Raw genomic sequence first — 64,043 nt, forward strand, 5'->3', positions numbered from 1 at the left:
CGCGTATATCTACGATATTATTATTATCTTTAATTTCTAATCCTAATTAGATCTTAGGTTCCTCTTAGGTAGAGGCAGCTCTCTTAGATAAGCTTGCTTTAGGTGCCATTATTAGCTTCCTAAGGTTTATTAGTATTATATGCTTTAGTTTCGATTCTGGGGGTATAGGTCCAGTTCTATCTAGCTTATAAGGTGGGATATTATCTAGGCCTTCCCAGGTAATGTAGAGTTATTTTAGTGTCTAAGTATAGCGCGTTAATACGTCGTTGCAGATAAAGTTTCTTTAGGGTGGGATATTTTTAAGGCCTTCCTAGGCAAGGTAGGGTAAGCTTAGTATAATGTTATGGCTCGTATAAATGCCTCTAAACCAAAGCTTATAGAATGCTGTATTATAAAGATACTAAGCTAAAGAGAAGGAAAAGGGGTTGCTAGGACCGATGTAAATAAATATATAGGGTGAGCCGCTAAGGCGCTAGCTTTAGGCGGGCCAATCGCAGGTCGGCAGAATATGGCAGAATTTAGCAGGTAACGTGCGATAGCGCCGTTACAATTTATTAGCGACTTTTAACAATAATTAAGTAAACGCCTTAAGATAATCTTGCAACTAAGCTTAGCATAATATCTAGAAACGGACGGCTAAACTAAAATTATTAACGCTACCGTAAATAAATACCTTTATACTTTTGTTAGCTTTATATAAAACAACTAGGTTAACTACCTACCGCTTATTAAGTTTACTATAAATAACTAAGTTAATAAGAGTATAGGTATCTCCCCGTTTTTTATAAACTATAGCTTTAACCCTCACCTCAGAATTAAGCCTACTAGCCCCCGCCTATTAACACTATTAGTATAAGTAAAGAAGAAGTTTTGTTACGTAGACTCTATAGCTAACTACTTTAAGCGAATATTAATATAGCTTAAGGCCCTAGCCTAGATTTTATAGTAACGCTATAAAGATAATGCTAATACCTATAGGGATAAGAGCGCGTTATTCTATAAAGGCGATATAGTTATAGTTAGCTTAAAAAATATAAAGATAAATAAACCTAAGAAGAAATGGGACGATAAATAGGACGGCCTATACCCCGTACTCGTAGTATACTAAAGGATAGTTATAGTAGACCTTCCGGACTATATCTAAGTAAATAAATTCTTTTATATATCTAAGGTCCGCCTTTAGGCTGCTAAAGAGATCTCTAGCTAAGCAAATATTAATATTATAGAGCGCCGTAATATATAAGGACGAGTGGTAGAGAGAGATAATAACGGCAATATAAAAGATAAATAGGAGTTTAAGAAAATCCTTAATATATATAACGAAGACCCCTAGGGCCTAACTTATAAGATTAAATGGAAATATTATAAGGATATAACCTAGCAGCTAAAGGAAGACCTAAAGGGTTACGAATAAGCTATATAGCGCTTTTATAAGCAATACCCTAAGAAGCTAGGACCCCCAAACTGGGCATAAAATAAGGAAAAGTTACGCTAAGGTCGCGGCCAACCACCGTATTAAAATTTATAGTGGTTAAGATGTTATAGAACTTTAACTAGTAGTTAAAGTTATTTAATTAGCTAAATTCTTGCTAAGAAACGCCACGCGGATTAATTTAGGTGGCGGTATAGAGTTCTACTAACTTTACTCACTAAACTAACTAATTAGGATTTTCTATACCCGGTATAGAAAATCGCTATTAGCTTAGTTAAGGGCGGTAAGCGGAACTAATATCTTTATAGTAAAAAATAGACAACTCTATACACTGCCTATTTTTAAGTTATTTATTTAGTTTAGGGACTAAACTATCTAGGGAAGAGGAGTACTGTTATAGCACTAGCCTAACGCATACTGTTTTATACTATCTTATACTATTTCCTACTATTAGCTAGCCCACCACTAGTGACTTAGCGGCCGGCCCTACTATTTATATACAATACCCCCTTTCCACCTTCTTCCCCTCTTTATACTATAACGTAGTTATTTAGTCTACTTTATTATAGTACTATAATAATACCGGAAGAATATAGAGACAAAAACGCCCTAAAGCTGTCTGCTAAATTCTACTAAATTATGCCATTTTCTACTAGTACTGTAAAACTTTAGATATTTAGGAACTTTAGCTGCCAGTTAAAGTTATCTAATTAGTTAGATCCTTACTAAGACCCTTTAGCGGCTCTTAGCCTATTGCTTTCCATATAACCTATAGTCGCCTTTTATACTTAGTCTAAACGCACTTATATCTTCTTTTTCTTATCTTATATTTTATAACCTTATGTTTATAAGCCTAGTGCTATCTTATTTCTAACTAAGCCTAAGGGCAGGCTTTCTTTTAAAAGGGGGGGTAATATTGTGGTTGGGTAAAATGGGCCGCTACTTAGTGCCTTGGCATTTTCCTGTATATATTAAGCCTTCGGCTTCTCTCCTTCTCGACATCACGACCCTACCAGTTACCGGAAATACACTCTTTTCTTTCTTTCTTACTGACTGATTATGACTAACTAACTGACTGACTGACTGACCGACCGACCGACCGACAGACAGACAGACAGCACTGTGACTTTTCCATCTTAGAGAGGTCGTACCCTCCCACATATTTTATGGCATTCCACGTGGGGACGACGGCAAGCTCTTTAGATTAGAAGTCTAGTGCTACATACACGCAGGAACATACTACAACTACCAAAGAGCCGCCAGCTGCAGAAGAACAACCAGCTGCAGAAGAACCGCCAGCCAGCCAGACAGACGAGACAGAAGCAGAGAACCAGGCAGTATCGGACAGCGAGGGGAACCAGGTAGTCCCTGAACAGAAAGACAGCGGAAAAGACGGACATTAGACTCGACGCACAGGCCAAAGAGTGGCAACAGGAGGCAAAAGAGTGTCTCGGAAAATTACGAGCAAGGACGTCCAGCGAACAGGCGAGCTAATCAGACGACTTCGACCGGTCGGAATTACCCGATATCTCACCACCCGCGCGCGCACGAGCATGGCCAGAGCTTTATTGAAGATGCAGAGACGACAAGTAGCTAAGGGCTAACGAGATCTAAGGTATCTGGCGGCGAAGGAAGTTAGCGCTGCCCTTTAGGAACAGAAGAGAGAACACCAAGAAAGGTCGCAAGCATATAAGATCAGATCTACCCTTAAAAGCTTCCTATTCTGGCTTAGCTTTATCTTCTTTTAAGTTATCCGGATTGTGTTGGAGGCAGCTTTAGAGGCATTCTGTGAAGAAGCAGATATAGGTAAGAGCGTAAGGCTTAGCAGTACCCTACCGCATAAAATAACGGCAGGTCAAAACAGATGGACGTATTAAGACCCAGTGGCCGTAGATGAAGACGCCGTGCTCTCTTAGGAAGACCGACCTCTAGGCGTTAAGAAGCAGTTAGAAGGAACCGAAGCCTATACTTCTTTTGCTGAGTATAAGCTAACACTAGGACAGCCATCTAGGATACTATTACCTCAGGCGGCAATGCAAGCAGACCTACCGTAGCGTTTACCCGCGATACCTAGGACTGACTCTTGGCGGACGAAGGACAAGAACCGCGAGGACCGCCTGCAAGCTCCTAAGGAAGCTCTAGATGCACCTTATAACCAGCAGTCAACAGCTTAAGATAGGATTTACGTTATGGTCTAGCCGATGCTAGCCCTAGGAGCTACTGGAACTCTATACTTTATAGGACAGGACGTGTTACAGTTTATTGAGTAGTACGAGCGACTATGCGTCTGACACTATATAACGAGTAAGGAGAAGCACCAGGGCCTTCCGGAGTACTGCGATTACTGGATAGGGATGTAGATCCGAAGCTTACCTAAATTTATAGCTGGTGACTGGACGGAGCTTGTGAGAAAGCTTAGGGTAGAATACCGAGGAAGTGACCAATTTCGATAAATAGAAACGGTAGAATTCTTAAAAGCCTATGTACGGTAGTGTAGGGACAGTCCGCTAAGTAGCGTACGCGAGTACTGCAGGTAGTTCATACTGATCTCCTAAAGGGTTACGCAGGCAGGCAATCTAGGGAACGCTTAGCGAGGGTACTGGTTTATAAAAGGACTTCCGCTTAAATATTAAAGGCATGCTATGGCTAAAACGGGAGCTAATCTAGATAGATAAGAGTCCTTTGACTTCTATCAGTTATAGAGAGCTATAGAGGACAGGCTTAGTTCATATAAGGGCGCGGATCGTCTATCGAAAATGGACCTTAAGGAGCAGAGCCTTCGTTAGCTGGTTAAGCAGTTCTGTAATCAGCAGCCAGTTATAGGCAAAGATGCTACCCTTCGACCACCTGCGATCTTTTAGCCAAATAAGACAGCTGACGCCCGTTAAGCCAGCTAGAAAACGGACCCAGTTGGACCAGGTGTACACGGAGGAGCCCTAATATAGTAGCAGTTACCCGCCACAGATCAAGCTGCAGTTTAAAGCCTAGCATAAGGATATAGCCTGGCACCAGGATACGAAGACTGGCAGAACAGCACCCGGCCTCCGCAAGACTTTTAATATCCGCAGGACTTCCGATATCCGCAAGATTCTACTGCCTTTGGACGACCGCAGCGGGACGCACGGGGTCAGCAGGATGGCACGCGATCTGGCCCGGGCCGATAGACCTATTTTGGATGCGGAGGAAGTCACCGTTTCACTAAGTACGAATATTAGGGGTTAAAGGATCTTATTCAGCAAGGACTTGTACATCTGTCTGATCGAAGAAGACTAGTAGCTGGGATATGCGATCGGCCTGGACCTGTACTTCCATGGCTCGGTAATAAAGGACGACTGAAGGGTATCAAGGACTGGCTCCGTACGTACTAAGGAACTAACCTAGATAAACCAAGGAAAGAACAGACGCAGCAACCAGCTTTCCATAACGGAGCAGCGCTAAAGATCAGTAACGAGAAAAGTACGAACTGGGGGGACTACTATTAGAATCGCCTAACCCTTAAAGACAGCCGCGCAACCAGGACAGCTATTAAGCTATAGGAGAGCAATGTACAACCAGAAGACTATATGCAGATTAGGTCACGGCCTACGAAAAAGGCAGCTGAAGCTAGGGAGGACTACTATTAGAATCGCCCGACCCTTGGAGACGGTCATTAGAGACGGTCATTAGAGGCGGACGCTTAAAGCAGACTCTACAGCAGGTGTAGAATGTTCGACTAGGGGACAGTCAAGTTCTAAGGTGGGGGAGGGGACGTAGGTGGCGGCCGTATAAAAGATTTCTATTTGTCTGCTTAATTACAGTATTTCCTAAAGCTCCTTTTCTTGTTTATTTTCTTAATTACAACGCGTTAAGACGCGTCAATCGCGACGACCTGCTGCAGAGATGTTAGCTCAGCTTACCGCCTGTCACCGAGCCAATAGCGATTTTCTATCCCGGGGATGGAAAATCCTAATTAGTCCATTCAGCAATAGAGCCGGCAGAACTCTACACCGCCCCTGGAATTCGATAATACAGCTGCACGACGAGAACGGCACCAAGAGCCTCAATTGATTGCACGGATACAGAGCCGATTGTACGATGCAGAGCTAGACGCAGAGCTGCATGCAGAGCCTTAATCGAACGACTGCACGGAAGCCTTGATCAATCGAATGACTGCACAGAAGCCACGGTCAGTCAAGGAATCAAACCAAGCCAGAGCCTCAATACCAGCACGTCACGTCACTAAATCAAATCAGTCGAATGTCGTTAAATTAGAGCCTTCGACCGGGCCGACCTTATTCCTTATTCAAACAACAGCTAATCGCAGCACGACTATCACTGCCATCCGAATTCAGCGCTGCACCAGCTGTATGACGAGAACAGACACCGCGGCAAGGAAGGGACCTATACAAGGGCAGCAGCATAATATTAGAAAACGGGCGCCGCAGAACGGTAAAGCGGTATACAAAAGAGGCGCTAACAAAGATGCTCCGCAAGAGATTGTACATAGGGCGCAGATAACCACGTTAAGCCTAAGCCATTACTACACGACTGAAGACAGGACCGAGCCGTATCTGGCTAAGCTAGTAAAGGACCTTGTCGAGAATTATAAGGGAAACAGGAATTGGACGTACAGGAGCCAGCGCTTTTCCTCAGAGGTCGTCTTGACGAAGGACCGTGTTGTAGACATAAGGGCAAGGGATATGCGACGGAGGTAGTCACAACAGCCGAGAAGCTGCCACCGGATGACAAAGAGACTGGAAGCAGAAGACAGCCCCTAGAAGGCTCTTAAGCTAAAAGAAGATCAAGGACACGTAAGCGTACTACCAGCAGCGAGGGCAAAGGAGCAGCCGTAAAGACCTAAGATACACCAAAGAAGCCAAGAGCAAGGACAGTTCAGAAAAGGAAAAAAAGCAGCTGTCAAGGACGTCTTATGAAAGCGCTAGGCCTGTTATAGTAGTTCAGAGGAAGCTACCGTTAGTGCTCGCAAAGGAGGAAGTCTTAGGACAGGTCTCTGGATTGGACGTCTGGAGGATGCCGAGAGCCTTAATTATACGATGCGGAGCCTCGATCGATTGCATGGATGCAGAGCTTTAACAGAACAACTATACAGCCAGAGTCTTGATCGATTGTCCGCAGATGCAGAGCCTACGGATGCAGAACCCAGGTCGTACGCACAGCAGAAGACACCTTAAGTCAAGCCAGGGCCTCAGTCAAATCCTAATCAGTCGAACGCCGCCTGTACAAGTCAAGTCGTCAAATTAGAGCCTTCGGTCGGGCCGACCTAATACCCTATTTAAACGTCAGTTAATCGTACGGTCACAGTCAAATCAAATCAGTCACCCGTCGCCGTCAAACGTCTTTAATCAGCAGTCAAAGATCCTACAATGGCAGACACGCAGGCATGCGGACACTAGGCCTAATCAGGAAACCAGTACACGGCCGGAAGAACATCAGAAGCACAGCCAATCAACGTCTTAGAGCCTTTGCGAGAGCTTCTTCCCTTGGCTGTCCCCCCCTTATCAATCGATTGCTGCCCGTCTTAACGCCCACGGATTAGTTAACCAGAACGATCTTTCCTGCAGATATAGATACGGAGCTTTACACGGAGTCTCACACGGAGTCGTATATGGACCCTACGGATATAGAGCAGGTGCAGAGCCTTGATTGGACAACCGTACGGCAGCTTAACTAGACGCCTATAGATGCGAAGCCTTAATCGAACGGCAGATGCGGAACCTTGGTCGATCGGACGTCTACACGGAAGCTTTAATCAACTGTCTACGGATGCAAAGCCCCAGTCGTACATACAGCAGAAGACACCTTGAGTCAAGCCAGGGCCTCGTTAAGTCTAGATCAGCTGAACGCTGTCTCCGCATTCAAATCAGGACAATCAGGGCCTTCGACCGGGCCGACTTTCTACCTTAATCAAACGACCGAACGATCAGTTGCAGCACGTCGTCGCCAACCAATCAGTCTTCGGCCAGCAGTCAAGGCAGCCATACACGCATACACGCAGACACAGACGCAGACACGGACGCAGAATATGCAATACAGAGCCACTAATGCACAGCCAGACGCGCAGCCAGACGCACAGCTAGATGCAGGGCCTAATGCAACGCCACGGACAGAGCCTTAATTAAGAGCCGTGTACGATGCAGACCGATGCAGAGCCAGATGCAGAGTCTTAATATTAAACAACCAGCCGAACCACCGAGTCGGGTCATAGCCTCTGCCGTCTTAATCGACTGCCCTACTACCGCCGCCGCTACTGCTGCTACTCCGTCTGACTGTTCTGTCCCTACTGTCTTAACCAATTGCTCTGTCTCTACTGTTCTAGATCTATACCGTTACTAAATCTATTTTACTGCTAGATCTGCTGGATCTGCTATAACGCCCAACTGTTCCGACCGACCTATTCCGTTCTAGTTTCCACCGACTACTATTCCAACCAATCTATTCTACTGCTGCCGACCAGCTGTTCTACCGCTGCCACTACTGCCATTACTGTTCCGACTGTTCCGTTCTATTATTCCAATTGTTCTACTGCTACCGTTCTTACTAACTGCTACCGACTGACTACTACCGACTAACTACTACCGACTGTCTACTACCGACTGTCTACTACCGACTGTCTGCCGCTACCAAGATTTCTACTACTAAAAGTTCTGCTGCTAGATGTCCTACTGTTTACTAACTGTTACCGAATTCTTCTACCGAGTATTCTACCGCGCTAACTGTCTGCCGTATTACTATTGCTACTACTATTACTATTGCTGCTGTTACTGCTATTACTACTGTTGCTACTATTGCTGCTACCGTTATTGTTTCTAGTTTACTGCTGTCCTAGTTACTAGGTTAGATCTTAGCTATGGGTAACGAAGGGGCACTATAGAACAGTTCTATAGGAGAGCTGAGGATAGGGTTATCTAAGTTCTTTTAGGGGTGTGCTTTCCTTTTTCTATTTTTCTTTTGCTTTACTTTCGTTTAGCTATTCTTCTATAGTATAGAACGTTAGGGGACAACGTTCTTAGTGGGGGAGGTATATAGTGGGGTAAAATGGGCCGCTACTTAGTGCCTTGGCATTTTCCTGTATATATTAAGCCTTCGGCTTCTCTCCTTCTCGACATTACGACCCTACCAGTTACCGGAAATACACTCTTTTCTTTCTTTCTTACTAACTGATTATGACTGACTAACTGACTAACTGACTGACCGACCGACCGACCGACAGACAGACAGACAGCACTATGACTTTTCCATCTTAGAGAGGTCGTACCCTCCCACAATATAATGGCGCTGTGGTACGCTACCTGCCAAATTTTGCCATATTCTGCCAACCTATAATTGGCTCGCCTATTACTAGCGCCTTAGCGGCTGCCCCTATATATTTATTTACTTCGGTCCTAGTGACCCCCTTTTTCTTCTCTTTAGCTTAGTATCTTTGTAATACAGCATTCTATAAGCTTTAGTTTAGAGGCATTTGTACGAGCTATAATAACTTTAGCTTATCTACCTAAAAATACCCTTAGTAAGTTCCTTAGGCCTAATAGAATATTTAATAGATTGGGGTCGTGTTTATCCTCTATATTATCGTTAGGGAGGTTTTAAAGCTCCCTTAGAATACTTATAGGTAGCGTCGCGCGCTATAATAGTTGTTTATATATAATTGTCACTATATATTAAACCGTTTTATACAGTAGTTAGTAAAGGGTAAGAAAGTCTTTAATATATCGTTTAAGGTACTGTAGTATTCTCTCTATGTACTACTTAAGCTAGAGTAACCTATAATAATAGAAGTATTTATAAGATCTTTAAGATTGCTACCTTTTTATAATATCTCCGCGACCTATTTAGTAGTTCCTTATAGGGTTTCTATTATAGAGGGGTTATTACCTATACTAGGTTCAATACCTATTTTACTATTAAATAAGGGTTAGATCTAATACTCCTTTAGGTATAAAGCGTATACTATTTTACCTAGGGCTATATCCTCTAGAATATCCTTTAGGCTTATTAGTAATATACACCTTTCTAATTCTTTATCGTTCTACTATTTAAAGGCTCCTGTTTTAAAGCGTATTTTAATTTTTACTTCTATAAGCTAAGTGTTGGAAACACAGGGCAAATCACCAATACTACTCGAGTAGATACAGTGATGGAAAAAGTTGTTGTTCTAGATAGGGGAGGGTGAGGAATTTAAGGTTCCTCACCACGCTAGTGCCGCGACGGCACGTGACGGTAAGTTGCCTTACGTGACGGCAATATGCCGCACGTAAGGGCAAATTGCCTCATTCCCGACACTGGCAACTCTTCTTTTTGTGGTTGCTATCTATATGCAAATAGATAGTATACGACAATACGACCGTGGGCAGACTATGGCAGAATTTGGTAGGTAATACGCCTTATTCTGCCGACCCAGACTTCTACTAACCAATTACGATTTTCCATCCCCGGGATGGAAAATCGCTATTGGCTCGCTTACTACTAGCGCCTTAGCGGCCCTCGCCGCATCTTCTACTCCCTCTTAACCTAACCTTTAACTCGTATATATAGAGTATTTATATTAACAAACGTCTCTAGTACCTTGTTTGGGTTTACCTTCGTTATCGCATCTGCCGGGTTATCTTAGCCATTAATCCATCGAATCTTAAAGAGTTCTTAACGCTCGTAAGATTGCCGTAGTGCCATAATATTAATTATAAGGCGCTTCTCCTTTATAGTACTAAGCTTAACTAAACACTCGTAAAGGGAATATAAGTCGGTGTATATAATTGTAGGGATAATAGGGAGTTTAAGTCGATCTATAATCATCTTTAAGGTAGTTCCAATTGCAATTGCTATATTAACTCCGCCGACTATTCTATATATCTTTAACGCTAGAACGCTTTAAGTAACGCGTTTACTCTTAGTTAAGCTCTAATAGATAAGATTACCGTAGATCGTAAAGTCACTCTCTCCAGTAGATTCGTTCGCGATAATAATCTTATATCCTAGCTAGGAGCTAAAATCTTTATTATTTGCAAACGATCCATTAATAAATACAAAAAGCTTGGCGGTAGGAAGGTTAATAGGCACATAGAGCAGTCCTCGATTGAGATGGCTCCTTTACTAAAAAAGACGCTTATTTAGGGTAAGGATGTCCTCCTTAGTTAGTTCTTGGTGTTAAGCGGCAACAGAGAGATTAAAGGAAGCTTTAGGTTAACAAATAGAAGCCACATAAGCTCCGCAAGCGCGTTACTCCACGTATCCTTACTTTAGAGAATTAATATTAATAATGTTAATCTTCTTACCTTAACCTTTCTGGCGTAGGGTAATGGAATCCTTATTTAGGGAAATAATGCATCCATTAAAGAGTAATAGTATTATTAAATTAAGTCTTTCCTTTAGCTTTGCTATAAGATTTACCTTTACTAGCTTATCTTCTTTAAGAGCTAAGAATTGGTCGTCTTCTAAGATAATTATATCGTCCGTTTATATACCGATAATTCTAAATGGAGTTCCCGTGGCTGTAATAAGGAAGTAGGGATTAAATGTAGAAGTAGTTATTAAAAGCTTCTCTTTATAGTGCTTGCTATAAGTAGCCCACTAATAAGTTCCTGCCTCTGCGATTCCATATAGTGGCTTAAGCATAACTATAATTGTATCTTCGGGATATTGGTGGCGAATTTACTCTAGAAGGTATGCTAGTATTAAGCGCTAAAGGCGTGTCTCTAATTAGGTATAGGCCTAGGTAATATCTCGCAAATAAACTGCCATTCTATTCTTTATTAAGGAGGGAGCTAGCGTAATAATAACTCGCTAACTAGCTCGTTAAATTGTCGGGGATTGCGTAAGAATTACTTCCTTACCGTTATCGTTATAACCTTAAATAACTAGCCTTAACTTTTTAAATGGGGTATTGGTAGCTTTACCTTTAATCTTATTAACTATTCTTAACCTAAATATGCGAACCCTATTAAACTTAGTAGGGTTATACTTCTTAAACTTAAAGACTCCTCTTACAATAAGACCGTTAATCTCCTGCTTATTAGATGCTTAAAAAGGAGCTCCTAGAGTTATAATACGGCCTTCCTTTTAGAGCTGTTTTACGAGCTCGAAGTTAGCCTTCTCTTTAGCTGTTATAAAGGCTATTAACAGCTCAACTCTATTCTTAATGGCGGCAATAAGTTGCCTTTTAAAATTAATAAGGTATTGGCGGTTTTGTAATCCTTTCGGGCGACCTCTACCGCGTTATAGTTGCGGCGTATCTACTACAGTTATATTAGGGTCGTAGTCGCCTTCTAGGGCACGTTAATTGTGGTTCTCCTCTAGGGTATCTTCTAGGGTATCTTCTGAGGTATCCTATAAAGGCTTAAAACTGTTATCTTTGTAGTAAGGCTTAATAATAGTTAAATGGAATTAAGTAGGTCTATAGGGCATCTAAAGAGTATAAGTCTAACTATTAATTATAATAAGTTTATATGGGCCTAACTATCCTCCCTTTTCACGCCATACGCGTACCTTAGATTGGAGTGGCAGATTAAGCGTAGTTGAGGTATTTAGGCTATTTCTTATTCCTAGTGCGTTGTTGACCTAGCGCGTAGCGTAGAGACGTCGCACCTCCTTTATTGCCTTACGAATCGCCTTAGCTCGTTATATAATAGAGGGAGATAGTGGAGAATTATTAGTTATTTAAGGGTAGGCGCTAAAGACTAGCAATATAGGTATGAGCCTATCTAGGCTAGCGGTATTATTAACAGCCTTAATAGCTATCTATAGAATAAGCTCTTTGCTAGCACCCTTTAGTTCCAAAGAAATAATCTTATATACGCGGCGTAATAGCGTATAGTATCGTTCTACCTTTTTAATACTATTATGTGCCTTAACGGGGACTTCCTTAACCTTAATTGTTATTGCCTTTGCCTATTATTAAAACTCTATAGATAAGAAGTTCTTTTCTACGTTGTAAATAATTTAATTAGGGGGTCCTAGGTAGATATTAATCTAGCATAATTAAAGAGTATCCTATATATTCCTAGCTGATATATCTTTTAAAAAGCGTGCGGCTTAAAAGGAGGTTAAGAAGTTAATAACTTGGAGTACTAGCTTATTGCTAAGATATATAACATCTATAATAATATAGAAGTTAAAGTTGTAGTTGTCTTTAAGGGTAAACTTAAATCGGCCGGGGGACTTTTGGTTTATTTGGTAGTGATAGCAGTACTTTATAAGATGTTTAATCGCCTTAACCTTAACTTTATAACCTACTTGTTAAAGAACCCTAAGTAGTTAGTGAACGGATGGGTGGCTAAAATGATAATGTAGTTAACGTAGCTCTGACTTAGTTAAGTGACTTTAAGCAACGCTCCTTTCTAGCTGTTAAAGGAGCAACTAAGGGTGACCCTACTTGCGTACGATGGGTACCTAATTATCTCCCTAAACAAGTATATTCTTAAGGTTATTAAGCTTAACGCCTAATTTATTTATATTTTGGATATAGAATAGGAACGGGGTATTCGTGGGAATAATGTGGAAAGTAATATATCCTAACGGGGTTTGGACCTTAATTGTGCCGAGAGAGATTATAGTACCCTTACTAAAGCGAATTGTATATTAGCCTGCTATTGATTAGTTAATCTAAATAGAACTATTAAGCTGCTAAAGAGCTCGGACTTAAGGTTCTCCTACTATAGATACTCCTGCGGCTCTAGTATCTAGCATAATACTATAAAAAACGTTCGCCGAGTATCTGTTATTAAAGGAGAACGCGGAACTTTCCTTTAGCTTATTAAAGATATCTAACCTTATAATAGAATGGAGCGTAGATTGGTTATTAAGGATAGTAACGGTTTGTGTGCCATTTACCTTACTATACTTAGTGAAGTATTAGTTAGGAGAGTAGTTCTTAATTTCTATATTTATAAGGAGCTGTTTAGCCTCGTTAATCTTACCCTTAAGATATTTTTCGCCTTTATATTGAACCAGGAAGCTTTAAAAGTAGGCTATAATAACTTCTTAGTTTCTAACGTTTTGTGCGCTCTAGCGAAACTTATTATATGCCTCCTTTCGTCTATTAAGGGGGTGTCTAGTTAACTAGCAATTTGGCTTCTTATAAACGTAGTATTTCTTTTGCTAATTATTGCGAAATAAACCTCTATAAGGACCTCCACGATTACTTTATAGTTAACGTTAATTATACCCTCTACTATATCCCCTGCTATAACCACTATATATTTAATTAGTCTAGTTATAATTATATTGGTCGGCCGGGTTAATTAAAGTAGGTTAGAGTTAGGCGTTAAATTACTGTACTTCTTAAGAGCGTAGGGCGGTGCTAATAGAGGATCTTAATTGGGTATATATTCCTTCGTAAGTACTTATAGGGTTAAAGAGAGCAAGGTTATATTCTTTAACACCTCGGTATGCGCTAATGACTTAATCGTATAGGCTAAAGTTCTTTTAATATAATTTGGATAAACCATACTAAATTATTTAGAGTTAATTAAAGAGCTTTTAAAGATAATCGAGTCGAGAGGTACCTGGGTTTATAGCAATGATTCTTAGGAAGGTAGTCTCTCTCTACTCCGATATATACTGCTGCTTATTCTCCTCTATTTTAAAGTGGTATCTTGTTTTATATATTATTTGGTTAAAATTATATCCTTTTTCTGCTAAACGATTATAATAGAAGGTACTAGCTCGGCCCTTAAGCATAACTGAATAAGTAATGTGGTATTAATTAGGTTCTAGTTTAACCTTCTAGCAATAGTCATAGAAGATACGTAACTTTAAATTGAGGATATTATATAGTTCTCTGCTAAACTTCTTCTCCTATTCCGAATAGAGCTTTATAAGCTCTGTAAGTATTTTTAAGGTGCCTCTAATTAGTGTTTAGCTGCATTATATTACAGGCTGCAATGGTAATGTAGATCTAGTTAGCAGAGTTTAAAGGTTGTTGGACCGCGAAGCAAGGGGATCTTGCGCTTATTAGGGGTTGTTAATTAAGGCTGTAGGTTAAGCTGGTTAATATAGGGGAGTTAAAGACAGAGGTGGAGGCGATAGATGTAGAATATTAGAATTTATGCCTAGAGCGATAGAGTTAGAACGTGTCTCTAGTGGTGTATTACTTGGGTTCCATCGTAATTTAAGCTTCTTTATAGTGCGTAGTTGGTGCTTAATCTTTTATAGAGTCTATTTATGCTCTTCCTTTACATTAATAACGTGTTCCTAAATGTTGTCCCTAATACTACCCCCATCTATAGGGATAAATACTCTATACTCCTAAAGGAAGTTACGGAAGTCCCGCACGATATCTTTATTTATAGAAACCTATGTTTCCTTTGTCTATCCAATAAAGTCCTCCTTTATATAATACTATAGCGCGGTATTATTGTATTTGCTATCTTTATAGTGTTTTATACGGTGTACTAAGAATCTATTTAGGTCCTGTTACTTGGCGGTTACAAAGTTGGTTATAGCTCTATCCTATATCTTTGGGTTAATATCTTTCTCGTACTTCTTTAGATAGGTTAACGCCATAGTAGGTAGAATTAACGAGGTGTTGTACGTTAAAGGTAGGTAGGATTTTCAGTTTTGTAGGATCTCGTAGGTTTACTGTCTAAAGGTGGGCAATTTGAGATGTTGTTCGACGCGTTTCGGACGTCGACTTAGGACCTTAGGTTTAGTGATACTTCTGACCTAAAGTATTTAACCAAATCTTTGTAAACGTGATTGTTCTGCGTAATAGACGCAACTTGGTATCTCCTAGTACTTAGTAATACTTCTATTACTAGTTTTCCGTAAGTTTAAGGTAGTACAGTGTCGCCGGGATCCATTCTATATAAGCGCATATAGCACCCCTATACGAGACTATCTCTTCTGTCAATAACCTAGCTGCTCTATAGTTAACTGTATATTTAACCACTAATTAGTGTTAAAAACATAGGGCAAATTACTAATACTACTCAAGTAGATACAGTGATGGAAAAAGTTGTTGTTCTAGATAGGGGAGGGTAAGGAATTTAAGGTTCCTCACCACGCTAGTGCCGCGACGGCACGTGACGGCAAGTTGCCTTACGTGACGGCAATATGCCGCACGTAAGGGCAAATTGCCTCATTCCCGACACTAAGAATATCTAAAAATAAGGTTATAGCCTATAAAGTTAGCCGCCTAGAAGGGTTGCGGGCTAACTACCTTAGTATAGTTATATATATCGGCTACTAATACTATAAGCTTATAGGTACTATATAGTTTAATCTGGTACTTATTTAGGAAGCCTATAATAGGTTTTCACCACCTTAATAATAGGATAAGTTTATATTCTTTTACTAATTATATTATATAAGATTAATTTCGGCGCCGCTATTATATAGTACTTAGAATTATTATACCTTACCTATAGGGAATACCGTTTTTAGCTTAATAGCAATATAGAAAGTCTTTTCTTCTGTATCTTGCCCTAGCTATAGCTATAAAAAAAAGGTTCATAACTAAGGCTTTTCTTTTTTTAGATTATTAGTGCGGTTATTACCCTACTTATTTTCCTAATAAGATCTACCTCTAAAGTTTTCTATAAATGTTACGGACCTTATATTGGCAGTAGTACGACTATTAAGAAGAGATATAAACGGGTTAGTTAAGATAATATAGGAGGCGCTAAAATCAATTAAGCTATAGGATAAAAGGTAGCTAAGTTACGTAGCTAGTTACGTTATAAGTTTAGAACGTAGGATTTATAAGATCTATTGGAACATTATATACTTAGGTATTTCTTAGGCACAGTATTATATATTTAAAGGACTACAGTCCCTACTTAGATAGTTCTCTTCTTTATAGTAAATTTTAGAATATAATTAGAGTTAATCTATTAGGCAACTACTCTACTAGTTATTATTACGTTATTAACTTTCTTATTATCTATACACCTAGCCCATTAATAAGTCTACCATAGTTATTACTATAAGGCTTTATTATACATTTACTACCTAATTATAGTATTAATAAAGTTAAATAACATGCTATTAGAAGCACTAGTTATAACGCTATTAACGGCAATAACTACTTTAGAAATAAGTAGGGATACTAGCATATAGGATATAGACTCGCAGCTAGTTATAGTAGGTTAACTATAGAAAATAGTTAATTAATTAATAAATAATAACCAGATACTTAAGGAATAAATTAATAGTATCTAAGTAGCAAAGGTTAACTTACTATTAGTTAAGCGATTTCTAGGAAAGAAGTTAAAGCTTAAAGGGTTTTTAGTATAAATGCGTTTTAAGGTAATATAGGAGGATATAAAGCTTGCTATACTAATAGACTAAATAGTTTATATAGGATTATTTCTAACGGAAAGAGTACTTGAGTGGTTTAAACTTTACCTTATAAAGATATAGGAGAACGAAAATATAACTATAAACCCGGAGGTTAAGTTTATATTCTTAAGTTAGGGAGAATTTGCGGAATAACTTATCCCTTAACCCGCCGACGTCCACTAAGTATATGGTCCGTGCGGGAACACCAGAATGAGAAGTACGCGTATAGCCTAAGTAGATTTAATCAATACAATACTATTAAATATGCCCTCTAATCATACTTCCAATGATATAGACTTTGTTCAGCCGACTTAATATAACGTTTAACAAAATTGGGTCGCTAAAAGCCCACCACTAGAACCGTAGCCGCTGCCCGATTTTACAACGGCTTTATATTTCTAGTCACGACGATTTAATTGCATTGGTCTTATTAGTTAATTCTTATCGATACCAAGTGGACGAATTTCGGCGGGTTAAGGGATATAGATATTTAGGAACCTAAAAGTAACTACTATAGTAGAAAGAAAGCTTTAAAACTTAGTATAGTAAACTTTAGCTATTAAGTATATAACGTAGTTTTAAATACTAGCTATATAGGTTAAATGGAATAATAGGGCGCTTATAGCACAGTATAAATAGGGACTTAAAGTAAAAGTTTAGGACGTAATTATCCTAATAGAAGATGCGGATACCCTAAAGAAATTAATTAATTAAGTAATTAAGATTAATAATAGGATCTACTAAAGGGAGTAGGCTCAAAAATGTTAAAATAGAGTTTTATAGTTATATAAGGCGCAGAGTATATATTAACTAAGTTAGAAACTATAAAATAGCGGACTAGAGCTAATAGACCTAAGTAATACTAAAAAGTATAAAAGTAAACGACTATAGAAACCTAGAGGATAAGGTTTAAGTAATTAAAGGTTTAAGAAGTAGAGGCTAAACTAGGGATTTTAGTAGTAGAAGATATTTAGGTGGACTTTATAATAAGAAAAAATGTTTAAAGAAGGAGCTTATATAAATTGCAGAAAATATAGTTATTTTACTAGAAACTATAAAGATAGTTAAAGTAATTATATAGTAAAGGAAACTAGACTAACAGATAATATATATATATAGAGGGACAATAGTGTACTATAAGGAACCAAAGAGTGTTTAATTAAGAGTTTTACGTTTTATTATAATAACGTATACCGAATTTACAAGGACGCTAAGTATGGCGTAAGCTATTAGCTATAAAAGCCAAAATTATTAGAGTTTAGAGGAACTAATAAACTATTTTATAGATTGGATATTAAGGATAATAAGTTTAATATAGGTAAAATATTTAGTAATAATAAGGTAATAAAGACAGCTTACTAGAAGCATGTAGACCTTAAGGATATTATAATAGAGGTAAAAGTTAAATCCACTATAGAGGAAGGGTTAGTAATAGGGATTAAGACTCTATTAGATATAATGTTTATTACTTTATAAGACGCAAGAGAAGTAGGATAGTAAACTACTTTAGTACTTAATAAAGGCAAAAGGCTAAAGGCTTAAGATTCTTAAGATAAGATAAAAGATGCTTAAGGACCCGCAATAGACAAAAATCGATAGAGTAGAGTAATAGCTTAGTTTAAAAACATACAAATAAGCATAGAGAAAGAGTTTTTAGGGACTTAAGATTTTAACGAACGAATAAGGGTGCCTATAGTAGGTAAATAAAGTATTTAGCCTTAGAGTCGGACAGTTAACACTAGAATTATAAAATTTATAAATTTAGAGGATTTTATAGCTAAACGCAGACTAGAAGAAGACTAGAAAGGATTTAAGAATTAAATTAAAGCGTAGTAAGAATAAAGAGGCTACTAAGGGTTAGGAATACTAGGTAGACTTAGGGTTAGAGTACCTATATAAAAGATTACTAATAGGCTAAAAGTAGGTACGCTAAAAGTAAAGTAGCTTAAAAAACTAGAATAAGAAGAGGACCTAAGGGTTCTAACTAGATTTAAAGAACGGCATACTAAAGGTTATAATAATGCAGTAATAATAAGATATTTTTTTACGGATAGATTATATACGCTTATAAAGCTATACTAAAAGTGGTATAAGCAGCGACATAATAATAAGTAGGAAGATTTTTACATATAGTTAGATAAAAGAGTTATTTAAGATTAAGTAATTATAGAGAAACGTATAAGTTATATTAAAGGAGCATTAATTATAATGTTAAGAAATCTAGAAGAAATATTAGAGGACTAGAGAGGTAAAAGGTAAATTATAGTATTAGCAAATAATAAACTAGCGTTTAGATTAACTAGATAGAGGTTTAAACTTAAGGATAAAAATAAGCCGAGAGTTAACCTAAGACACCTAGCATATTATATATTAGTATAGATTATATATATATAATATATACAATATATATAAGAATCCAAAAGAAAAGAATTAAAAGTACCTTATAAGGATATATTAGGCGCTAGATAAGCAATAGTATAGAAATACTAAGTATATATATAGATAGCATCTAGTAAAAGTTTAGGGATTAAGAGATCTAATACTTTAACTAAAGAGATTCCTTACGGAAAAATACTTAGATAGATAATGGTGGTAGGAATACCTAGAGAATATATATTTATAGTATATTAAGGATAAGAAGCGAACTAAGTATTAGCTAAAAAGTAAGCTAAGTATATAAGGATTAAGCAGCTAATATTTAGGAAAAGTAAAGGCCTATAGGACTAGAGGGAGCTAGTAGTAAAGTCTTAGACCCTTAAAGGAATTTAAGGACAATACCTAAATTTATAAGTTAATTAGTAAGATTAATAGTTTAAAGCACTAATAGATAGTGGAGTAATAAGAAACTATATCTTACTAGTAGCAGTTAAGCGGATAGGACTACTTTATAGATAAAAGGAGCGCCTTTATCTATTAATTACAATTTTAGGAGATCTAATAGTCTATAAAGGAGGCATTATTAACCTTAAAATAGGACCTATTTAGATAACTATTAAAGGGAGACAAATTAAAATATCTTTTAATATCCTACTATTGGGATAGGATAAGGCAGTATTAGAAATACCTTAGTTACAAAAATATAATCTAAAGATTAATTAGGTTATAGGTTAAGTTAATATTAAAGATACTTAATAACGTAAGAGGCGTATAGCAACTAAGTTAGTATAGCCTTAAGTTGGAGCGATATATAAGGAAACCGAGAAGGGGTTATCCTATATACTAAAGAAATATTATAAGTATAGTAAAAAGCTATAGAGCCTAGAAAGTAAAAAGCTATTAGAGTATATAGTATAAGACTATAAGATAGAGTTAGAACTAGAAATAAGTCTAAAGTTCTTTCTAATCTATAAGCTTACTAAAGAAGAGTTAAAAGCACTTAAGAAGTTTGTCTAGGAAACCCTATAAAAGGGATATATTAGACTATTACAGTTATTAACAGGATATTTAGTACTATTTATGCTAAAGAAGAATAGAAAGCTTAGACTATGCATTAACTATAAATAGTTAAATAGTATTACTAGAAAGGATAAATATCCTTTACTCTTAATTAGTAAGATCTAAGATTATATAGGTAATATATAAATCTTTATAAAGATAGATCTAAGATAGGAGTACTATTAGATTAAAATTAAGGAAGGCGATAAATAAAAGGCAGCCTTTAGGTTAAAGGAAGGACTATATAAACTATTAGTTATATAATTTAGACTTATAAATGTATTAGTAATATTCTAAAAGTACATTAATAGTATATTAGAAGAATACCTTAATAGGTTTATTATAGCATATTTTAATAATATTATTATCTACTTAATAACTAAGAAAGAGTACGGAGAATATATTAAGTGGGTTTTAAAAAGACTATAAGAAGAATAGATGCTAGTAGTAATTAAGAAATACGAGTTTTTTATAAGGAAAATAGATTTTATTAAATTATTATTAAGCTAATTTATATTAGTATAGACCTAAAGAAAATAGAAGCTATAGTAAGTTAGTAAAAGCTAGAAAATATAACGCAGTTAAGGTTATTTTTAGGGTTTTATAACTACTATAGAAGGTTTATAATATAATAGTTAAAGAATATTAAACCCTTTACTAGGCTTATAAAGAAAGAGGAACTGTAAGTATAGGGAAATAAGTAAAAGAAGTTGTTTAAGGAACTTAAGGAGTTATTTACCTAGAAACTAATCCTTAAAATCTATTAACTAGGGTTAAAGATGGTTATAGAAACGGATGTATTAGACTTTATACTAGGAGTATACTTACTATAGAAGTATAGAAATACATAGCATTTAGTAGCATACTATAGTTGGAAAATAACACTACTAGAGTTAAACTATAGCATCTATAATATGGAGTTATTAAATATAGTTATAGTACTTAAAAAATAGAAAGCATTCTTATAAGGTATAGAGAAACTATTTATAGTTAAGATAGATTATAAGAACCTAATAGGGTTCCTAAGGATAAAAGAACTTAATTAAAGATAGGTTAAATAGGTAGAGATATTTATAGAATACTATTTTAAGATTTAGTATATTAAGGGCACTAAGAATATAAAGGTAGATATATTAAGTAAAAAGGCTAAACTATAGAATAATAAAAAACTATTAGGAGTAATACTATATAAAGATAGTAATAAATTAATTAGATATAATTATCCTAAAATTATAGTAACTTAAGAATATAAGCTACTAAAAAGTAATTAGATAAAAAGGACCTAAGAGGCGTAATTTAAGGACTTAGAAATAGACTAGTATAAGTAGAGAATAAATATATATATCCTAAGGGGAATAGTAAAAGATTTTATTAAAGATTTTTATAGGGGAATAATATAAGGACATAATAGAGCTATAGGCTTAGTGTTAAGACTTTAGGAAGAATATATTATTTATAAAATTTAGGGCTTAGTAAGAAAAGTTATAAAGGAGTATTTAAATTACTAAAGGAATAAGCTAATAAGGTATAAGCCGTATAGGAAGCTATAGCCTATTAAAGTACTAGAACGTCTATAGGGGACTATATTATAGGACTTTATTATAAAGTTACTAAAGTTAAAAGATCTTATTACCAGATAGGAATATAACGCGATCTTTATAATAGTAGATAAGCTAACTAAATAGGGCTACTTTATAGTATATATAAAAGAAATCTTAATGGAAGATATTGCTAGAATCTATATTAAAGAAGTATTTATAAGATATAGAGTACTAAGTAAAATTATATTAGATAGAGATTTAAGATTTATAGTAGTATTTTAGGAGGTATTCTTAATAGAATAAGGAGTTTAAGTAGTAACTTCTACCGTATATTATCTATAGACAGATAGATAAATAAAAAGGTCAAATTAGATACTAGATTAGTATTTAAGACATTATATTAATTATATATAGAATAATTAGGTATTATTACAACTATTTATATAGTTTGTATATAACGCGACACTATAGAAGGGCATAGAGATATTACTATTTTAGGTAAATTACAGATATAGGCCTAAAATATTATTATTACTAAAATAAGCGAAGAAAATAAGTAGTATAGTAAAATAGAGAATAGAAACTCTAATAAATCTTTATAAGGACCTCTATTTTATAGCAAAATTGGTATTAAAATAAAATATAAAAGTACTATAATACTAGGAGATATAAGGGACTAGATCTTAAGGAGGGGGATAAAGTATAGCTATTATATAAAAATTTTATAAGTTAATAACTAAGTAAAAAGTTAAACTATGTTAGACTAGGACCATTTAAAATTATAGCTAAGATTTTAGAAGTTATATATAAACTTAACTTACTAGTAAAGATAAAAATCTACCCTATATAGTATATTGTAATGCTAAAGCTAGTATATAGAGATATAGAGCTGCTAGTTTATAAAGTAGACACGTATAAAGGATAAGAAGAAGATAAATAGTAGGTTTTAAAGATTATTAGTTATAAAAACATTAATAATAAAATATAATATAAAGTAGAGTGGATAGGCTATAATAAGACTATTTAGGAGCTATTATAGAACTTAAGAAACGCTATAGGAAAGGTATAAAAGTATTAAAAGAGAATAGGTTAGGTAATATTAAAAATGAGCTAAAGATAAAGGGATTAGTTAAAGGTAATAGACAAGCCGGATTATCTAAGGGATCTTCTACTAGTGTATTAATTGTTTCCGCCTCTTTTTAATTAGAATCCTTTCTAGCCTTCTTAGCCTTAAGCTTTACTAAACCTTACTCTATAAGACGGAACTCCTTAAAATATACTTTTTTATAAACCTTTTTAAGATAAAGTAGTTAAATGGATATAGCTAGGCGAGCCTTAGTAGCCCATTACTAAGCTTCTATAACCTTCTACTTTACTTTATAAAAATAGTAAAGCTTATTTAAAGCTAGCGAGAGCTCCTTATTAAGCTTTATAGTAGCAGATTAAATATATAACCCTATAGTAAATTCGATAAGGAAGTTAAAGACTTTAAAAATTAATAAGATGCGTATACTTAGCATTAGAGACGGATTAAACGTTATAGGAAGACCGTATGTTCGCTTGCGTATACTTAGTATAGAAAGAAGGTTAGCGACCGGACGGAGCCGCGATTATAATATATACTAACTTCTTCTCTATATAACAAGAATAAAGAGATATAATTTTACCTAGTAAAAGAATTGTTAAAATTATATAAGTATAACGCTTAGATATAAAAGATTTAATAGGAGGTATTAGGAATAATAAAGGTTATTAAATTAAAAATAGGAATGCTATACCTCTAATAAATAACTTAGAGATAGGAGATATCTTTAAGAATAAAGACAAAAAGGAGGGGGATAGTGTTACGAACCTTATATTAGTAGTAGTATAACTACTAAAGAGAGATATAAATAGGTTAGTTAAGATAGTATAGGAGGCGCTAAAACCGATTACGCTATAAAATAAGAGGTAGCTAAGTTATATAGCTAGTTATGTTATAAGTTTAGAATATAGGATCTGTAAGATCTATCGGAATATTATATACTTAGATTATTTAATATACTAATATACTTAGGTATTTCTTAGGCGCAGTATTATATATTTAAAGGACTATAGTCCCTACCTAAATAGTTCTCTTCTTTATAGTAAATCTTAGAATATAATTAGAGTTAATCTATTAGGCAACTACTCTACTAGTTATTATTATATTGTTGACTTTCTCATTATTTATATACCTAGGCTATTAACAAGTCTACCGTAGTTATTACTATAAGGCTTTGTTATAATAAAGGTATTAAATAGGTATTAGGTTAGCCCTAAAAGTTTTTCCTATTACTTAAAACCCCTAACTTTAACCCTTTTAAAGTTTTCTTTAAAAACGGCTTTTTTAAAGGTTAAGTCTACCCTATATTACTACTAAAGTGCCTATACTTTTAGTAACCCCTTAGCTTTTTACTAGAAGAGGTTTAATTTCTTACTATATCTTTAGCGTTTAGAACCGCTCGTTTAAAATTTATATATATAGTAATCCGTAATAAAGCTCCTACGCACTTTATTTTATTATAAATTATTAGCTTAATTCTAGCCTAGATAAACCTAATCTTCTCCTTTTTATAGATACTACCGTCCTTGTTTTTAAAGGGCTTTAAATCTATCTATTAAGTATAAGTTTCTATAAAGTTTATAAACTAGTAAAAGTCGTAGCGGTTAAGCTATATCCCATTTTAGAATAGCTCTATATTATTATATTATATAATATATAGATCTTAAATCTATTTCTTTAGAAAGGTTTATAGCTATAGCTATATAGTAATTTACTCTTTATTAAGCCGATTAAGTGCAATCTAGTTTAGTAATTAGTCTTTAATCTTACTAATAATCCAGTATATACGTTCTTTGGTATTATTTTATATTATTAGCATCTTAAAAAGGTTATTTACTCTATAAACCCAATTATCTAACTGCTAGGCATTAGGTTTATAGCGAAGTTCTAAACTACTAAAGGCCTTAGCCGGTTAGTTTATATCCTTTTTCTATTTATAGCGTAGATACCTCTCTAAGTCTTCTATACCTTTTTAGATAGATACTAAGTAGCCCCTAAAAAGCCCTTAGCTAGGTTATAAAAGATTTTATCTAGCCTAAATTAAGCTTTACTAGATCTAGACCTACCCCTAAAGGTTTTTAATATATTTATTAGTAGCTTCTTCCTATATAGCTTCTAAGAGCCTTATAGCCGCTTCCTAATATTTATCTTAAAGAAAATTAGTTTAGGGCTTTTACCTTTCTAACCTTAGCTTTAGGGAAGCTCTAGCTATAAAGGTAGTATTAGTACTAGTAGCTAGTATAGGTTTCCCTATAAGGCTTAAGTTTTAAGCTAGTAGTTAGGTTAAGTTACCTAAAGGGGTAAACCTACTTAGCTTATAAACAGTCTGTATACTACTACTTTACTAATTATAGGTTAGTAGTCTTTTAGGAGGGTTTTAGTTAGTTTTCTAGTTAAATATATTAGTATATTCCTTTAGTATTTCTAGCTTAGGGGAAGATCTTAAAATTACTTTTAGCGCTTAATTTTCTAATTAGCCTAAGTAAGGCTAAAGGGATTCCGGTTTCTTTTTAGTAGTATTATAGCTATTATAGAGGGTATTTACGTTTTCCTTAGCGTTGCTAATGGCTATAGGTATATAGGAGTCTTTAAGCTTCTAATATATTTAGGTATTAGGGCTTATTTAGCCGTCTTACCTAAAGGTTTATATTATTGCAATCTCTTACTATTAAAGGGACCTTCTTACCTTAGCGCAATGGCTTTTTATAAGGTATCCGTAGAGTTTCTATTTAGGTTATTATAAGATTTTAAAACAAAATAGTGGTTATAAATAAAAGATATAAATTAATAATCTAGTCCTTAAAGCTAACTGCCCTTCTAAAAAGAAGTAAAAAGGATTTAAATATAAGGGGACTTTATAAATAGGGAGCTATAAGATCACAATTATAGAATAAGATAGATTAGTAAGAGAGACGAATTTTTAAGGGGGTAAGGCTTTCGGGATTATAGAGACTATATACTATAGGTATATACCTCCGGTATATAACCGGTAACTATTTAAAGGGCGCCTAAGGGTTGTCCTAAGGGCAACCTAAGGTAACCGCAATAATATCCCTTATACTATTATAGATTTAACCATACCTATAAGGTAATCGCGTAGAAGTACGCTTAGAATAGTCTTATTAAGGATCTCTATAAATACCTAGATAAATATAATACCTATTAACGCTATAAATCGCGCCGCTATAAACCCTATAGTAAGCTATGGCCTCTTTAGGTCCCTACTTAAGCCTAGTAGTATTATTTGCTTAACTTTATTATAGATCTCCCTAAGTCTAAGACTCCTAAGACCCTCAACTATTTTATTATAAAATCCTCGCGTTATTCCCTTCTCTTCTTTACGTAACGTCTTGTTCTTTATAAGAGCTATATTTCTAGATATAGATAGAATTATATTAGAGGTTTATATAAAATCTACTTACAAAGTTTTATTTATTTTAATATCCACCTCCTATAAATAGAATCCACCTCCTGCCAATTAAGGGTTAATAGTCTTATATAGCCTAACGCTAATCTATATAGGAGCTAGACGTTATAATAGGTCGGGTAATACCTACTAAGGTTCTTAGCGGGTGGGTTTAAACCTATTAATAGACCTAACCCAGCTAGACCTAACCCATTAAGAACCCGATTTATAGTAGATATAAAGCTCTATATAGAGCTTTGGTAGACCTCTATATGGAGCTTTAGTAGAGCTTTAAGGGAGCTTTGTGGGGGGCCTTTTAAAGCCACTACCTGTTCCGGACTAAAGATAGAAGAATATCTTAATTAACTTTATTATTAACCTCCCCGTAAATAAGGGCTGTACGAATATTATAGTAGTTATAGACCGACTATCTAAGATAAGACACTTAATCGCCTACCCTAATATATTAACACCTACTATTACCTAACTATTCCTAGATTATATATAGAAACTCTATAGACTCCCTAAAACGATTATCTTCGATAAAGGCAGCTAGTTTATCTTTGTATTTTAGAAAGAACTAACTACCTAACTCCATATTAAAGCACTATTATTTATAGTATATTACCCGGAAACGGATGGCTAAATAGAACGTATAAATGCTATAATAAAACAGTATATTTAGATATACATATTATACTTATAAGATAACTGGATTAACTAGCTTATATTTACTAAGTTTACTATAAATAATTCCGTCTCGGAAACTATAAAGGTCTCCCCGTTTCTAGCTAACTATAGCTAGTATCTATAAATAGGTTTTAAACCCTTTAGTAATATTCCTTACCCTACTTATTACGCCTTATAAGTTATAGAAGCAAATTAATTTATAGAAAAGATGGAGGAACTATAACAGTTCCTTACTAATAAAATAATATAGGCTTAGTCTATCTATAAAGCCGCAGCGAATAAGAAACAAACCCTAACACCAGCCTACTAAATTAGTGACTTTATTTAGCTAAATACAAGAAATCTAAATACAAAACGACCCGCTAAGAAGCTTAATTAAAAGAACGCTAGCCCTTATAAGGTTAAGAAGGTTGTCTCCTTCTACGCCTACTAACTAAAGCTCCCTAATACGGTTAAAATCCACCCTATATTCTATACGTCAGTCCTCTACCCCGCTACTCCTATATTAAATACCCTGCCCGGATAAATATAAAACCCTCCCCTACTAGTTAAAGTGGATGGTAAGAACGAGTACTTTATTAAAAGAATTAATAACATTAAGTATAATAAACGGAAACGCTAATATATATATCTTATAAAATAGAGAGGCTTTACTAAGCCCTTATAGGAACCCGTTAACTCTATAGGACTTATATAAGCTACAGAAGCCTTTTATAAACTCCACCTAGAACTACCACAGCCCTATTTCGTAGAAGCTCGAGTTTAAAGGGGGGGTACTATTACGGGATACCCCCGTAACACCTTATACACATTTACCTATTTCCACTAACTTAATAACTAAAGACTAGCCATAAGACGGCAATTTAATAGCAATCTGCGGCAATCTAACGGCAACCTGCTGTATTTTGCTATATTCCACCAAGCTCTACTAAGTTCTACTAAATCCTGCTAAGTTCTGCTAGAGTATATAGCTAATATATTAAGGATTTTAGCCGCTAACGGGGTAAAGTAGAATAATTATATAAAAGACCTTAACGACCTAGTCCTTAGTACGCGTGTAGGTATACTAATAATATTATATAGCTACCTTAGGGAGTTATTATTAAGTATACAGGTCTTTCGCTTTAGGGCGAGGTTCTTTAGCATAAGGAAGATAGTAGTTATAGTGTCTATAGATGACGTAGAGGAGTGCTTTAGCAAGGGGGTTAGGCGCGCTATAGAGGCGGCACTATACGATATAACTATGCTATAGAGAGTAACACTCCATAGACTTAACGAGGGTCACCCCTTAGAGGTAAGGCGAGAAGTACCCTATAATAATAAGGTCAACGCTAAGTATAACCTAAAGGACTAGTTTAGTTTAGTAATAGAAAGCGTTAAAACTAGGAGAGGATATAAGAAGGTCTAGCTTATGTTTTAGCGTATAACGCGCGTAGTAGGGTCTATTAGCTACCTCGCTAAGTTCTATACTATATACGTCCAATACTTTATCTCCGGATAGGCCGCACTGTATATATATAGCAAGGCTACTATATATAGAGAGGCAATAATGTGGAAGTGTAAGCTAAAGGAGTAGGAGCTTTAAAAGACGTATAAGCCTATAGCTAAATACCTTTCTAGGGGTTATAGATTCCGCAAGGCTATAAGCTCTATCCCCTAGGTAAGGCGCACTACTAACAATAGGGCTATCCTAATAATGTTTAAGTAGTACTTCTATAATGCTCTAGGTGTTACCAGCGCCTTACGCTACCTACTCCCCTAGTACTTTCTTAAGTACTTTAAGGAGAGGGAGGACAACGTTTTTAACCTTTCGTGGTGTAAGTTTAGGGGGGAAATAGTATAAGTCTATAACCCGTATGCTAACGTACTGCTAAATACCTATTACTAGGCAACGGTAGTAAATATAGATAGCGTGCTAGTTTCTATGCATCGGTTTACTATTTTAGACACCCTATCCCTTGCAGAGATCGTGTCCTATTAGGTAGGCAGGAACAACTTCCAGGTATTCTTAGGTTTTGTAAGCTCTATTTATTATAAGGACGATATAAAGCGGGCCGCCCTTACCCCACTTGCTTATATGGGCGCTAGGGACCTTAGCCTACCTTACGCGTATAACGGCTCCTATATTTTATAACTTTATACAATATAAAGAGAGCTTTAAAAACTTAAAAGAGGCAGAGATAAAAATCTTAACTCTTTATACTTCTCCCGTGGAATGCCATTAGTAAAGTTTAAGATATTTAAGGAATTCCTAGCTGGCTATATGCAAAGAGGCTACGAAGAAAAGAGACTATATATATATAAGGTAGATATAAGTTATAGGCTAACGGCAAAGCTAACAATGACAGATTGCTACTAAGTAGGTAGTAGGTAATAGGTTGACAAGACCGCTAATAGTAGAAAAATTGCCTTTAAGGGCCTCCCTGTTACAATTACAGCATTTACAGAGGGTTTAAAATAGAAATTATTGTTTTAACTATTTCCGGAGGTTCTAAGGCGTATATTACAGTAATATTAACGCATAAAGTAGGTGTTTTAGGTAGGGAAGTATATTTAGTTAAGATTTCGGTTTATTTTAGTATAAGCTTAGCGCTAAGTTCGCTAACGTTTAATTCTCATTTTCCCCAATTACTCTATTATCACTATTACGGCGCTAGTAGAAAACGGTAGATTATAGTAGATGTTATAGTAGACGTAGAGTTACGTAAGCTTATATAACTTAGAGACTGTATATAACTTTAAGCGATGCTGCCATTCTTCTCCTTTCCTTTCTTTAGCTTTGGGTCCTCGTTTATAGATAATCCAATTATATAGGCTTGCGCGTCCCTCTTGCCGTACCTATACCTCAATTAACTAAGTTGCCAATAGTCACTAATACTACCTTATTATAATATTAAATAAGGCTGTATTACTTTTGTAAAAAAAAATAGTAGGCTAAAATTATAAAGCTAGAAACGTGCAGTTATTCAATCTTAGTATATTAGAAGTTTTAATTATAAAAATGCCACCATAATTAAGTAAACTAAATTTACCTTATTTTTTTATTCCTCTCTAGCAATCTTACCTTTTCTTGTTCTGCCTAATTAGTCTTTTAATACGCTTAGCGTAATAGAAATATAGCCTTTTTAATATCTAATAGTAGTATACTGCCTAAAATTAGTTTACTAAAATTAGTTCACTTCCGTAAACACTTCTGTTCTCTTAAAACCATTATCCTATATATTTTCTTGCCAGAAACATAGCACACGTATAGATTTGCTAATAGTAGAAGCACCCTTATACTATTATAGTTAAAGTTATATAAAAGGACTAAGTTATAGTAACTACCTAATAAGACATACCTAAAAAAAAGAGGAAATAAAAGAAACTAAACCGGTAACTAAGAGGTTTTAGGGTACTCTAGAAAAGTATTTACTAAATCCGCCAAAACTCTATTTCACCCCCTAGCTCCAACTAAGGCTTTACTAAAAACGCTAATTTAAAACAATTTTAAGTAATAAAAGTAGATAAGTAGAGAGGTACTTATAATAGAGTTTGGCAAAAAGGATCTAAGGCCGTTTTTAGGTAGAACTAGCTAGTAACGGCTATAATAAGATATATTACCATAAGAAGGACTCCTTTAAGCCAATCTATTTAAAGTTAGTGGAAGTAATACTAGGTAGCAAAAAATAAAAAAATAAAAAAATACTTACGAGATTTGCTATCCTAAATAAGATAATTTACTAGGAGCACGGTAATAAATAATATAGCGATCTTGAAGGTATTAAAATAAAATGTTATATAATCCCGGCCTATAATCTAGCTAACTATAATAATAAAGGGGAGAATAAGAAGAGCAATTTATATACTAGATTTAATAGCGACACCGATTACTAGATCTATTTTATCCTTATAAGCTACTATAACCGCTATTATATACTTAGCAGCGTTGCTAATAATTGGGAGCGGAATAAGACTAATAAAGGTAGTAGAGATAGTGCCACTTACTATAACCTTGCTAATGCTATTAACTATAAATTTAGAGTAAAAGGCGACTAAGGTGGTAGAGATTGTAAGAGTAATAAATGCACCCTAGATTATTAGTTGGGGCTTATTAATCTTATTGTCTTCTACTTCTATATTCGAGTCCCGTATAAGCTTTTCTTAGTTTACTCTACCTTTAAATACGGCCGCCGTTCTAGCGCTAATTTATGCAATTTTATAGAAAGCACTACCTTCCCTAACTTTAGAGGATTTACGCTTAGGAACCTTTTAGCTAAAAGAATTTTATATTTTAGCATGTGACTTTAGTTAAAAGATAAGGTAGTAAGTATAAATAACTAAAAGAATAATAGCTGTTCCGCGTAAAAGCTCCTAATTAAGAGTAGAGCTATTAGAGTCCATAGCTAAGTAGGTTAGTATTTATCTAAAGTTTAAAGTCCTTATTAAATTTACTTAATAGTATAGAATAGAAGATAGTTAAAATAATTAGGCTGCTAATATATAGAGCTAGAATGCTGGCTGTAGTCTATATAACTGTAATATTAAAGTCTGCTCTACTCGGCTAATGCTTCTAAAGAAGAAGTATATTCTAAGAATAAGGAGCAAGTTTAAAAGTATACTACTAACTAAGGAAGTCTTAACAATGGTAATCTCGTTCTTAACTAGAGCTTAAATAGATATAATTAATTCCACAGCGTTTCTATACTTAGGGTTAAATAATAACGAGATACGTACCCAAAAGTTGCGTTTAAAAGACTACTGAGTGTCTTACTAACGCGGAGAGTAATCTCTTTAGTAGCGTAACTAAGTATTGCAGCGAGTGGAATAATAGTAATAAAGTTAATAACAAATATCGCAACGCTATTAATATTAAGATAGTTAACTATAAAACTAACGGGAACGGTAACTAGAAGAAGGTTTATTTATAAGCTAAACAGGATAGCGCGAATCTAATGCTTAATCGGAATTTTACGTTTAAAAGCAGCTTTCTGCCTTTTAGACTTTATAAATTTTTTAGTTTTCACGCAATCTAAGTCTTTATTCTCTTTAGTGCTCTTATATAAAGGGTTTTTAAACTTTAACCTATTACCGGTAGTAGCTAACTTTTTACTAATACCCTACGGTAGTTAAAGGCTTTTATTATAAGGTATCTGCCAACTAAGGGCTATAAGGGAAGGCTTTTTAGTAGTTGTAGAAGCTGGTGGTGTAGTACTACTATATTAAGGACTTGGAAACTCCTTCTTAGCCTAATAGTTCTCTAGGCGCCTTTACTCCTTAATTATAGGTTTAAGATATATTTCTAAAAAACTTCATAGGCCTAAGCCGGACTCTTTATTAGGCCGTTTATTATTAGACCTCTACGCAAAAGGATTATACTTTAGAGTATATCTATTAGTTGTCTAGGCTGCTTAATAGGCTTTAGATTATATTGAATTTAAATATACTATTATAAGCACGTTTTTAAAGTGCTCTTAAAGCGAGCATGCGCTAAGAATAGTCGGTTTTATAGTCTAGAGAATAGGTACATATAGCAAAGAATAAGAATTCCGACGGCAGTTAGAGCAGTTAGCCTAATACTAACGCTTTTAAAGCCGTAATAGCAATTTCAGCCTTATATAATTTAATGTCATAAACGGAAACCAAAAGTAGAGTTACCCTTATTTATCGCGAAACAACTTATAGCCTTATTAAGCCCTATTTAGTTAGTAGATAACAGTTAATACAGCTCATTAGGTTTAAATACTGCGCTATAGCCGCGTAGTACTAACGCGTAAAAATCTGTCGCTGGCGCTAATAGTACGGGATTAAAGGGAGATAGGGCGACTTAAATGATTGTGGGTTATACAGTACATTAAAAGTTTGGGTCGCCTATCTAATTACCTTTTTAGTAAATTTACTAATAAATCTAATAAAGTATAAAAAGGTCCTACTTTCTAGCTCTATTAGATAGTAAAAAAAATTTAATAAGAAATTTTTTAAGTAAACTAATAGAAAAGATTTTTATTATATAAAAGTGACTCTACTTACTTATAAAGATTAAAAGTTTTATTAGTTTTTAGTAGTATATTAACAACCTAAAGGGTACTTAATTAAGACCTTTAGCTAGATAATATAGCGCTATTTAGGCTTATTATATATTATACCTACCTAATACCTAGCTTTTAGGCGTAATATAAGACTACTAAACCCTTTATAACCGGAAGCTTAAGGATAGGTTATAGGGGATCGTGCTGTATATAAGAGGCCGTAGAGATATAAGGACTACTACTATAGACGTAAATAGGCGTAAAAAGAAGTAATTAACCCTCTTAGCCCTCTCCCTAATTACCTCTAGCGTTTAGGCGGCGTGGTAAGCCTGCCTAGGCTATATAATATTATATAAGAATAGATAATTAAGTTTACCTAAGGGGGTAAAGGGAGGTAAAATATAGGGGATTATGCAATCCCCTATAACCTATAATCCCCTATAACCTACAATCCCCTATAACCTACGATCCCCTATAGCCTACGATCCCCTATAACCTACAATCCCCTAGGTCGCACAATCCCCTAGGTCGCACAATCCCCTATATCGCACGATCCCCTATATCGCACGATCCCCTATAACCCACGATCCCCTAGGTTCGCACGATCCCCTATAACCTATAATCCCCTAGGTCGCACGATCCCCTAAAGCACTTATAAAATCCCTTAGGCTACTCTACCTTATAGTTCTATAAAGTTTATACCTATTTAGCTAGAAATAGGGTATTTACCTTATATAAGCTTTAATTAGAATAACGTGTTCGGCAAGTAAGTGGCCACTATAAGTATGTGGCCACCCCAAAAAAACTTACCAAAAAACCCAAAAATCGATTTTTAATATCTTAAAAACGGCTTAATAATAAATTATAAAAATTTATAATTAGATTCTTATACTTACTTTAAGACCTCTATTAAAGTTTTAGAGTAATTAGTTTAGCCATTATTAATATATTAAATTTTAGCTTTTAAATTTAAGCTTAATTATTATATCTTAAAAACCACTTATTAAATTATTTAAAACTTTAATATTAGTCTTAAAATAAATATAAGAGTCTAATTATAAATTTTTATAATTTATTATTAAGCCGTTGTTAAGATATTATGTTGGTCACACAGGGTGACTTACCAATAACGACTACTTAAGTAGGTTACAGTGATGTTGGTTAATAAAGCTTCTTTATTAGAATGAGGGAGGGCGAGGAGCTTAAGACTCCTCGCCACGCTAGTGCCGCGGCGTCACGTGATGACCGCTTGCCTCATTCCCGACACTAGCAACTCTTCTTTTATGGTTGCCATCTATATATAAATACTGCTTGACCAGCGTAATAAATACCAATCCTCTTTACTTACTATTGCCATTGTAATATAAGTCTCGCTATTCTAAAATTTGCCTCTTAGCACGTGGTGCTTTCTTACTTGGAGTTATAAGTCGTGTTAGGGCCGCCAAGGCGCTAATTATAAGCGAGCTAATAGCGATTTTCTATCCCGGGGATAGAAAATCCTAATTAGCTGGGTTAAGTTAGGGTCTGCAGAATCTGGCCAATTAGATAACTTCGACCGGCGGTTGAAGTTCCTAGATATCTTAAGACCTTACGTAACTAAGAAATTTCTAGGGACTCCCTTTTAACCTAACCTTTAACTCGTATATATAGAGTATTTATGTTAACAAATGTCTTTAGTGCCTTATTTGGGTTTGCCTTTGTTATTATATCTACTAAGTTATCTTAGCTATTAATCTATTGAATCTTAAAGAGTTCTTAACGCTCGTAGGATTGCTAAAGTGCTATAATATTAATTATAAGGCGCTTCTCCTTTGTGGTACTAAGCTTAACTAAACACTTATAGAGGGAATATAAGTTAGTGTATACGATTATAGGGATAATAGGAAGTTTAAGTCGATTTATAATTATCTTTAGGGTAGTTCCAATTATAATTGCTATATTAACTCCGCTAACTATTTTATATATCTCTAATACTAGAACGCTTTAAGTAACGCGTTTACTCTTAGTTAAGCTCTAATAGATAAGATTACCGTAAATTGTGAAGTTATTCTCTTTAGTAGATTTATTCGCGATAATAATTTTATATCCTAGCTAGGAGCTAAAATCTTTATTATTTATAAATAATCTATTAATAAATATAAAGAGCTTAGCGGTAGGGAGATTAATAGGTATATAGAGTAGTCCCTAATTAAGATGGCTTATTTACTAGAAAAGACGTTTATTTAGGGCAAAAACGTCGTCCTTAGTTGGTTCCTAGTATTAGGCGGTAACAGAGAGATTAAATAAAGCCTTGGGTTAATAGATAGAAGTAATATAAGCTCCGTAAGCGCGTTGCTCCACATATCCTTACTTTAGGGAATTAACGTTAATAATGTTAATCTTCTTACCTTAACCCTTCTGGCGCAAAGTAATAGAATTTTTATTTAGGGAGAGGATGCATCTATTAAAGAGTAATAGTGTTATTAAATTAAGCTTTTTCTTTAGCTTTGCTATAAGATTTGCCTTTATTAGCTCGTCTTCTTTAAGAGCTAAGAACTGGTCGTCTCCTAAGATAATTATATTATTAGTTTATATACCGACGATTCTAAATAAGGTTCCTATGGTTATAATAAGGAAGTAGGGATTAAATATAGAAGTAGTTATTAAAAGCTTCTCTTTATAGTGCTTACTGTAGGTAGCCTACTAGTGAGTTCCTGCCTCTGTAATTCTATATAATAGCTTAAGCATAACTATAATCGTATCTTTAGGATACTGGTGGCGAATTTGCTTTAGAAGGTATGCCAATATTAAGCGCTAAAGGTGCGTTTCTAATTAGGTATAGGCCTAAGTAATATCTCGCAAATAAACCGCTATTCTATTCTTTATTAAGGAAGGAGCTAGCGCAATAATAACTCGCTGACTAGCTTGTTAAATTGTAGAAGATTATATAAAAATTACCTCCTTACTATTGTCGTTATAGCCTTAGATAATAAGCCTTAATTTCTTAAATAGGGTATTAGTAGCTTTACCCTTAATCTCGTTAACCATTCTTGACTTAAAGATGCGAACTCTATTGAACTTAATAGGGTCATACTTCTTGAATTTAAAGACTCCTCTTGTAATAAGGCCATCGATCTCCTATTTATTAGATACTTAGAAAGGAGCTCCTAAAGTTATAATACGACCTTCCTTTTAAAGCTGTTTTACGAGTTTAAAGTTAGCCTTCTCCTTAGCTGTTATAAAGGCTATTAATAGCTTAACTCTATTCTTAATAGCGGCAATGAATTACTCTTTAAAATTAATAAGATGTTAGTAATTTTATAATCCCTTTGGGCGACCTCTACCGCGTCATGGTTACGGCGTATCTACTACAATTATATTAGAATTGTGGTCGCCTTCTAAAGCACGTTAATCGTAGCTTTCCTTTAGGGTATCTTCTATAGCATCCTGTAAAGGCTTAGAACTGTTATTTTTATAGTAAGGCTTAATAACAGTTAAACGGAATTAAGTAGGTCCGTAAGGCATCTAAATAGTATAAGTTTAACTATTAATTATAATAAGTTAATGTAGGCCTAACTATCCTCCCTTTTTACGCTATACGCGTACCTTAGACTGGAGTGGCAGATTAAGCGTAGTTAAGGTATTTGGGCCATTTCTTATTCCTAGTACGTTGTTAACCTAGCGTGTAGCGTAGAGACGTTACACCTTCTTTATTGCCTTATGAATAGCCTTAGCTTATTATATAACGGAGGGAGATAGTGGAGAATTATTAGTTATTTAAGGGTAGGCGCTAAAGACTAGTAATATAGGTATGAGTCTATTTAGGCCAGTGGAATCGTTAACGGCTTTAATAGCTATTTGTAAGGTAAGTTCTTTACTAGCGTCCTTTAGTTCTAAAGAGATAATCTTATATATATGGCGTAATAGCGCGTAATATCGCTCTACTTTTCTAATACTATTATATGCCTTAATGGGGACTTCCTTAACCTTGATTGCTATTGCCTTTATTTATTATTAAAACTTTATAGATAAGAAGTTCTTTCTTATATTATAGACGATTTAATTAGGGGGTCCTAGATAGATATTAATCTAGTATAATTAAAGGGTATTCTATGCGTTCCTAGCTAATATATCCTTTAAGAAACGTGCGGCTTAGAAGAAGGTTAAGAAGTTAATAACTTAGAGTACTAGTTTGCCGCTAAGATATATAACGTTAATAATAATATAAAAGTTAAAGTTATAGTTATTTTTAAGGCTAAACTTAAATTGGCTAGGGGACTTTTAGTTTATTTGGTAGTAATAGCAGTACTTTATAAGATGCTTAATCGCCTTAACCTTAACTTTATGGCCTACTCGCTAAAGGACCCTAAGCAGTTAGTGAATAGATAGGTGGCTAAAGTGATGGTATAGTTAACGTAACTTTAACTTAGTTAAGTGGCTTTAAGTAATACTCTTTTCTAGTTAATAAAGGAGTAACTAGGGGTAACCCTACTTACGTATAACGGGCACCTAATTATCTCCCTAAATAAGTACATTCTTAAGGTTATTAAGCTTAACGCCTAATCTATTTATATCTCCGATGTAAAATAGAAATAGGGTATTTATAGAAATAATGTGGAAATTAATGCACCCTAAGGGGGTTCGGACCCTAATTATACTAAGAGAGATTACAGTACCCTTGCTAAAACAAATCGTGTATTAGCCTGCTATTAAATAGTTAATCTAAATAGAGCTATTAAGCTGCTAAAGGGCTTAAATTTAAGGTTCTTCTACTATAGATACTCCTATAGCTCTAGTGTCTAGTATAATACTATAAAAGACGTTTACTAAGTATCTGTTATTAAAGGAGAACGTGAAACTCTCCTATAGCTTATTAAAGATATCTAACTTTATAATAGAGTAGAGCGTAGATTAGTTATTAAGAATAGTAACGGTTTATATGCCATCTACCTTACTATACTTAGTGAAGTATTAGTTAGGTAAGCAGTCCTTAATTTCTATATCTATAAGGAGCTATTCGGCCTTATTAACCTTACCTTTAAGATCTTCTACGCCTTTATATTAAACTAGGAAGCTTTAAAAGTAGGTTATAGTAACCTTGTGATTTCTAACGTTTCTTATACTCTAGCGAAACTTATTATATGCCTTCTTTTGCTTATTAAGAAAATGCCTAGTTAACTAGCAATTTAGTTTCTTATAAACGTAGCACTTCTTCTNGTGATTACTTTAAAATAAACCTCTATAAGGACCTCCACCTTTACCTTATAGTTATTAATTATACCCTCTACCGTATTACCTACCCCGGCTACTATATATTTGATTAGTCTAGTTATAATTATATTAGTCGGGCGGGTTAATTAGAGTAGGTTAGAGTTAGGCGTTAAATTACTATACTTTTTAAGAGCGTAGAGTGGTGCTAATAGAAGATCTTAATTAAGCATATACTCCTTCGTAAGTATTTATAGAATTAAAAAAAGTAAGGTTATATTCTTTAATACCTTAGTATGCGCTAATAACTTAATTATATAGGCTAAAGTCCTCTTAATATAATTTGGATAAACTACGCTAAATCGTCTAAAGTTAATTAAAGAGCTTTTAAAGATAATTAAGCCGAGGGATACCTAGGTTTATAGTAATAATCCTTAGGAAGGTAGTCTCTCTCCATTCTAATATATACTGCTACTTATTCTCTTCTGTTTTTGTTCGGATTATGGTGGGGGGGGTTTTTGTTTTTAATTGATTTCTTTCTTCTTTTCTTCTACTTCTACAGTTGGAATTTGGTGGATCTCCTGAGCTCGCTTAGCTCACGTGGTAAACCTAATTAGTTACAAGCAACCGTGTCTACTATATTACAGAACCTTATTTAGACAGTTTTAAAGTGGTATCTTAACTTATATATTATGCGGTTAAAATTATATCCTTTTCCTACTAAATGATTATAATAGAAGGTACTAGCTTAGCCCTTAAGCATAACGGAATAGGCGTTATAGTATTAATTAGACTCTATTCCCACCTTCTAGTAATAGTTATAAAAGATACGTAGTTTCGAATTAAAAATATTATATAATTCCCCGCTAAACTTCTTTTCCTAATCTAAATAGAGCTTCGCAAGCTCTATAAGCAATTTTAAACTACCTTTAATTTAAGATTAAGATAGAGGAGGTGGGGTTTACATTGCAGGCTGTAGTGGGGACGTAGGTCTGGTCGGTGGAGTCTAAAGGTTATTAAATCGCGAAGCAATAGGATCCTATACCTGCTCTTGTTGGGGTATAGTATCTAATATTAAGGTTACGGGTTAAATTGGATATAGAGGAGTTAAAGGCGGAGGTAGGTTCGTCTTTAGAGGTATATTACTTAGGTTCTATTATAAGTTAAGCTTCCTTATAGTGCGTAGTTAGTGCTTAATCTCTTATAGAGTCTATTTGTGCTCTTTTTTTACGTTAATAACCTGCTCCTAAATGTTGTCTCTAATAGTACCCCCATCCTTAGGGATAAATACTTTATTCTTCTAAAGGAAGTTACGGAAGTTCTGTATAATATCCTTATTTATAGGGGCCTATATTTCCTTTATCTATCTAATAAAGTCCTCCTTTATATATTCCTATAGCGCGGTATTGTTATATTTACTGTCCTTATAATATGCTATACAGTATAATAAAAATCTATTTAAGTCTTGTTTATTAGCGTTTGCAAGGTCAATTATAGCTTTATTTTATATCTTTGGGTTAATATCTTCCTTATACTTCTTTGGGTAGGTTAACGTTATAGTAGGTATAAAATTGACGGGGTATCGTACGTTGAAGGTAGGTAGGATTTTTCGGTTTTATAGGATCTCGTAGGTTTACTATTAAGAGGTAGGCAATTTGAGATATTGTTTGACGCGTTTTAGACGTTAACTTAGGACCCTAGGTTTAGTAATACTTCTAACCTAAAGTACTTAACTAAATCTTTGTAAACGCGGTTGTTCTATATAATAGACGCAATTTGGTATCTCCTAGTACTTAGTAACACTTCTATTACTAGTTTTCCGCAAGTCTAAGGTAGTATAGTATTGTTGGGATCCATTCTATATAAGCGCATATAGCACCCCTATATAAGACTGTCTCTTCTGTTTAAAAACCTAGCTGCTCTATAGTTGACTGTGTATTCAACTACTAATTAGTATTAGTCATATAGGGTGACTTACCAATAACGACTACTCGAGTAGGTTACAGTAATGTTAGTTAATAAAGCTTCTTCATTAGAATAAGGGAGGGCGAGGAGCTTAAGACTTCTCGCCACGCTAGTGCCGCGGCGTCACGTAATGACCGCTTGCCTCATTCCCGACATATTAAAAATCGATTTTTGGGTTTTTTGGTAAGTTTTTTGGGGTGTCCACATGCTTATAGTAGCCACTTGCTTACCGAACACGTTAGGCTAAAAGAACTATAGACTATATATAAAAAGTTGTTCTATAAAAAAGCCTAGTAGTATATTAAACGCCTAAAGAAGGCCTAGAAATTAGCCTATATAAACCTAAAAAAGACCTAGAAATTAATAGAATAGTAGGTAAATAAGTATAGACGCAAGCTTAACCTTACTATAGGTAATACAGTTTAGGTTATAATAAAAAACTAGAAAACGGAATAGCCTAGCCGTAAGCTAAATTACTAAATAGTAAAACTATATAGAATTTTTAATAAAGTAGGTAACTTATATAAGGTTAAGCTTTTAGATTTAATTAAGGTTTATTTTATTATTTTACCGAATAAGCTACAGAAAGCTGCTACGGATCTTTTACTAAAATAAACTAACCTACTTCCGCTACTAATTTAAGTTAATGGCAAAAGTAAATTAAAAATTAAAAAAAAATACTAGCCTATAAGCTTATAGAACAAACGCTAAAATACTACGTCTGTTAAAAAGGCTACAACCTAAACTCTACCTAGTACTCTGCCTAAAACTTTATAAATAGTTTTTATAAGCTTAAAAAGTTCTATAGCTAGTATTTTAATAAATTTAGACCGCTAAAATATTTAAAAAAAAAAAAAAAAAAAAAAGTAAATTAAGTGCTAGCATAGTAAAAATAATACGCCGCCTATAGAATATAAAAATAAAAACGTGCCGTAGATATAAAATAGATATATAAAGCCTAAGGGCAGGGTTTTTTTAGACGGGGGGGTAATATTATAGCCCTGTTACAGACCTAGTATATATATTAAGAACCCACCTCTATAGCTAACGCTTACTAACCTAATACCTTTACGGCTAAGTAAGTGGCCTTAAGGGAACTACAGATAATTTATAGTTAGGGTTTTAGTACGGATATATAATTAGGAAACCGTATAAAGCTATTACCCTAAGCAACGCTGCTACCCTTTCTTTTTCTTTTCTCTAGCTTTAGATTCTTGTTAATAGATAATCTAATTATATAGGCTTACACGCGTGCATATGCCGTACTAGTACCTTAATTAACTAAGTCTCTAATAATTCTTTACTTTTATAAAAATAAATAAAGACGTTGTGCTTTAATAAGTTTAGGGGGTAGTGTCGGTATAACTCTCTTTATCAACGTGCACAAATATCACTTGTAGTGGTACGTATGCGGTATTAAAGTTGGTAGTTAATTGTTGTTTAGAAGAAAGGGTTGCTTCAAGGTCAAACAGTTAGTCTCGCTTTATAGTCCCGTGACTACGTCACGTGATTAATGTTCCGACACTAGAGCAACTCTAAAAAGAAGGCTAATCTACACTCTAAAGTTAAGTCTTCTAGACTACTCGTAACGTATACGCAATAGCGACTTTCTGCTAAATTCTGCTATATTACCAAATTCTGCCAAATTCTGCTATATTACCGAATTCTGCTAAATTCTGCCATATTACCGAATTCTGCCAAATTCTACCGAACCTAACTTTATCCCCGGGATGGAAAATTGCTATTGGCTCGCTTAGTACTAGCGCCGACGCTAAACTAAAGTTGAATCCGTTCGCTTAACCTACCCTACAGCCCGTAATTTAACTCGATTTGTGTTAATAAGCTATAATAGTGCTGTATAGGGCTTACCCTTTGTTATAGCGTCCGCAGGGTTAGTATCTCTATCGATCCACTTAACTTTAGTAATCTGTCTTCGTTTATAAGCTTGGCGAAGGCACATTATATCAATTATTAAGCGTTTCTCTTGCGTAGTTCCTAGTTGGATAAAACAGTTATATAAAGACTTTGAATTAGTATAAAGAACGAGTGGTAAGTTAACCTGTAAGACCTTGTTTAGCGTAGATTTAATTACAGCGCCTATATTAAAACCATGCGCTATGCCGTATAACTCTAAGGCTAATACACTCCTAGTGACTCTTTTGCACTTAATTAAGGACCAGTGGACAATATTTACCTTATTTAAGGCGTCTGCTAGTATAAGTACGTAGCTAATTTACGAAGATAAGTCCTTATTATTGGCGAAGGAAGCGTCCGTAAATACCAGGAGTTATAAGGTGTTAACGTCTAGCTTGACGAACTTTAGGCCTCTATTTACATTCTTAATCTGCCAGCTTAATCGCTTATTAAGACTCTTTATATTATCTTTAACTAGGTTAATTACCTAGGCAGTAAAGGATAGGTTAAATAAGGCCTCTAGCTAACAGACTAAGGTAATATAGGCTTCTCTAGCGCGTTAAGCGATATACTGGTCCTTTAGCGTAAGTAGGCCATATATAACTCCTTTAGAGCTAGTGCTGTCTACTAGCGTAGTGTTAACTACACTAAGGTTCTCACACTGGCGCTTTTACGTTAGCGTGATACTCCCGTCTTATGTTAATTAAATAAGTCCTCCATTAAACTTAATTGGTATATTAGCGGTTAATTACTCTTACTCCTTAGCCATAAATTTGGCCTTATATAGTTTGCTTTATTTAGCCTCTATAAAAGTATTATCTATAAGGAACAGTATATTATTAGTCTATAAGCCGATAATTCTAAAAGGCTTATTACTGTAGAGTAAGTAAGGGTTGTATATAGACTGGTCTATTTATAGCTAATTAACGTAGTATAAATAGTAGGTTTTAAACCAGTGGTTTCTAGCTTTAGGTACTCTGTAAAGTGGCTTTATAACCTTTAGAATGGAGTCCGTATTAATTCCTAATTGTTTATTTAGCTTATATAGTAGTTATACGTAAAACTCGCGGTTTAGGTTTATAGTAGACTGGACGTAGGCTTATAAGATATCTTAGAGGTAGAGTTGTGTCTATAGTAGCATAGTAGCGATATAGAGAATTAGCCGCTGGCTAACCCGTTAAATTGTTGGTAACTAAGTAAGAACTAGCTCTTTCTTTAAATTATTATAGGCCTATATAATAAGTTGTAATTTCTTAAAGGCTCTATCGGTTCCCTTATTCTTAATTTTATTAATAAACCGTAAGTTAAAGAGTCTAACCCCCTTTAGTATATCGTGTAGCTTAATGATCTTAAAGACGCCTTTCTCGAGTAGGCCTATAACCTCCTTTTATCGTAAAGCGCTGAATTAGGTGTTATTATCGTTCTGTAAGTAGATAGCGATATCGGCGATATCTGCAATATCACCCGTAAAAGCACCTATATCTATTATAGCGTTTGTAGTAGCCGTATCTATAACAGCCGTAAGCAATGGGTATTTACGGGGGCGACCTCTACCTCGCTTTGGCGGTAGCTGTAGTTCAGCTTTAGGTAACGATTGAGGTTTAGCTGATTTAACAGGCTCTTGTGGTTTAACTAGGTCTTATAGGTCCAGTAGGTGAGGTTTTATAACTATAGAGCGGAAGGTTGTAGGCCTATTTGGTAGCTTTACGGTACAGGTCTTACCGTTAACGGTAAGTAGCGTATATGGCCTATCCCAATAACCACTCTGGCTAGTATTGCCTTCTCTCTAGACTAAGACAGGCGAACTAGGTGGGAGGCCGTAAATGGCGTTAGTTTGTGGTCCGTTTTGCATATTAAGAGCGTTAGCGATCTATTGTTCAGCTTATAGCTTCTAGATTTCTACTATTACTTTCTTAATAGCCGTAGCTTGCTATATAACTAAAGGTGATGGCGCGTCTAATTTAACTATTTAGGGGTAGGCTCCGAAGACTAGGAGTATAGGGATTAGGCCTTCTAGGCTAGCCGTGTCATTAATAGCTTTAAAGGCTATTTGTAGGGCCATCTCCTTGCTGATTTTAGGGATTTTAGTCGTAATGATTTGGTAGGCTTGTCGTAGCGGACCGTGGTAGCGCTCTACCATTCTAATGGAATTGTGTGATTTGACTGGAACTGACTTTGTAGTTACTCCCATAGTGGCAGCGTAGTGCTTAAACTTCTTGCTAACAAAGTTCTTCCTGGCGTCTGTGGTAATTAAGTCTAGTAGTCCTAAGTAGCTGTTAATCTAGCACATCCGTAGAATGTCCTAAGTGTGCTTGGTGCTGATATCTCGTAGCTATCTACCAGCTTAAAATTGAGTTACTTCGTCGACTACGTGTAGTAGGGGGGAGCCGCTGATATACATAATGTCGACGATAATATTGTAATTGAAATTAACGTCGTCTTATAGGGTAAAGCGAAATCTACTTAGAGATCTGCTATACTTCTAGCAATAGTAGCAGAGTCTAGTTAGCTCTTTAATAGCGGATCTATTAGTGTTATAGCCGTGGCCAGCCTTATTAAGAAGCTTTTGCAGTCTATTAACTGACGGGTAACTAAACCGATGGTGTAGACGTCGTAGTTCTACGTTAGTTAAGTAGCAAGGGTTTGTATTAAAAGACTTAACTAAATAGAACTATAAGGAGAAGCTCTATAAGAGAAATGGGTGGCTAAATCGTCTAACTACTGGCACCCTTTTAGTGCGAGTGATGATGACGTCCTTTAGGTTATCGTATTTAATATAAAGTCTATCTATATTTGCTAAGCAAAGTAGGAAAGGGGTATCTGCTTTAACGATATAGAATTATACCTTGCCTATAGGGCTGTTGATGTCTATAGTTCCGATAGACATAGATACTTTGATTCCGAATTAAACAGTTACTTAACCCTTAGTTGACGTGTTAAGACTTACGGACTTATCTACGGCCTGTAAAGCTTGGAATTGGCCGTAGCTAGCCGTAGACTTACGCGAAGCACCTATATTAATTATAATTCCTATAAAGACCGTTAAGGTGTATCGTGACGCTGTGGTTGTAGCCGTACTGTAGGCAAATAGGTCGGTCTCTGTGTGAGGTTCTATGGTAGACTCTGTGGTAAGTTCTGAAGCCGTGAGCAAGTATATATAAGCCTTATTAGCTAGCTCTACGCTTATAGAGGTTGCTTCCTCTATAGTAAGTGTTCTAAAGGTGGTAATATAGGCAGAACTATTATTAGGTTCTCCGGCATTGTTTCTAGAGTTGTTAGCGTCTTTAGCGTCTTATATATAGGCTTTAAAGTCTAAATTATTATCTTTATCTTTTTCGCAAGCAGCAACGTATTGCTTAAAGTAGTTGTTAAAGTTACCCTTATTACGGCCCTTAATATTAGTAAAGCGTCTCTTATAATTATCTCTGGACCAATTACGCTCCTCCTCTGTGTGTTTCTATAAACGGCAGTCCTCCTTCTTATAGACGTAGCACTTGGCCTTTAGTCTGCCGTTAGTTCTATAGGGGCGATTGCTGCTATAGCGGTTAGTGTTTTGGTCTCGATTCTGGTTATTTTAGTAGTAGCGTTAATTTATAAAAAAAGCTTAGTAAGACGATCTTATTAAGGCCTGTGGGGGGTGTTCTTTTTCCTACGCAATAATGGAGGATTGTAGTTTGCTGATTAACTAAGAGAGGTCTTCTAAAGGGTTAGAGATAGTAATACGGCATACTAGTACTCCTTAGTAAGCAGTAACCAGCTTATTTATAAGAATGCGGTTTATATGGAAGTTTGGGTGTAGTCTATAACGTTATTTTAGTAGCTTGTCTATAAGCAGTTAGAAGTTTTAATAGATTAACTTGTTAGGGTTCTCGTCCATAACTCCTTAGAGGGTTATGCTGTTCTACTCCGTAAGGTTCTTGCGGTAGTATTCTGGCCCTTTAAAGAACTGTTGTATGTAGTTATAGGCTTCCGTAAAAGGTCTTGACTTAAGGTTACTGTTATAGTAGTGGTCCTAAGTAAGCTCTTTTAGCATGCTAGGGAATGCTACTGTGTAGCCTTCTGGTGGCAAGCCAGATCTCTTATAGATGTTATAAAAGATGGTTAACTTGAAGTTAAAGCTGTTACTAACTCCATTGTACTTTTGGTCGTTTATATAGATCTTTATAATTATAGCCACCTTCTTGCTGTATTTAGGCCCTTGCCTAGGTCCTTGCTCTATACTAGGCACGACTAGTTTAGGTAGTGTATATATGGGTAGCTGTTGCGGCTGCTGTGGTTGCTGCAACTATAGTAATTGGTTAATAAGAGTGTGGATTTGGTTATAATTGGAGGATTAAGGACCGGGAGGGGTAGCAGGGGTAGTAGGGGTAGCAATTGGAGTAGCTGGCGGTACAGTAATCGGAGTAGCTGGTGGTGTAGCGATTGGAGTAGTTGGCGGTACAGCAGTTGGAATAGCTGGTAGAAGAGCTGGTAATGCTTATATAGCTAGTAAGGGACTATAAAAAGGTGTTAACGCCGGTAGAGCTATAGTAAGCTTGTTTAAGGTTAAATTAAGTTAGTCTTGTAGAGCTATAGTGATTATTGGCTTAATATTATTAAGTACTAAACCAATCTCTTCGTCCGTCTATTTATAAAACTCTTCTTCTTAGAGGAGGTTAAATAGTGCTTCTGAGATTAAATATCTGTTATTATACTTTCCGATATATACTCCTCTCTTAAGTAGATGGATGCGTAACTTTACTCTTATATCGGTTCGTATACGTTTAAAATCCTTAGTGGTAAAGCCTTTAAATTCCTCCTTAAATACTGTCTATAGTATGTAGTCTGTAAAGTTCTCCTATATGTGTATGTAGACCTTTATTGCTACGTAGTCTCCTAGCTTATCTTTAGAAGCTATAGCAGCAGTGATTCCATTACCATGCTTTGATATCTTTTCTTATTACTCTATTATAGTGTAAAGCAGTGTGCGTTTAGGTGGAGGTTATAAAGGTTTAAGGTTTAAGGTTTGAGGTTTGAGGTTAAGGTTAAGGTTAAGGGTTAAGGTTGAGGTTAAGGTTAAGGTTAAGGTTAAGGGTAGTATGTACGTTCTCTATAGCCGTTGGGCCTGTAAAGTGTTCTTAGTAAGATTGCTATTCTTTTAGCGATCTGTTATATTAGCTGTAAAGCTAGTATAAATTCTCTTAAGCTTAAGGGAGGTTGTAATCTTCTCTGAGTAAAAATACAATTCTCTAGGCGATCTGACGCGTCAGCAGTTAAGTTGATATGTGGTCTTGAGCTTTAAGGGTAATATAGCTTTCTTCTTTAATAAAATAGATAAGAACTAGGCGATCGTAAACTGTTTCTAGTACTACTTCTTAAGCGCTAGCTATTATATATTTCCTGATCTGTACGTCTACTAATTAGTGTCGGTATAACTCTCTTTATTAACGTGCACGAATATTACTTGTAGTGGTACGTATGCGGTGTTGAAGTTGGTAGTTGATTGTTGTTTAGAAGAAAGGGTTGCTCCAAGGTCAGACAGTTAGTCTCGCTTTGTAGTCCCGTAACTATGTCACGTAATTAATGTTCCGACAGGTAGATATTACAATCAACGGTTTCTAAGTCTCTTTTATTAAGATTTAACTACCTAGATAGTGTTAGGCTAAGGCGTAGGCATAGTAAACGTAAGAGACACCATGCTGCTAACTACCCTCTATCTAAGAGGCTGCCGAGTTCTTAACACTACTTAGCGGCCTATTACCAGCTTCTTTAGAAAGGGATAGTCTATAGATAAGGTCTTAGATATTAGACTAGTGGTGTAATAAACGAAAATACGCTTAAATAAGTTAATATAATGTTATTATATTGTAATCGGGGTAAAATAATTCTTTAGCTAGAACAATTAATATGTTTAAAAACGCCACCATTATTATAACTAGGTTTTACTATAGATTATTTTAGCTTTAGTAGTGGAAAAGTTGTTAGCGTTAACCTTAAGCTTGCCCCGCAGCTAGAGCTTCTAGTTATTAAATACAGAATTAGTTCTATCTATTAGTAATAGGGGGTTCGCAACCTTTATAGACTATAACAGTACTATACGGGATTTAGAAGTTTCGGTAATACACTAAAATAGCGCCTTAAAAGTTATAATAAGCCTACTAGTATTTAGTAACATATTGCAAGAGGTTGGAGTATTTTTAGCTATAAGTAGACTTTTTAGCCATTTAATTTCGGCATTAGCCGCAGCCAGCTCTTTCTAGAAATTTAAAATAGCGGTTATTTTAGTATTAGAGGTATTTAAGGGTTCTGTAGCTACTTTGCCGGTAGCTATATTTCTAGATATAGTAATAGTAATAGTGGTGTTAGGTAATTTCCGGTAGTTTTTTGGGGTACTAGTATATATAAGTTTTTTCAAAATTCTATTTTAGTGAAAGTTCTGCTTCGGTTCTACTCTATATCTATAGATATATTTAAGTTCTTTTTTTAAAATAAAAAAGGGTAGGTTAAGCTTTAGATAATATTAGAAACTTAGTTAATTAAAGCACTAGCAGGCATAGACACGCATGCAAACCTGTACAATTAAATTGTTTATTAACAAAAATTTAAGGCTAGAGAAAGGAAAGAGAAAGAATAGCAACGCTGCTTAAAGTGTTGGCTTTATATAGTTCTCTAGTCATATGCCTGCGCTAAAACCCCTATCCGTAAACAGTCTGTAGTTCCCTTAAGGCCACCTTACGGCGGCTAACCTCAAGATCTTTGGGACTAATTATGGCCTACCTGTTGTGCTCTTTTAAATGCTGCCCTTAGATTTTCCCGATCTTGCTTGACTATAAAGGTACAGGGCCGGTAAACGTTGGCCGTAGAGGCCGGTCCGTAGTGCATGCGTTAGGTCCGTAATAGGGCCGTAACACCTACTAGTCTTACTAGCAAGGCGCGTCAGTTACTACAGGCAGAGGTAGTTCTTAGAACGTGTTTCTATGGCCCGCTGGCGCTGGATATAACGACGATATAACATTTCTAATAGATATCTATACATAAGAGAATTTTAGGTAATAATATAGCTAATAGCCTAGTAAAAGAAGTAATTAGCTCTAAGAAGATATATATATTCTAATATCTTTCTTCTTTATAGAAGAGATAGAATAAAAAGAAACTATAAGAGAAATAGAAAATAAAATAGTAATCTATAGAGAAGGACAAGCACCTTTATAGAATAGATAAAGAACTTCTATTTAAGTATATATATAGAAGCTCTATAGTTCTTAGTAATAGAATAGAGTATACCTATTAATATAACTCTAGATAGAATACTTATAGCTAGCCTTATATATTAGAATTTATCGCTTTAGCGAAGAGAATAAATATGAATATAGGGTAAAAGAGATAGTAGTATATACATCCTAGTTAACTACCTAAAACTAAGAGAAATAAGGTAGCAGCTCCGGAATAAAATAGGAGACGCATTTAATAATACTGCAAAAATGCTTGGAGGAAGACCCCACGGAAGAGCAAAAGGATAGACCATCAATAATAGCGTCCTAGACGCGGTACTTGACTTCGCGGAAGCGTCCAAGAGATTCACATCAAGGGCTCTAGAGCGGCCCCAGTACAGGAGCCGCGGGCAAGGCGAACATCGCAGGCCACAACGAGGCTAAAATTTCGTGCATGTAGCAATACTATATAGAATAGCTGTAGAACGTTAGATCTCAGTAGTAGTAGCCTACATATCCCACGGGAGAGGTCAGGGTAAATAAAATCAGTCAGTCAGTCGGACTTGTACCCTCCACTAATTCTCCGGATTTCCGCGATGCAGCGCATCTAAGCATGAGCCGCATACGAGATAAAATTGCTTTCCAGAAGATCAATCGGTGGGATTCGGGCACATCTCAGGGGAGCTCACCAAGCATTGATGACGAGACATAGAGGTGGGGAAAGAGACCCACTTCATTTAAAAGATCAATGTAATACTCAGCCACTATGGCATTAACGTCGGCCCTTCACCTCCTCCTTCGTTTTACCTAATCAAATATGTTATTAGTGTGTTGACCGAGGTTTGTTTCAGTGGTAATGGGATGATGATGGATACTACACTTCAGCTGCTCTTCGTCTTATACATAATTCTGCGCTGACGGATGGATGTGTTGGAAGCAAATGTCGTTGAAGCCCAACTAGTCGGATATGTACGCGTTAGTCGGATAGCAATCTGCAAGTATCCGCTGCATAATTCCTAGGTGTGCTGCGGATTTTGATTCATGAACTTGTGAGTAATGATAAGTGGGGAGAATCAAAGTCTTCCGAACAATAGAACTTCACTAGACTAATCTGAAACGATAAAGCTCCAAAGCTCCCTCCAAAAGCCACGTGACCGTCTTGTGGGTCTCTTCTCCAACACTTCTAGTATATGCTGCCTTTCTCGTTGCCGTGCCCGTTGTGCTTCCTCCTCCGCATCCATCTCCTCTGATTCGGTGCCATCGGCTTCTGGAGACGAATTTCCAACAGCAGCTTTGCCGTTATTCATAGGCGCATCGGCTGTTCTTGGTGTTTGTCCCTCGATGTCGGATAATTGATAGATATGTAGGCCGGGCTGTGGATGCACGGCGCTATCCACCCGGTGCGGGTTATCATTTAGTCGGTTTTCCTCGAATGCGTCAACATCGGGGAGGACGTATTTGTCGACGGTGAGATGACGCACATCAACGCTTTCGGAACGCGGGAAAACATATTTATAAATGGAGTAGAACAAGAGGAAGATGATAGGCTTGATCACAATTAGCTTCTCAATCATGAACATGTAAGCAGTGATCTTTTTGGACTGGACCAAAGTTGGAGTGGAGTGGAGTGGAGTGGATTGCTAGCCTTAATAGGCAAGCGCTAGCCCTGTTTAGGAACGAGCTAAACCACAATTTGGACTGGAGTGGATTTGAGCTCAAATCCACTCCAGTCCAGTCCAAAAAGATCACTGCATGTAAGGATTTACGAACCCCGATATATGCTCCAATGACATCGAAAGCAAGAGCGACATTCTTCTTCAAATCGGAAGAGGACGTCAAGTTACGCCTAGCAGCAATGATGAACAATGGTGGTACTCCTGACCATACTATGACGAATGAGCATCCGATGATGCCAATGAATGCAGGCAGTGGTTGCCATCTCGACTTGAATAGTCTTGAGATGTACAGTGGGTCATCGCGGCTGAGGATCTTTAGTTTGGCCAGTCGATCAAGCCCAGCCTTGAATTTGAGGAAGGCCAGGCATTCACAGATGTATACGCATGTAACGGATCCAGTGTAAAATTCCGAAAGGGTGATTCGTGGCTGGGAAATATCATGAGTATGTATTTTTATGATTGATGGAGAGGACGTACCTGAGAATATTCATCGTTGCTTAAGCCGACTAAGGAGAGAAATCCTAACACTGAGCAGAAGCCGATTGCCCAGAGTGGTGTTCCCCCATTGTTAGTTCGGCCAAAACGCTTCGCAAACCATCGAGGAAGATAGTTCTGAGCGCACATAAACACCGCGCGAGATGCTACGTACATAGCAGTATTTCTTTCTTAAGGTCAGAATCCGCTGATACATCCAGCCTTAGTTTGTTAATTGTCACTTACGCTGCCGTGTATGCTGAGATGACGAAGAAGAAGTTAAGAGCATACGGAAGTCCATGCAGTGAGGAATACTGCACTGCTGTGACGAAAGGGGATTGAGATACACTCACTGGCCCCCAAACTTTTGCAAGGTTCGGGTCTGCGTAGTTGACGTTCGCTCCGGCCGAAAGAAGCACGAAGGGGTAAAGGGAGAGCGGTATTAGATATACGAACGACGTGACAGCTGGGAGATCGGTCCAAGGTTCTTGAGCCTCGCCTGCCGTCATGATAATGATGTCGCCTCCCATGCAGCTGAACATCGCCAATGTCACTGCTGTTAAGAAAGCAAATAACCGCCCTCCCGCTTTTCCGATCCCGAAGTTACCGTCATCAGTTCCGCTTATCGAAAGGGTGAGATTGCGTGTAACGCTCTCGAATCCAACGGGTTTGAATCCAGGAGTAAAACCGTATGTGGTATAATTTGCGTTATATGGAGTGGCTCTTGGTCCTCCACCTATATGATATTTTAGCCCTGATAGAGACATAATTGGAGAGGCAGGGATTGGCGCACCTCCTGCATTCACAATGATCATCAATATGGTGACGAGGAAGACCAAACAGAACTTGAACCACATGATGACCTGCGAAAGTTATGTGAGCAAGACTTCTTTCATCAATTACAATGAATTTAAAATACCCTTTCGATTCGGCCGTAGAGCTGAGCTTCAGTCAGTGTTGATATATTGCAATACGAGCATGGGTTGTACCTTAACTCCTAGGCAATGTGAGAAGGCGGTCAAGAATATAAAGAAAGCATCAAGCCCAATTTTGGCTCCAAGGCTGGGTCTGCCCGGGTTCTGCCTCAGAAGTCCTGTTAATTCCGTAGATTGCTCTGTCAGAGTCACCATGGAACAAATGTTTGCTAGACTGCATTATCATTAAGTCAATTTCCAGGATCATCCGGAAGTCTGATGGGGTTCATGAAAGTCGAACTCACGCATATGATGCTGCTACTGCAAACCCGCAAGCGGGATCTAAGAACGTATGCGGGAAATCGATCAAAGCTCCAGTAAGAGGCCTACTAGCTACCATCTCGCTCATCGTGTACATGACACATGCAACGGTGCCTCCAGCAACGACATAAGCCAAAGGCCCGCCCAGAGATCCAGTCATAGCGATGAGACTGCCGGAAGTTACGAAAATGCCTGAAGTAATAAGCTAGGTCCTATTTTGTTCGGAAGACATCATACCTGCTCCTACACATCCCGATATTCCGATGCCTTCTAGTTGTCAGTATCAGGTATATCTCAGAAAGTTCCCAGCCTTACCGACTAAGTGAGGTCTTTTCAAGACACGGTCGAGATGTTCAAATGAGTAAACGAAGTATGGACTTCGATTCAGAGGCCGCGATCGTTGTGAGCTTTGTGCATTACCCATGACGAGTTTCGAATGCAAGAATTGAAAGCCCGAAGGCGATTTCAGAGTGAATAATATGCATTCAGGTCGTGTAGCGTAGAGCGAGAATATAAGATGCTCGCGCACAAGGCTGAAGCACCCTAAGCCCAGTTGAGCGAAGGACTCAGGCTGTGTTGTACTTTTGCCGCTTCTTGAAACGTATGTCAACCAAGAAATCTGGCGCTGGATGCGGTTTCTGGAGATTGCGTAGTCGTTTGCCTTCCTTTCATGCGATGCGGAAAATTCCACTCCTCTGTGCTTGGCCTGCATTTCATATCAAAAATCTGCCCTGGCGTTAGGCAGACACTGCGGAGTAAAGTTGTTAAGTATTGATGGCGTATTTAATTAATCGTGATAGGGTATTGATATGCTATCTCTTCGGCGCCGATAAAAGCGGCGGAATAACGGCACGGGCCACAAACACCAAAACACCCCCCTAAACAATCACAACAAACAACAATACGCGCACCAAAACACTCCCAAGATTGCCGGCGTGCAAATGGGCAGATAACACAGTATTGAGCATGAATTGAGCGTTTAATTGTATATAGAAATCAAGGTGTGGCCGAAAATCTGGTGTTTGTGGCCCGTGCCGTTATTCCGCCGCTTTTATCGGCGCCGAAGAGGCTATGGATAAGCCAACCGAAGATCAAGGCTCATGATTGGACAGCCTCACCATGACGACTCTGGACACGTCGAAGAGGGCGAAACTCAGGATTAGGATTGAGCCTGAGCTATTCATCCCAGCTTTCGATAGTGTAGGTGGTGGCTCAGCCCTTTCCCTCGTCTAAGCCATCCCCAAGTAGGAGTAGGCAGCGTGTGTTCTGGAGGCCAGAAGAGCCTCTCACAGCAATGGCACTATCTTTACCCTAATGCACGCCTACTTCTCCATCTCTTAGTGATAACCCCGCTTCGCGACCTCCAACTTCAATGTCTTTCCTTATTAGAAATCTCAATCATCATGGCTCAAGCATGATGTCTTAACAGGGCTTCAGAATGGTTGTAATCATACCACTCTACCTCGACAGAAGCGATGGCGTTATCGAGTCCCAATCTCAACGGATGTGAGAATCGGAGGTCAGATGCCACGATCGGGTCACGAACACCGGATATCTCTTTGGCAGGTCGTTCCGAATACCGGGTAGCACATCACCGGTGGACTTCTTACATTTCAACTGCTATCTCACCAAACGGGAAATGGCTGGTTTGTGCTACGCGTAACGAGATTCGCATGTTTGATCTTGGGTTTCTCACGACTGGTCACGTGCTCGATGCATGTCAAACGATACGCTCATCATCTCTTCCGGAGCATGAAAAGATCCAGGAGGTCGCTATATCGCAAAGTGTTGTCGCTATATTAACAACTAGCTCGTTGATCGTCTATGGACTCTCTGAGAGCGAGAATATCGATATAACCCATCCCATTCATACTGGAAGCATTAGCCTAGGTGGAACATGGATCCCGCATTCATTGAATATCTTCGAACGCGAATGGACAGACCCAAATGGTCGATCATGGGGATGGATTGCAGTTGGTGGTCAAGGCGAGACTGCGGTGAGGATTTTTAGCTTATCTTGGGGCAATTGCTGGACGATGAATAAGCGCGCCGTGACACTTAAATGCACCGTCAATACAGGATCGATTCGGCTGGTCGCATTTTCTCCAAGCTTATTGAATGACCCAAATCATCCCCTTGTATTTGGCGTAAACTCCTCAAACATGATATACTGCTGGGATTTACGAGGACTGGGACGCGGGTGTGGAGTGGACATCTCTTGGCAACCGGAAGGAACATCTGTGTCGGGAGATTCAGTGAGCCATCACGAAAGACATATTCGGGGAGCTTGCTGACAAGCCTTAGATCAATCGAGGGCGTATCACCTCGGTGGTTCCATTCCTTTCCTCATCGGGTAGTCCCTACATCTTTGTCACGGCTGACCAAGTTCCCGGATCTCAGGTTTGCAGCTACATAGAGCGGGTTGGACCACTGAGGTTCGATATCCGTCCATATGAGCCTTGCAAATACTCTATACCAGAAGATTTGATTGGAAGAAGCGCACTCCTTGGGACCATCTCTCCTGATGGGTTTTATTGCATCATGGTAGAGAAAGAAGAAATGCGGCTCTTAGTCTTGAAAGGCGTCAAAGGAGGTCTGGCATTCTTCAAGAAATCTGAGAAATGGAAATCTCAATTAAAAGAAACAGCAAGGGACATTTCAGGCTTATCCATGTCAGTGTGGCACGAGGCTGGCCAGCTCAAGATCATCGCTGCAGATGGCCGAGGAAAAATTCTTAAGGCAGAGGCTCGGGCTCCCACATCACCAAGTTCTGCTAGAAACTCTCGATCAACTTCAATATCTCACGAGCTCCCGGTTCGGCCTTGTGTTGTGGAACTGAATGGAGAAAGCAGCGACCGACCCGGTTCTTCATCGAATAGGAGCAGAACGTCGACCCAATTCTACATAGCTCTGGGATGAAAAGTATGCCATACAGTACAACCTGGTTATAACGATTTCGGCATATAACGATTACCCCTTTATTACAATTGTACCACTGCTTTTTTACCTTTTTTAGGTGTAAATAACAATAACCTAGATTCCGACAATGTTGTTTGTTTCCCCTTACCTAAATTGGTATAGCTAATGTTTTGGTATTAAGTTTCTAGCATTCCTAGCCGGCTTACACTACAACTTTAATTATTAAAATTTACTATTACAACGTTCAAATATTATTATTGTAACACGCGCAATTAATCCGCCGCATTTTGTTTTTTACCAACTACTATACTTTAATACAAAAATCCCAATTGGTCGCGTTGTTACGGCGTGTTAGATGCTGAACGCAAGGCAATCCGCAATTACCACCACGGTACCACCACAATTCTTCCCTATTACAAAAACAAATAAAAATGTGGGTTTTTGCTAAGTTTAGGAGGCAGATATTACAATTAACAGTTTCTAAGTCTCTCTTACAGAGATTTAACTACCTGGATAGCGTTAGGCTAGGGCGTGGGCACAGTGGACGTGAGAGAGACCGTGCTGCTAACTACCCTCTATCTAAGAGGCCGCGAATCCTCAATACCACTCAGCGGCCTATTACCAGCTTCTTTGGGAAGGGGTAGTCCATAGATCAAGGCCTCAGACATCATGCTGGTGGTGTATTAATCGAAAATGCGCTCAAATAAGTTAATGTAACGTTATTGTATTGTAATCGGGATAAAACGATTATCTGGCTATAACGATTAACATATCTAAAAACGCCACCATTGTTATAACCAGGTTTTACTGTAGATAAGACTGGACACGGCGTGCGCCGAGGCTCCGGGATGGGAGAGAATCCGGCCGGTGCGCGGGGGGTTTCGCTTCACTTTTATAGTTGAGGTTAAGCATGGGTCTTGGCGGCGCTCTGTCAACAAGCGAGGGCGCTTTGTGTCGAACGTTGAGGTCACTGTCAAGTACCACCTTATGACTCACACCCTGTTTCTTGCCATCGTATGTCTTACTATCTATTTTCTATTACCTATTCATTACCTATCACCGACTGAGTGGCAATGTCGACCTGGTGGCGATTAAGTAATAGTTCCAAATCGTCGTCAGTGTCGTCGTTAGTGTCGTCGTCAGTCTTTTGCCCCAACGNCATGTATATAGAGAGCTTCTAGAGCCAGCTTCAATCGACAGAGTTCTTATGAGTAACTTGTCCGTCCGACAGTTATAAGCCCGGGCCATCTACTATATTATCTTTAATTTAAAACCCTAATTACCCTATCGTTAACTAAACAGTAGAGGCCTTAAAATGTCCTCTTAACAATCCAAAACCCTTATTACGACGCATACTATAATTCTAGCAGGCCTAAACAATTGGGACTAATAGATTGGTATAGTTAAGTATAGAGCTAACGGTAAGAGTATATAGGAGTACATTAATCCAGATATTAAGAAAAATAATCTACCTAGATATAGAGCGCCGTTAGAGCCATTACCATTAGTTATTAATCCTTAGAAGACTACGTTCTCAGCCCTTAATAAAGGCAAGAAGGAAGAGCTTTAAGCTTTACAAAAATAGTATAACCGTGCTTATAAGCGGTATAAGAAAGAGAAAGCAGCCCTTAAGTCTCTACGCACCTATATTATTAGCACTATTTCCTATAACTATATCAACTACACCTTTAAAGGAAATACCGTCTATAATATCCTTATGTTACTTAAGCAGGCAGTTACTCCAACTAATAACGCTTAGAAGGTTAATCTAGCTACCCAATATTTAAAAATAAAGAAAGCCCTAAAGAGTTAGAATATTAAGAAGTGGCTTTATAAGTAGGAGAAGGTATATAACAACTATAAGAAGGTTAAACTACCTAAGGTAGATGGCGATCAACTAGTTAAGGACTTCGTGTATACCATTAAATCTGTCTTATTAGGATAGTTGTTACGGCACTGGCAGAACTTGGCAGAACTACGCACTGGCAAGTTGCCACAGATTGCCGCATATTGCGGTCACGTGACGCGAAGATCGTATATAGCTTCAAGCGGCGCTCCCCTTCTTCTCCTTTCCTTTCTTTAGCTTTAGATTCTCGTTTATAGACAATCCAATTATACAGGCTTACACGTCCCTCATACCGTGCTCATGCCTCGATTAACTGAGTCGCTAACATTATCTAAAGCTCACTCTACTCTTTCTTCCTAAGAAGGAACTTAAATATATCTACAAAAACATAGAACAGGACCCTAAGGACATTACCAGGACCACAAGGACAGGACCTAAAAGAAAAGAACAGAACCCTAAGGAAAGGACCTACAAGACACGCACAGACTAGAACCCCTGAAGAAATTACCCGGAATTACCCAATACCCCTACCACCATGCCACGAACCACAGCTGCAGGTAAAGCAGCTGCAGGACCCTTAAATACTTTAGATAAAGAAATAATTAACGTTTCAACCCCCTAGGCGGAGCTTGCGGCTGCTAATGCCGAAATTAAACAATTGCAAGAGCTGCTCAAAGCTAGAGATACCCCTATATCTAATAATGAGTCATCATTAGACAACCAAAGACTTACTATAGTCCTTCAGGCCCTATCCTAGCGCCTTAGTAAATCCACTAAGGCCCATATAGCACCGAAGCGGTCAGCAAAGGTCGCGGACCCCCCACTACTTATAGACGGAACCAACCCTATATTTAACAATTGGAAGCTCTAATTACGGGATAAGCTTGAAGTTAATACAGACCACTTCCCTAACGCCTAAGCCAGAATGGCCTACGTCTTCGGCCGTACTGGCAGAGACGCCCAGACGCATTTACGCCCGCGATACACTAAAGACTTAGCAGACCCCTTTATCTCTAAAAAAGAAATGATTAAACACTTATCTTCTATTTATGAGGACCCTTTTAAAGTATAAAACGCCTGCCTTAACTATAAAAGCCTAAACATGAAAACAACGGAGACCTTTTTGGCCTTCTAAACCCGCTTTCTACACCTAGCCGGACAGGCCTAGATCCCCCAGGAAGACCTACTGCTAGACCTCTTTAACAAGCTTACCCTAGACCTACAGCGGGCCGTATTACCAGCTTATACTACGGCACAGACATTAAAGGAACTTACGGACTATTGCTTAGCTATTAATTAAGGCCTCCATTAAATTAAGGCACGCGCCAACCGGCTAAAAACTAGAAACCTTGCAAACCAGGCCGCAAGTACTGCGAGTACGGCCTATAGTGCCCCGGCACGATCGGCAACTCCTACAGCTAACCCGGCAGCTAGCCGCGCAGCTACCCCTACTGCGGGCCCAGTGTACACCCAGCCTATATACAGCGACCCCCGTATACAGGCCCTCAGCAATCAAGGAGCTTGCTTCTCGTGCGGTTAAACAGGCCACCCTATAAGGAACTGCCTAATAAAGGCAAGGATAAACGAGGTCCTATTAATTCAGGAGGACAGTACGGAGCCGGAAAAAGAGGAACCCTAGAGGAAGACTCCTCTCTAGGGTTAAAAGGGATCGATATATCACATATCGATCTGGGTTGGCTAGTTAGTAGAAAAAGCTGCACTATCCCTTATACTTTATTTCGCAATAGATATTAAGTTTTAACCTCTGCTTTAGCTAACTCAGGAATAAATGCCTTTACCTTAATTAACACAAAGTGCGCTGCAAAACTGGCTGACTTTTTAAATGCACCCCTTAAAGAACTGCCTAAACTAATCCCTATTCGCGGTTATAACGGACGGATAGGGCCACCTATTACAACTATCTTGCGGATCCACCTCCGCGTTAACGGACGAAGGCAGTATAACGTCCCCTTTCTCATTATAGACTTAGGAAGCCATAATATAATCTTAAAAAGAAAATAGCTAGCCTATTTAGGCTTACAGCTCGAAGTACGGAGTAGACAGCTTATTTAGCCCGAAACTCTACCCCTAACCCCTTCCTTTATAAAAGAAATCAGCATTATAATAGAAAACCTCATACGGCCCCAGATCAATACCATTTACTAGGCCGATGCTATACGCAGAGATTAGGCCTTTAAGAAGGATGTACAGCTTAACCCGCAACGGATCCATATACTACACCGCCCCCAGACTACCTATATTATGCTACCCGTACTAAAGACCTAGGAAGTCGGTAATAACCTAGCTAAGTTCCCTACAGAGAACCCTATAAAGCTATAAAGGAAAGCTAGGGATATCGGACGCCACACTAAACTAATAAATAGGAAGGACAACTTACGGAAAATAGAACGTGAGCTGAGGAAGACCATAAACCCTATACCGCAAACCACGGCCTAACGGACGTTAAAGAAACCCACGGACCTCCCACCAGTTAATGTCTGCTATATTGGCGCTATAGGATTCTACCGGAACCTAGTTTAGCCTAATACCGTTACCTTTACGACTAGCCTATACAAAATTAACCAAATAATTAAGGAAAAGGAAAGTAAGCTTAGCGGATAGGAAAGCGGGCTTATAGATAAAGAACTAGTGGAGTAAAAACTGCCTAATCAACACCGGAAATTTAAGGACGTATTCTCTAAGGCAGCATCTAACATACTTCCACCCCACCAACTGTATAACCACAAGATTAAGATCAAGCAAGACAAGGGAAGCACCCTTAGCTTTAGCCCTCTCTACCCATAATCTATTGCCGAATTATAGGCTATAAAGTAGTACCTTATCGATAACCTAAATAAGGGCTTCATCGAGCCTAGCTAAGCCCCTTTTAACTTACCTATTCTCTTTATTAAAAAGCTAAATAGAGGACTGCGCTTCTGCATTAACTACTATAAGCTAAATAATATAACCCGCAAGGACCGCTACCCGCTGCCCTTACTTAATAAAACTCTTACCTAAATAAGTAGAGCTAAGGTTTTTATAAAGCTCGATATCCGCTAGGCCTTTTACCGAATTAGGATAAACCCTAGGTCTAAGGATCTTACTATATTCCGGACCCGTTACGGGACGTATAAATATAAGGTACTTCTTTTTAGACTAACTAACGGACCAGCTACGTACCAGTGGTATATAAACGATGTACTCTTTAACTACCTTAACGACTTCTATACGGCCTATTTAGATAATATTATAATTTATTTGGAGAATAAACTAGAATACGAGGAGCACATCCATAAAGTCCTATAATGGCTCCGCGAAGCTAGCCTCCAGGCCGATATTAAGAAGTTGGAATTTAGTGTTAAGCGTATAAAGTACCTAGGTTTTATATTAGCATAAACGGAATTAAGGCCGACCTAGAGAAAACGACCGCAATTAACTAGTGGACGCCCCCTTAGACCGTAAAGGGGGTGCAATTGTTTTTAGGTTTCTGTAACTTCTACTAACGCTTTATTAAGAACTATAGTAGGATTACCCGGCCTCTTAACCGCCTTACTAGGAAAGACTAGCCCTTTTACTTTAACGCCATGTATATATAGGCCTTTAATAAGCTTAAAAAACGGCTAGTATCGGCCCCCTTACTTGCCTACTTTAACCCGAAATGGCCCTTAATGCTAGAAACTAATGCCTTAAACGGCGTAATAGCTGGTGTTTTTTCCCAGAAGCAACCGGACGGAGAATAGCACCCTATTATATACTATTTAAAGACTATAATAGATGCTGAACTAAACTACCACATCCATAATAAAGAAATGCTGGCTATTATCTCTAGCTTTTAGCACTGGCGTGCATAGCTAGAGGGGACCCCTAAACCTATTAAAGTAGTGTTAGATTATAAGGCCCTAGAATACTTTATAACAACTAAGGCCCTTACGGCCCAGTAGGCACGCTAGGCGGACGTTCTATCTTAGTTTAACTTCTTAATTATATATAGACTAGGCGCTATAAACCGTGCGGATGCTCTTACTAGGCGCGAACAAGACCTAGGTAACTATATAGCTGTAAAGATCTTATTATGGACCCAGACGCTACTACAACCAGAGCACCTTAACCCCTAGATATAGGTAGAACTAAGTATAGACCCCTTGGGTGCCGAGATGTATCCTATTAACCCTTTAGGACTTGACTTAATCGACGAATTGCTATAAATAAACTATACGGCCCCTTCTCTACAGGAGTACCGTAAAAAGGCAAAGAACGTTACCAGCCCATGGTCCCTTAAAAATGGATTACTTAAGCATTAAAAACGGCTGGTAGTGGCAGAGGAATAGAACTTACGGACTCGGCTTATTGCTGAAGCACATACCTAGGTCTCTACGGCCCACCCCGGAAAGAATAAGACCCGCAGGATTATTAGCGACCGCTACTACTGGCCCGGAATAGTTATGGATATTAACCGCTATATACGGAACTGCAACGACTGCCGTAGGTCTATAATCCCACGAGATAAGACCCTAGGACTATTAAAACCCCTCCTAATACCTAACCGCCCCTAGTAATATGTCTCTATAGACTTTTATAAGCTACCTCTAGACCGTGACGGATATGATATGGTTATAATCCTAGTTAACCGCTTTGGTAAGCGCCTGTTCTTAATTCCCTATCACAAGAATATCGATGCTAAAGAGGCAGCCCAACTGTATATCTACTACGTCTACCGAATTTACGGACTACTAGACACTATTATATCTAACCGCAGGCCGCAGTTTATATTAGCCTTTTAGAATAAGTTTACCCGGATCCTAGGTATTAAGCTAAAGCTTTTTACGGCATATCACCCCCAGACAAACGGTTAAACGGAGATTGTAAATTAATACTTGGACCAGAGACTCTAGCCTTTTGTTAACTACTTCTAGGATAACTGGGCCGAACTATTACCCTTAATAGACTACGCCTAAGCGACCCTACCCTATGACTCTACCGGATTTGCCCCTATTTAACTAGAAATAGGTTACCTACCCCGCATAAGCTTTAACTGAGAAAGACCAGAAGGGCCCCAGACCGTACGCGAAAAACTATCTTATAAGGAAGCCCAGCAGTACGCTAAGCGCTTAGAAGAAGCCTAGAAAGTAGCCTGTATAAACCTAAAAAAGGCCTAGAAATTAATAGAATAGTAGGCAAATAAGTATAGGCGCGAGCCTGACTTTACTGTAAGCGATATAGTCTAGGTTATAATAAAGAACTAGAAGATAGAACGGCCTAGCCGTAAGCTGGACTATAAGATAGTAGGACCGTATAAGATTCTTAATAAAGTAGGCAACTTATATAAGGTTAAGCTCCCAGACTTAATTAAAGTCCACCCTATCTTCTTACCGGACAAGCTATAGAAAGCTGCAAATAACCTACTGCCCGGATAAAAGAATAAACCTCCCCTGCCAATTTAAGTTAACGACAATAATGAATGGGAAATTAAAGAAATACTGGCCTGTAAACTTGTAAAGGGAACGTTAAAGTATTATATTAGTTGGAAAGGATATGACCTGGACCCCACTTAGTACCCTATATAAAACTTTATAGGTAGCCCCTATAAGCTTTAGGAGTTCCACAGCTGTTACCCTAATAAACCCGGACCGCCAAAGTACCTAGATAAGTGGATAGAATGCTGGCATAATAAAGACGATAAGCTACCAGAAGAATATAAGGACAAGAACGCCCCAGAAATTTCTTAGTTATATAAGGTGTTAAGATATCCAAGAACTTTAACCAGCGGTTAAAGTTATCTAATTGGTTAGATTCTCTTACCAAGACTTTTAGCGGCAAAGCCTAAGGGCAGGCTTTTTTAAAGGGGGGGGTAATGTTACGGCACTGGCAGAACTTGGCAGAACTACGCACCAGCAAGTTGCCACAGATTGCCGCATATTGCGGTTACGTGACGCGAAGATCGTATATAGCTTCAAACGGCGCTCCCCTTCTTCTCCTTTCCTTTCTTTAGCTTTAGATTCTCGTTTATAGACAATCCAATTGTACAGGCTTGCACGTCCCTCATACCGTGCTCATGCCTCGATTGACTAAGTCGCTAACAATAGTCAGAATACTAAAAAAACAAATTACAAAACCTTAAAAGGAAGAAGGAAAAACTACCTACCCTTTAAGTTATTATTAAGGTCTATTAAAATTATCGTTAATTAGACTTAGCTTAGAAGGTAAGGAGCTAGTAGGGCTTCTATATAGTAAGCTTTAAAGGAGAGCTAATTAATAAGCCTAAATCGGAAATTAAACTGGAAGCTAAATCTTTAAGAAGGCCAGATAAGGAATGGATAAAGCCGTGCTTATGCGGATTGCTACACCTATAGAGGAAATGCTTCTACCTTATTAAGTTAATTTAACTATTGGGTTGGAAACCAAATGACTTAAAAATGCAGTTAATAGAGCAGAAGTTTGCTAAGGCTTTACCTAAATTTAAGGCCTTAATCAACTAATTAAGGAGTTAAGCCTTATCTAATAAGAAGCTAGAGAATATAGAGAATGTAAAGCAAAAGAGCTTACCTAGTAAACTATACGGAACATCGGGAAAATATTCGCAGGATAAGATTCAAGTAGACTTTGATTTTCGCGTTTCGCGTAATTAACATGCAATTTAACTAACTCGACACGTAATTGACCAACTTGATACGCATTTAACTAACTTAACACGCAATTTAACTAACTTAACACGCAATTGACCAACTTAACATATAATTTAACCAACTTAATACGCAATTAACCAACTTA

The 64,043-nt window shown here is 37.0% G+C and overlaps 4 protein-coding genes across 4 annotated transcripts; 1 reads left to right on the forward strand and 3 right to left on the reverse strand.

Annotated features, from left to right (window-relative positions):
- Positions 1-35,830: 35,830 nt before the first annotated feature.
- Positions 35,831-35,986, reverse strand: K441DRAFT_591547 (uncharacterized protein; the record flags this gene model as incomplete). Its single annotated transcript, XM_067644839.1, has 1 exon — positions 35,831-35,986. A coding segment is annotated over one exon (156 nt), but the record flags the coding sequence as incomplete, so codon positions are not given.
- Positions 35,987-36,625: 639 nt separating this feature from the next.
- On the reverse strand, positions 36,626-36,826 carry K441DRAFT_591529 (uncharacterized protein; the record flags this gene model as incomplete). Its single annotated transcript, XM_067644837.1, has 1 exon — positions 36,626-36,826. A coding segment is annotated over one exon (201 nt), but the record flags the coding sequence as incomplete, so codon positions are not given.
- A 13,405-nt stretch (positions 36,827-50,231) lies between these two features.
- Positions 50,232-52,934, reverse strand: K441DRAFT_690820 (uncharacterized protein; the record flags this gene model as incomplete). The annotated part of the gene is made up of 10 exons (XM_067652423.1): positions 50,232-50,672; positions 50,896-51,228; positions 51,279-51,462; positions 51,522-52,011; positions 52,069-52,138; positions 52,195-52,215; positions 52,265-52,424; positions 52,495-52,702; positions 52,748-52,777; positions 52,826-52,934. The coding sequence occupies 10 exons, from the start codon at positions 52,932-52,934 to the stop codon at positions 50,232-50,234; spliced, it is 2,046 nt and encodes a 681-aa protein (XP_067497407.1).
- A 962-nt stretch (positions 52,935-53,896) lies between these two features.
- K441DRAFT_621961 (uncharacterized protein) lies at positions 53,897-55,756 on the forward strand. The gene is made up of 2 exons (XM_067645986.1): positions 53,897-54,765; positions 54,815-55,756. The coding sequence occupies exons 1-2, from the start codon at positions 53,986-53,988 to the stop codon at positions 55,427-55,429; spliced, it is 1,395 nt and encodes a 464-aa protein (XP_067497408.1). The 5' UTR covers positions 53,897-53,985; the 3' UTR covers positions 55,430-55,756.
- The last annotated feature ends 8,287 nt before the right edge of the window (positions 55,757-64,043 follow it).

This window comes from Cenococcum geophilum (genome assembly GCF_001692895.1).
Source record: "Cenococcum geophilum 1.58 unplaced genomic scaffold K441scaffold_77, whole genome shotgun sequence".
NCBI classification, from domain to species: domain Eukaryota; kingdom Fungi; phylum Ascomycota; class Dothideomycetes; order Gloniales; family Gloniaceae; genus Cenococcum; species Cenococcum geophilum.

What these genes read in the sequence shown, in the direction of transcription:
- K441DRAFT_621961 (XM_067645986.1), top strand. Translation starts at nt 53,986, where the DNA reads ATGGCGTTATCGAGTCCCAATCTCAACGGATGTGAGAATCGGAGGTCA. An exon ending in CATCTGTGTCGGGAGATTCA is followed by an intron (nt 54,766 to 54,814) that starts GTGAGCCATCAC and finishes GACAAGCCTTAG; the next exon opens with ATCAATCGAGGGCGTATCAC.